Genomic DNA, 72089 nt, shown 5'->3' with positions numbered 1-72089 from the left:
CGTTTCACCCAGCATGGCTTTTTAGCTTTCTACTCTTGTCGGGTGGAAACCTCATATGTCCAAAACAGTTACTTTTCAGGATTCAAACAAAAAAACGGCAAAAGTAGCAGATCTACAAGCTCGAAACGCGTTGCTTCGCGCCGCGTTTTGAGCTTGTAGATCTGCTACTTTTGATGCTTTTGTGGGACGATATAGTATGGTGAGGTTGGGCGTTCATTTATGAAAAAAACTGAAAAAGTTAGAATGTGGAGATAAGAGGTTTCTGCCCGACAACAGCGTTTTATTTTTAGGCTATGCTCTCACGTTTCTGTTTCTGTTGTTGTGACTTGATTGGGGACAGATGTTGGACGGGGTTGTGTTTTTCGGAGTGTGACGTAGGGAGGGAGTTGTAAACCTGCAAGGGGTTCAGATAGAGATGTTGGATTTAAATACCCTGAACAACGCGCCGCATTGGCGCGTTGTAGATCGGTTATTTTCGCTATTTTTAAGAAGCCTAAAAGGCAAACATGACTATAATTTGTATTCCTATGTTCTGATGTTCAATGCTAAAAACATAATTAAATTGTTAATCGCAATTATTCTGTATGACAAATCGTCATACTGATCACAATCATTTGAGATAATCACAATTATTTCTAATCATCAGAATCGTTTTCCATAAATCTGTATTCATTAATAATAATACATTTTATTTGTAACCCAAACGGCATGGCATAAAAAGTCAAGAAAATAGATAAAGCAAATTTAACAATTAAATGAATGAATAAAAATCTCTCTCGCTCTCTCTCTGTCTGTGTCTCTCTCTCAGGTGATAATTAAAGACAGTAGCTTGGTGCTGACTCCAGCCAACATCAAAGCCTACACCCTGATGACTCTACAGGGGCTGGAATACATGCACCACCACTGGATCCTGCACCGGGTGAGAGACGGAGAGCAGCTTTAAGAACTAATGGTGTAGACCTAGCTTGGTAAACCCTCCCTCTGGAAATCTCATTTCCATTTGATTTCACTCCTGAAATCAAATGTAAATGAGATTTCTGGAGGGAGGGTTTACCAGGCTAGTGTAGACCATGGTTCTCAAAGTGGGGTCCGGGGACCCCCCAGGTTTTTTTTTTTTTTAAGATATTTTTGGGGCTTTTTCTGCCTTTATTGATAGGATAGTGGGCTGACAGGAAATGCGGAGAGAGATGGGGGGGGGGGGGGGGAGACACACAGCCAAGGTCGTCAGGATCGGGAGTCCAGCCCGCCACACGCTGTCAAGCTGGATTACCAGCATAAGTGGTATGCGCCTGGACCGCTAGGCCAGCGGGCGCCCCACATTAAAATCATTTTAACCATATTTTACATCTTTGGCTATTCAAAAATATCAGATCTTCAAGCTCACAAGCTTGTAGATCTGCTATTTTTGACAAATCTTGAAACATTTTGAATAATTTTTTTTAACCAAACATTTTTATCACAAATCTTTGCTTCTCCGGGTCCTTGGCACAAAATATCTTGAGATGGGGGTCCGAGGCCAAGTACGTTATAATTTTTGGGGTCCTTGTCATGAAAAATGTTTGAGAACCACTGATGTTGACCAAAGTGCTGTTCCATATCACATTAACATTAACAAGTGAACAAAGTGCAACGTCAATAGAAAAGATAACCAGATCAGCTCTTCGATTTTTATCTGTGAGGCAAAACAAGTTTGTGTCCCGACCTTGTAGTCCGAGATTTAAAGCATTGAAGGACGTGGAAATATACAGTACATACATTAATTTGAGGGTCCTTCACATGAAAATGTTTGAAGAACCACTGCTCTAAACCAACATTAGACAATAAACTTTGACTTACCTGCCCTTGTCGCTTAGTTTGGGCTTGTTTTCATAGACCCGGTTGCTTGTTTCTCCCGCAAAATCTGGCAACGCTTGTCAGAGTACTGTGAATTTGTTGTACTGTCTGAGAGTGATTGTGAATGTGTGTTTTTTATTTTATTTTTTAGGATCTGAAACCCAATAACCTTCTGCTGGACGGGAGCGGAGTGTTGAAGTTGGCAGATTTTGGCCTGGCCAAAGCGTTTGGCAGCCCGAACAGAGTGTACACACATCAAGTGGTCACCAGGTGGGAGCTGTCTTCCATCGCATTGGTTCTCAAAGTGGGGTCCAGGGACCCCCAGCGGTCCTTGTGGGGGGTACCAGGGGGTACCCAGCAAAATTAGTTAAATATAGCATCACAATCATGTTAACCACTTTAACCATATTTTATACTTTGGCTATTCAAAAATAGCAGATCTACAAGCTCATAGCGCGGCACCGAGTGCCGCACTATGAGCTTGTAGATCTGCTATTTTTGAAGAATCTCGAGGATTTGTGCAAATCTTTGAATATATATTTTTAAAGCAATTTTCTTTTACTCAAATCTTAGCTTCTGGGGGTCCCTGGAACAAAATGTTTTGAGATTGGTGTCCGCGGCCAAATACATTATCTATTTGGGGGGTCCTTGACATGAAAACGTTTGAGAACCACTGTTCCATCGTATCAACAGTGGCGTTTACACTGTGCTGAATACCGTCGCTGTCGGGAGGGATACCTTGTATGTCCAAAAGCGTTACATTTCAGGAAATGGGGGGGGGGGGGGGGGGGGGGCTGTGTTCCAATTGATCCAATGTAGTCATTATGTAGTCACAAGCCCGTGTTAATACTTTTCATTGGTTCACATTCTAAAATTGCTAAAATAGGTTGGCTATTTTTGCTACTTTTGTGCAACACTCTTGTACGACCAAGTAGGACATTCATTTATTAAAAAAACATATTGAAATATATATAAATATGGAGATAGAAGGATTCCACCCGACAGCAACGATATGCACCTTTGCTCTGGACCACTAATGTATTTCTAACAATCCTCAAGCTCCTCCCCACAAAAACATATACATTTCTATTTTTATTGTATTAATATTTAACATTAAAGACATTAAAAGACGGATTTATACTTGGTAGCGTGCCGGTGTCGTGCACTGAAAATAGCCGATCTACAAGCTCACAACGTGTTGCACACCATGTGTCGCACTGCGACACGTTGTGAGCTTGTAGATCGGCTATTTTCGAATTTTCCCCCACTTTTTTTCCCCCTGATGTAGTATATCAAGCCCTTAACCCATTGAGACCTGAAGCCGATTCTACATGTCTCCTAAATCTCAACAGCATTCTGAAAAACGCATGTTTCTGTATCAGTGGTGCTCAATCTTTTTCATGTCAAGGACCCCCAAAATTAGATGTATTTGGCCGCGGACCCCCATTAAAATATTTTGTTCCAGGGACCCCCAGAAGCAAAGATTTGAGTTGAAAATGTTCGCTTTAAAAAATATGTATTCAAAGATTTGCACACATTTTCACGATTTTTCAAAAATAGCAGATCTACAAGCTCATAGCGCGGCACTCGGTGCCGCGCTATGAGCTTGTATATCTGCTATTTTTGAATAGCCCAAAGTGTAAAATACTGCTTTTTAGCTCAAATCTAAAAATGACACAGTTCCAGGTCTTAATGGGTTAATAGACAGATAGTATGTTTATAACCCCCCCCCCCCTTCACACTGCGCTTACATTTCATAGACTCATGAAAGGTTCAAAGGTTACAATGTATATTTTTAAGCAGTTTATATATTTTCCAGCTATAATTATGCCATGGCCCACTAGGGGTCAGTGTTGTAGCAGTCTTCTATACTTGTGAGGACCAAATATCCCCACAAGTATATAGTAGTATAGACGACATGAGGACCATTTTCCTGGTCCTCACAAGAAAAGGATTTGGGGAGTTAGGTTTACATTATTAGAGAAAGATTCAGGTTAGGATCAGGCATTTAGAGTTAACCCATTAAGACCGGGAACGCATCTGTGTCATTTTAGATTTGAACCACTTTAGCCATTATTTTATACTTTGGCTATTAAAGCAGATCTACAAGCTCATAGCGCTGCACCGATTGCCGTGCTATGAGCTTGTAGATCTGCTATTTAAAAAAATCTTTATATGTATACATGTTTGAGAACCACTGATATTATAGCAACATAAAGTGTTTCAGGAAACTGTCAGGATTTAGAAGACATTTGTAGAATCATATCTCAGGTCTTAATGGGTTAAACATGATTCATACGTAGTTTCATGCCAGTGTCATGCACCGAAATATTGCTGTCCTAAAATGTTGATGTCCTCACAAGTATAGTAATGTGTGTCTCTGTCTGTCTGTCTGTCTAGGTGGTATCGATCTCCTGAGCTGCTGTTCGGTGCCAGGATGTATGGAGTGGGGGTGGACATGTGGGCAGTGGGGTGCATCTTGGCAGAGTTGCTGCTTCGGGTACACACACACACACACACACACACACACACACACACACACACACACACACACACACACACACACACACACACACACACACACACACACACACACACACACACACACACACACACACACACACACACACACACACACACAATATGCAATTTTTACCTTGGTTTTAGCATTTTTAACCCTAATCCTGAACGCCGGTGTTTGCACCGAAAATAGCTGATCAACATGTTGAGCTTGAAGATCTGCCAATTTCATTGCATGACACCGGTGCGCAACTAAGTGTAAATCAGGCATAATTCCAACCCTAACCCCTAAACCTAACCTCTAAATGTGTAATCCAAACCCTAACCCAAACCTGAATCTTTTCCTTATCGTGAGCCTAACTCCCCAAATATTATTTTTATGTCACCCACTCCCAAAGAATCAGTTGGATGCCACATAAAACACGCAATGGAAGATATTTCATTGAATAAAAAGCACTGGGAACATATTGCCATCATCAAACAGTGTTTGTGTGTGATGTCAGATAAGTGGTTTATTATGGGATGGAGACGTTCCTCACCACTTAGTATTTCTTCCTCATGGGAATCCATTAGAATGTCTTTTATGCTGCGAACGTTTAATCTTTTCCATAATCCAAGTCATGTCTTAAAGAGGAAAGACTGAAGGCAAAAACAAACTTGAAAATATGGTGCTGTCACGATCATGACGATTAATTGTCATCAATCTATTAATTCACGAAATCTAGGGGTAGTAGGCGTGTCTGTCTATCCCGGGCATAACTCGGACTCTGGCCCACCGATTGACCTCAAACTTGCCTTGAGTGCCCCAGATGACCCAGGGCGATGCCGAGTGACAATTCGGTCTGGCCAATTGTCTCGGAGAACCGAAAAACTGTCCCCAGGTCTGTGTAGAACGCACCCAATCTCCATGTGTTGGGGGGGGGGGGGGGCACCGGCTTCCCTGATTGTTCAACCCGACCCGTCGGCTTCACCGATTGGCGGAACTTTGCGTCACATTCGTGCCGCTTCACGTGTACAGTAGAACTCACTTTGCTTGTGACAGTTACAGACCTGTAAGGGTCCATTTGGTTGAATCATTTAACACAATGTAACGTGCGTCTGTGTATGTGTTTGTGATGTGTCTAGCTACCATTCCTAGCTGGAGACTCTGATCTGGATCAGTTGTCAAAGGTCTTTGAAGCCTTGGGAACACCGACAGAGGAGACCTGGCCGGTACGTACCTTCACATGAATTAACCCAAGGTGACAATAAAGTCTGTGGCACTTTCCCCTGCCACCAAATCCATTCAAATGGACGCCCGTGGATTAAAGTTCTCAGTCGCCATGTCTGATTTCTGTCCATGAGTTTCTCTTGGCTAACTCTTGTCTTTTTCTCTAAAGATGCTTAGTTGCACAACAAAGATAGCTGATCTACAAGCTCACAATGCATTGCAGCGTGACACACACATTGCGAGATTTTGTTTTGCTTTAGTTCAAGTGTGTGTGTGTGTGTGTGTGTGTGTGTGTGTCATTTTATATTTTGTCTGATGAAGACCTATAAGGTCGAAACGTTGCGCCATTAAATAAAATACGTTTTGGGAGCATTGAACCAGTGTGCGGATTTGACCTTCTTCTCCGTGTGTGTGCACAGGGTATGAGCAATCTACCAGACTACGTGTCCTTCAAGTCGTTTCCAGGGACTCCTCTGGAAATGATCTTCAGTGCAGCTACAGATGACCTACTGGAGCTGCTCCAGGGTCTGTTTACCTTCAACCCCAACACCAGATTCACAGCCACACAGGTACTACTTCAATGACCCCCCCCCCCCCAACTGTTTACTGTACAAATCTTGTTTTTTGCACATTGTTTATTATTGTTTGTCTTAAACACATTGCCTGCCAACGACGTTTTAAACTATAACTCTGGGGGAGCCCGGGATCAAACTGGAAACCTCACGGCTTCCATTTAACCCCCCCAATTTTTTTTTACTGAATTCAAATGTCCTTTTATAACGTTTCTTTTGCTTGAGGTTTTATGTAAAGCACATTGAATGGCCAATGCCTTGCTGTTGAAATGTGCTATATAAATAAACTTGCCTGTGCATGTAGACACTTTAATAAATAACCTGATTATTCCCATTAATTGGTGTTGTACGTCATTGTATGTTAATGTTACAGTACCTGTGGGAAAAGTGGAACGGGGATCGGCCGTTTTATGGCACGAGTCGATGTGGTTGGCCCACCAAAAAATAAATAAAAACGTCAACGAAGGCAAACAGGAAGCCGATGGGCTGACCGGGCACGCTAATTGCCGCTAATCGCCGCCATGGCCTCGAGTACGCATTTTACCCCGGGGGATGTTTCGTTTCCCTCAAGGGGCTTAGCCTCTAAGAGACGCGGCCCGGTCTCCCGCGGCGTAAAAACGATTGCTCCTCGTTCCACTTTTCCCACGTACTGGTTTCCCACATGAACTGTAACATAAACACACACTATAATTTGTGTGTGTGTGTGTGTAGGCTCTGAAGATGGCTTACTTCAGTAATCGTCCTGGTCCCACAGCCGGGCCCCTACTGCCAAAACCCAACCAAGCCACAGAGGCCCTCCGAGAGAAAGACAGGGGGCCCACTGTCGGCTTCAAGAGGAAGATAGATGCTATAGATTCAAGTATGTATATACAGTGTGTGTGTAAATGTAAACACTTGAAAGCTATCATACCTATTCCGTGGCGAACATTCAGCGAATATAGCCGATCTACAAGCCCTTGTAGGCTTTTCTCTTCGTCAGACATCAGTGAAATAACTACCCTTGAATTCAGATGCCACCTGAAGTTTTGGTAGGCGGAGATCTCTGATCGTCTGGCTACGCAAGACTAGGTACTGCAGTTCTAGGCTAAAAGTACATTAGAAAATGATTTTCTGCCCATCTTCATCGTACAAGAGAATCGTGCCGATCTGCAAGCTCACAATGCGTTGTGATGCCACACGTTGTAGATTGGCTATATGTCCTTTATATGTGAAGGATTTTGAAAGTGAAATTCTGTCTGAGTAAAAATATTTAACCAATGAAAAGTATCAAGAAGAGCTTGTGACTAAACAATAACTACTTTGGAACCATTCGAACTCAGGTTCTGTTTTTCCTGAAAAGTTCCAGTTTTCTACATAACAACCTTTCCACCCGACAGTGACGATATAGCCTGACATACTAAATGCAGAGCTACCGCATTAGAAACATAGAAAACTCTGTGTCCCAGTGGACACATTTCTACTGCCGCGAGGTATAGCTGTATACCTTGTTATTCAAGGTACAGTATATAGGTTCATACCGCCCAGCCCTATACAGTATGTTATTCAAGGTACAGTATATACCTTCATATCGCAGCTCTATATAGCCACTTTCTCATATGAACACTATTACCCAGACTTAAGTCAAGGATCCTGCCCGCATAAAATCCATTGCATGTCCGATCCTACTGAGCCGGAATGTTGCGTTCATACATACAGCCCCTCCGTTTGAACTCTGGAAAACGTCCATAATACAGTGCATGTCTGAAAGTGGCTTATGTTATTCAAGGTATGTACCTTCATACTGTACCCACCAGCTATATATGTTATTCAGGGTGTCAGGGTAATGTCTGGGTCTGGGATACAGTGTGGTTGAAGGCAGTAATTAACAGGGTGTTGGCAGCACGTTTAACTGCTGTTGGAAAACATCGAATATGGAGAAATCACACACACACACGCACACGCACACTCACACACAGGTCACTGGCAGGGTGGAAACGTCTGTTCCTGGGAGGTTCAAAGCTCTGTGGTTTGGAACCATGTGGGCTCAACGCTATAATATGAGAAGAGAGACTCTGCCCTGGCAGCAGTGTTAATTTAGACAGCACATTTGTATTTAGTTTTAGTCATAGTCTTTTGATTAAAATTCCATTTCCAATTCCATTTGTCATACTGTAGTTTTTGTCATCATAGGTTATTTTTTTGTTTTGTTTTCATCAGTGACAAAAGTTAGCCGACGAACATTCTGGCAACAAATCTGGCAGATGATAGCAAGTGACTAGCCTGGGATCCATCCTGATTCACTACGTTCGGCAGATTTTTTTTCTCACTTCACTTATCAGTCTGGCCAGCCTCCTATTTGACTGGTATTTCAATTACGTAGGCAAGTCAGGAAGTGACTCGAGTTTTACATTGGACAACACTGGTCCCGTGGCGCCCCCCCCCAAAGACCAATAAGACGGCTTCTTCTTGGTCTTTAGGGGTGGCGGGACCAGTGTTGTCCAATGTAAAACAAACGTTGGACAGTGTTGTCCAACGTTTTCACTCATAGGAGGCTTTCCAGACTGTATAGCGAGTGAGAAAAAGAAATCCGCGGAGCAGTCTGGATCCCAGGCTAGCAAGTGACTGCAGTTGATTTCAACCACCATTGTAAACGTCATTACACAACCAGGAGCATTACACAACCAATACGAAACGGCGATTATTTCCCATCAAACTTTTATCTTTGGTAATGCTTCCATTCATACGGGTTGATTTTATTTGCGCTGAAAGAATGGATCCCGTTTTTTCGAAAAACACAATGTCGCTCCATCGCCTCGTTATAATCACGCTCAGTTGTGCATGCACTCATAACACAAACATCCAGTTCCCCCGGTGTGTACAGATGAGACCTTAACCTGTTAATGTCTCCTCCTTGTTTTTTAGGTCAGATGAAGAAGAAGTTGATTTTCTGATGGAAGAGGAGAACTGGTAGCAGCCCAGTCCACACACACACACACACACACACACACACACACACACACACACACACACACACACACACACACACACACACACACACACACACACACACACACACACACACACACACACACACACACGCCTCCAGTATGAGAGAACTGGGAACAGCATTCATGTGCCCCAAGTTACTGAACCATCTCCGCACCAGGCTCATTATTTATAAGCTGCTTTGGAAAAGTACCCCCCAAATAAATGACATCAAGAAACAAAGTCCCAAAGCCGTATGAGATGTTGTGAACTTTGTGACATTTTTAAGCCAAGTCTGCACCAATGGATGAATTCCCCCGTATGGGCCGGGTCCCACTGGTGGGCCGTGAGGGTATTGCAAGTGGTTCCACAAATAATTGGCAAAAGCACTTAAGATTGTATTGATAATATTGTCTCTGTCGGGTGGAAACCTCATTTGTCTAAAACGGTAAAGTTTCAGGATTCACATTCAAATATAGCAAAAGTAGCAGATCGACAAGCTCGAGCTTGTAGATCTGCTACTTTTTGATGCTTTTGTGTGACACTGTAGGATGATCGAAGTAGGGGGGTTAATTCAAGAAAAAAACTCAAAAAGTAAAAATATGGAGATAAGAGGTTTCTGCCCGACAGCAACGATATAACATTAATATGAAAAAGAAGCAGCACGTAGCATTAAGCCTCCGTATGCGTTAAGTGTTGACTTGTCGGGACAGCTAACTGGCCGTTGGCTAGCTGGAGTTTATCAAGTTGTTACTGCCATTTAAGGCCTGGTTTCGGCGGCTTGGTTCGTACTGGCGTCCGTACTGGTAGGATCTTTTTCGCTGAAGGAGGTGAGTTTTCAACCCTTTTTCATATAAAGGTCCATTATTTTTTCGGCATTTGAGCCACGGAACCACTATTTGATGAGATTTAGCCTCTCAGACCCAACACTTTAAGAATATGTTGTTGTCGTTGGATACGATTTTGTCCACAATTCCATGCTGTACTGATTGTTGGTACCATAGGAGAGATAAATATAATTAAGTAATGCAGATGTTTAACAATAATTTAACTCTTGAGAGCGTAAAATGAAACCAAATGGACCCGTAAGGGTCCATTTGGTTTCATTTTAAGAGTTAAAGATCTACCTAATAATAAGGGTCCATTTGGTTACCAACTCTCCATCATTTTGCTGGGGACCACCTGGAACCCCCTCAAGGATCACTAGTGGTCCCCGGACCACTGGTTGAGAACCACTGACTTAAAGTATACTATGTTGTTATTATCTTATGTATTGATTGAGATTGATTTGATTTGATCGTTAAAATAAACATGCCTGAAAATCTGAAAATGCACACGTTCCCACCCGTCTGACCACTTGGGCTGCTGCTGTGGTCAGATGGGTGGGCTGCAATTTAAACAATATTTTCAAGTGGGCCCTGATCCAGAAAAGGGGTTTTGGAAAACTGAAACGTATTGCTTGCAATTCGACACGTTGAATGTCTTGGCGACTCAATGAGCCGACAGGAATCGACCTGTCGCGTCGCAAATCATTGGTTTGGACTTGGCTTTAAAGGAGTAGTTCACCCAAAAATGAAGCCTTGAATTCATAGAGATTTTTTTAATTTTCTCCGGTAGGAGACTTTGGAGCATCTTTTCGCTGGTCATCAAAGTATTGGCTTAGGAATGCGACAAAAACAAAACGATCTCCATGAATTCAAGGCCTCATGGAGTGTGTAATTGATTGAAAATAAGTCATTTTTTGGGTGAACTACTCTGGAGGTCGTAGAAGAGAACGTCGCATGATGCGCTCCCTAAAGGCTGCGAGTTCATCGTGACAAAATATGGCTTGGACTCAGAACTGTTGTGACTGAGTGACCATTTGACCTGAAAGAAAATACTTGAGGAGTTGTGATTATTTTTGTATCGGTTCTTGTTTGATAAATAATAAATTGTGAGACATTGGAATAGTTGTGATTTTTCCTGCTGCTGCTGCCTGGTGAGTCACTGTGCTTGTTTATTTATTTAGAAGGTAGCATGGACGTTTTACTTGAAGGTGCTCTAAACCAGTGGTTCCCCATCATGCTCATGTCCAGAACTGTGCACAGCCCTCCAATGAGAGACAGAGTGAATAAACAAAAATGGTACCAGTATTAGTGAGTAACAGCTACATGAAGATGGGTTGAAAATGGGTGATGTCATCCTTGAAACCCAATTTGTATACGATATGTATTCGAAAATCACCGATCTACAAGCTGTTAGTCGGCTTCAAATAGTTGACTTATACCAGTGTAAGGCCTAGAATATCAGACAATTATTTAAATTTAATACATCTTTAAAATAGCATATTTTTATATACCATAAAACATGTACAGTAGTAGTCCTGGTCGCTTTTCTGCCTCCCCCATGACAGCCGGGGCGCCTGATGGAGGGGAAGGGAACTGGTTGGAATAACGTGTTCCTTCCACGCCGACCGGTCAGTTGGCTCTCATGCATTGAAGGAGGCATGAGCTTGGCCCTGGGCTACCTGGGTTGGTGGGGGGAGTATAGTGCCCAGGATCACTTAGAAAATTGGCACCGGGTGAAAAAAGGGTTACAAAATCGTGGGGTCCCCAGATGATTAGCTTTTATGCAACACTGGCCCCGATTCATAACGAGGGTCGTAAATATGGGGTAAATAAAGTTCGTAAAGGAGTTCGTATTTTGGTAGTCACAAACGGACGTGCAATTCCCAAAGGGGTTCGTATATCACAGAGACGTGCGTATGACCAGGTGTAGGAGCTGATTAATCTCGAAGTCTGCATCCAACAGCATCCAACTTTAACGTCACTTTACGGCACAGTGTTGCCATGTCCGCTTATTATAAGCGAATTTGCGCTTATTTTTCTGTAAAGTTGCTTTTAAATATTGGTAACAGAGTGGGGTGCGTTTTTTTGGGCTTGCTTCTAAAGTGTAGTTGGTTATTTGGGCTTGCTTCACAATTGTTCAATTGTTTTAACCGGTGGTTCTCAAATATTTTTATGTCACGGACCCCCAAGTTAATATGTAGGCTACACAACCGCTCACAACGGTTTAATTAAAGTGCTTAAATGGCCTAAGTGCCAGTTGCTTCTTTTGGGCTTATTTTCATAGACCTGGTTGCTTATTTCTCTCACAAAATCTGGCAACACCGGAGTTGCAGAAGTTTAACTTCTCGTCCAAACTTACAGCTGTCGGGCGCATTGCCTTGACACTGACAGAGAACTTGAACATCATTCTGATCTGTCTGGAAGCGAGTCCCACTATTGCACGATGGATCAGCTGAACGTAATGTGTAATGTTTACAAGGTTTAACCCCGCCAGCAAATAATAGACTAATAACCTGGAAAGGGTATAACATTGCTCACGTTTACCAGGTAAAAAGATGATGTTGAAAATAAATCCAGGGCATACAAGTGGAACGCTGCTATTCGATTATGGACCAGAGCTTATTGATTAGGCTACTTATTGATTAAATTAGTTAGTTTAATAATTAGTTTTTTTCAGTAGTTTTGATTAATATATCACTGTCCTACGTCTGAATGGGGAATGGATCTTCTGGACACAGCTTTCATCACTATAGTTTCCTCATCAGATGGTAACATTTATTAGGCTGTTGTGTGTGGCGTTCATGTGATCAATATACAGTAGAGTAGCCTACAGTAGGCTATTAGCCTACAAATTAATACCGCGGCACGGACACTGGTGCGTCAGTCCCTCCGCAGTTTCATTAAGGCATGATAGCCTATTTTCATTATTACGTGACACTTTGGCTCAGATGGCCCGCTGGCAAAAACACTGAGGGACCTATATAATTCAGCTCTAAATGGAACTGATAGCCTAGAAAATAAATAAAAAGCGGTGGAATCTACATCATGTCTATATTATGCATAGGCTACAAGCAATACATCGTTTGACATTTATTTTTAATTTTTTATATATATGTGTTGACAAATGTTGGTCACATATATATTTTATTTGAGGTTTGCCACTGTTGTAATTGATTTTGGCATGAAGAATAAAGCATTCTAAAGACATACGCACATTTCAGCCCTGGTAAGACAGCCTCGGGGCTGACCTGAGAACGTGCGCACCTGACGCACCAAACACAGACCAAAAAACGTTTATGAATCCGACTGCAGGTGTAGGATTTGTCCTAAATGCCAGTACGTACAAAATATGGTCGTAAATCCCTTTATGAATCGGGGCCATTGTTTTTTCACTCAATAGTAAACAAACCAACATACAGTTTAGGTGTATACAGGGTATCTGCACATTTCTAAAGTCACAATTTAAGGACTTTTATGAAAATATAAAGTAATAAGACCATTACTATGTAAAAGGTTACCAAACACTAGTAAAGAAATTGTCAAATATCACTAGATTGTATTTGAAAATAGGCGATGTAATGTAATGCCTCAAGTGCTTGTCAGGGTGGGGGGTCCCCAGTTCAAATATATTTGGGGGGTTGAGGCCTGAAAAGTCTGGGAACAATTGCTCTAATCCAATACTCAATAACTGATGAGTAGGCGTTGGTATGTTTATTCCCAGTTACACAGGCTTCACAGCTTTACAGAGATCTCCATATATGGGAGACAGACAGACAGAGAGACAGACAGACAGACAGATGGGTACAACGGGTACTCTAACAAGGGGCACGCACAACGGGTATTGCATAACCAAAGTGTCATGCATTCTCATTGTTCCCAAGAGGCATCGGCCGGGCCCCTCTATAAATTCACAAAATCTGTGTGCATGGGTTTCTGTCCCTCCCATATCTCGAGGACCATCCGACCAATCGACTTCAAACTCAGCGCCCATATCGCAGAGGACCTGTATCGCCGTGAAGTCGGTCGTGTAGGCGTTCTTTCAGTACAACCGAGCCAACCAATATGCCCATATATGGGCCCGTATACTAGTTGACATACCGATGACACCAGGGATCTCCATATGGGCATGAAAGGGAGAAAGACCGATATATAAATACCTCCATAAAAGGAACACAGACAGAGATCTGATCCTGCAGAGATCTGATCTCCATATATGGGCCTAAAAGGGACATAGACAGACAGACAGGTACAGCGTCTCTCTGACAATGGCTACAACGGGTAGGCCTATTAGCATAACGCTTTGTTTTTGAGCGGTCCTATAAGTGGGGTTGGGACCCATGACCCATCCGTCGTGAAAATTTGTCTTTCGCTGTACTGTGATTGGCTGATAAGTATTCAGACCCTTTGCTCAGTACTGTGATTGGCTAGCGAGATGCATGATGAAATTAATAACCTATAAATAGCACCACGCACTTTAAAAAAAAAAAAAAAATTAAGTGAGCTTCCATCACTGTGATGACCACTGTTGTTTCTAAATAACACCGCTCACTTCACACTTGGTGTGATTTTATTTGTTTTTTACGGGCATCCGGACTGCTCCGATCCCCACCTGCCATGAGAATAGCAACACCAGGACCAGGTATGTGTTGTCCCCCCGGGTTACATGTGCAGATTGTGCACCGTTTCTCCAATCCAATAGAAATATAGAAATATAGAATTATAGAAACATAGTCTAGCCCCCGGGGGAGCACCCGGGGGCTAGACTATATTTCTATTGTATTTTTGTTTGTTTAGTCTAGCCCCCGGGGGAGCCCCCAGGGGCTAGACTATATTTTTATTGTATTTTTGTTTGTTTAGTCCCCGGGGGGCTAGACTGTATTTCTATTGTTTGTTTTGTTTCAGTTAGTTGTATTTATTTATTCCTAGTTTAATTTATTTTGTTTATACAAAAAAAGCACTCCTACTTTTAGTTTAGTTTTGGTTTATAATTAATTACCTTATGGTTATTGTGGGCTTGCTGCAAATATAGCACACTAATGTTCTTCCCGCTTTATATTTATTTATTCCATGCACTTTTTTGTGACTAATTACTTCCACATACTTGCGGTGGTGTGTGGGTGCTCAACTTTTTGAAGATTTGTAAAATCATAACTCCTATAATACTAACTCCTTCATATTTTCACATAGGAACTTAACTTTACTTTACTTACTTTATATAACTTTAATATTTTTGTAAATATATATATATTTTTTAAATATTAAATGTTTTAACTTTATTCATAAATGTTTCATCCCATTGAGAATTAATTAATGAGTTGATGAAAATCATCAAACCCACCTCGATGGGTGAGTTGGGTTCGCCGAAAGACTCGTCCTCACGGCCAAAATATTCACCTTTTTTTTCAAAACTTCCGACTCATCAGTTAAAAAAATTGTAAAATGTTCAGCTATTTTCTTATGAACATATTCACAAACAAATTTGTTTTAACTCGCTCTATTAACCGTTTTTGATCGTATCAACACCAAAATCGCACAGGTTGTGCCTCAATATCTAGGGACACTCACACTTTGGGCTATAGTCATTCGTTCAGACATAGGTATTGCATTGCCCCCAGTTCGCAGCATGCTACAGGCTCCAAACTTGATGGGTGGTCTTTGAGGGCTATAGGGACGGTCTTTAACACATTGGGTGCCTAAACCGGGATTTCTCGTTTTTCAAAGAAGAGCGGGTGAATCTTGTGTTATCAATGTTTTTTTTCCTTTTTTCCACAAGGGGCGGGCTAGCGCAACTTTGGAATCACCCACGGTGCCTCTTAAATGGAAGGGACAGATGGATCACCGTGCCAAAAAACCTGTCTTCCGTCCGCTCCCATTATATCTCCTTGAGAAAAACCTCTGTATCTCCTTTTTTTTAACGTGGTGAAAATGAGCCATTTTCGGCGCGCGATCACTCCGCAATGGTGGCTCATGTGAGAGATGTTATTGTTCCAGGCATTAGCCTGGACCATCCACCATCGTACACGCATCCATTGTTTACATCCGGGTGCTCGTCGTGGAGTCTACAGCTCTAAACAGCGCAGCGTTACAAACGGTAAGATCGCTGGCACTAGACGTACCCTGTTTTAATAAAACTCGAATGTGATAATTGCTGAAGCCCCGCCTCCTCTGTGTTACTTACTATTGACTGGGGTTTAAACAGCCATTACTCTAGTTCGCAGCATGCTACAGGCACCAAACTGATGGGTGGACTTAGGGGGCCAATAGGAACAGGCTATAATTGCTAAAGCCCCGCCCCCTCTTCGATCTTACTGGCTGTGGTTTAAACAGCCATAACGCCAGTTCGCAGCATGCTACAGGTTCCACACTTGGTGAGTGGTCTTATGGGGCGAATAGGGACGGGCTGTAATTGCTAAAGCCCCGCCCCCTCTGTGTTCCTATTGGCTGGGGTTCAAACAGCCATTACTCCAGTTTGCAGCATGCTACAGGCACCAAACTGGTGGGTGGTTTTAGGGGGCAATAGGGACGGGCTATAATTGCTAAAGCCCCACCCGCTTTTCGTTCCTATTGGCTGGGGTTTAAACAGCCATTACTCCAGTTTGCAGCATGCTACAGGCTCCAAACTTGGTGGGTGGTCTTAGGGGGCTAATAGGGAGAGCTTGAATTGCTAAAGCCCCGCCCCCTCTTCGATCTTACTGGCTGTGGTTTAAACAGCCATAACGCCAGTTCGCAGCATGCTACAGGTTCCACACTTGGTGAGTGGTCTTATGGGCCAATAGGGACGGGCTGTAATTTCTAAAGCCCCGCCCCCTCTGTGTTCATATTGGCTGCGGTTTAAACAGCCATTACTCCAGTTTGCAGCATGCTACAGGCACCAAACTGGTGGGTGGTCTTAGGGGGCAAATAGGGACACTCTATAATTGCTAAAGCCCCACCCCCTCTTGGTGAGTGGTCTTATGGGGCCAATAGGGACGGGCTGTAATTGCTAAAGCCCCTCCCCCTGTTTTCATATTGGCTGCGGTTCAAACAGCCATAACGGCAGTTTGCAGCATTCTACAGGCTTCACACTTGATGAGTGGTCTTATGGGGCCAATAGGGACGAGCTGTAATTGCTAAAGCCCCCCCCCCCCTGTGTTCCTATTGGCTGGGGTTCAAACAGCCATTACTCCAGTTTGCAGCATGCTACAGGCACCAAACTGGTGGGTGGTTTTAGGGGGCAATAGGGACGGGCTATAATTGCTAAAGCCCCACCCGCTTTTTCTTTCCTATTGGCTGGGGTTTAAACAGCCATTACTCCAGTTTGCAGCATGCTACAGGTTCCACACTTGGTGAGTGGTCTTATGGGGCCAATAGGGACGGGCTGTAATTGCTAAAGCCCCGCCCCCTCTGTGTTCCTATTGGCTGGGGTTCAAACAGCCATTACTCCAGTTTGCAGCATGCTACAGGCACCAAACTGGTGGGTGGTTTTAAGGGGCAATAGGGACGGGCTATAATTGCTAAAGCCCCACCCGCTTTTCGTTCCTATTGGCTGGGGTTTAAACAGCCATTACTCCAGTTTGCAGCATGCTACAGGCTCCAAACTTGGTGGGTGGTCTTAGGGGGCTAATAGGGAGAGCTTTAATTGCTAAAGCCCCGCCCCCTCTTCGATCTTACTGGCTGTGGTTTAAACAGCCATAACGCCAGTTCGCAGCATGCTACAGGTTCCACACTTGGTGAGTGGTCTTATGGGCCAATAGGGACGGGCTGTAATTTCTAAAGCCCCGCCCCCTCTGTGTTCATATTGGCTGCGGTTTAAACAGCCATTACTCCAGTTTGCAGCATGCTACAGGCACCAAACTGGTGGGTGGTCTTAGGGGGCAAATAGGGACAGTCTATAATTGCTAAAGCCCCACCCCCTCTTGGTGAGTGGTCTTATGGGGCCAATAGGGACGGGCTGTAATTGCTAAAGCCCCTCCCCCTGTTTTCATATTGGCTGCGGTTCAAACAGCCATAACGCCAGTTTGCAGCATTCTACAGGCTTCACACTTGATGAGTGGTCTTATGGGGCCAATAGGGACGAGCTGTAATTGCTAAAGCCCCGCCCCCCTGTGTTCCTATTGGCTGGGGTTCAAACAGCCATTACTCCAGTTTGCAGCATGCTACAGGCACCAAACTGGTGGGTGGTTTTAGGGGGCAATAGGGACGGGCTATAATTGCTAAAGCCCCACCCGCTTTTTGTTCCTATTGGCTGGGGTTTAAACAGCCATTACTCCAGTTTGCAGCATGCTACAGGCTCCAAACTTGGTGGGTGGTCTTAATAAAGCCCCGCCCCCCTCTGTTTTCCTATTGGCTGAGGTTTAAATAGCCATAACTCCAGTTCGCAGCATGGCACAAGCTCCAAATTTGGTGGGTGGTCTTAGGGGGCCAATAGACGAATCCACAGAGAGCACTCTGCTCCGACACCGCAGCACTCTCTGGATTCGTCTAAAGGGTCAGGCGGTAATTACTGAAGCCCCGCCCCCTCTGTGTTCCCTTTGGCTGAGGGTATAATGCATTAATCTCCAGTGTCCTATAGGTTCCAAATTTGGTGGGTGGTCCTAGGGAACGGTTGCTGTCGGAGTGAGTAAAAAAAAAGTACTTCAGTAGTAAAGTTATCAAAGTGAGTAAAAAAGTAACTTATTTGAGTAAAACTACTTAAAAGTAATCAAAGTGAGTTAAAAGTACTTTATTTGTTTCACCCTAGTAACCGTCTATTAGACCCTAGCAACCATGGTTTTACCAAACATTTTGGACTTTTGGCTTTTAAATTCATATTCCATTTATGTTAATTTGTATATAATGTACGCAGTTTAGGTTTCTACAGGAACTGCCTTTTCTAGTTTTAATTTATAATGTATGTAAAAAATTATAATGTATAATTGAGCTCTCCTGAGATTGAGCCCACAAATCACCTTCAGTAGCATTATTACAGTAGATACTGTATAATGCATAACATCATTATTATGTTGATGACATTACTGAGTAGATGACACCACAGATTAGAGTGTTGTTTTAGGAGACTCCTGTTCATGTCTACAGTCAAGTGACAGCTAAGAAAAATGTGCACGACTGCAAAGACGAAACAGAGGCGAGGCATCCACTCTTTCTCAGAGCTTCCGTTGCACAGACTGTTTAGGCGGAAGCGTTTGAAATTGTGAGAGCAAGCAGGGTGGCTCGAGAGACTACATCTTCGTAAAACGAAGGCACAGAGGCTATTGTCACCGACTGAACATGAATAAATGCCTCCGATATCTTTTGATGTCAACCTACAGATAGGTAGGTGTAAGCTTCAGATTCAAACCACTACTCAACCATTTTCTCACCCATTGCCCTAATGTAAACCTGATCCATCCTAGAATTTTGCATCATGATACATACAAGCCGATCCTCCTTGGTAACAACTTTAGAGGGAAAGTATTATCACCATTATACATGTATGGCAGGAGTTTGACGGTGAAAGTGTGTGTGAAGCTATGTATTAATGTGTTAGTATCGGCATCAGAGAAGGACAGCTTTCCTCCATCCCAGTCCAGTTGGACTCTGATCTTCTGGGGTTTCTGCGTCAATAAGAGTTCAGTGAATGTCCAAGGTGAGTTGTGTACTGGTCTGGATTGTGCTATGTATCCGGCATCATCAAACGATATTCCCCAGTATTCACCCCCTTTGTCTCCCTTCCTCCCTTTGTTAGCGGACTCTGCTAACACACCTAGTGACCAGTCTGCATTGTCTCCAACTTCAATATCCCAGGTTTTAGTCCCTGAGTTAAAGCCCTCGGAACCCAGGACACAGTAGTAGTAGTCAAACCTCTCTGGGTTGTCAGGAATCTGCTGTCCAGGAATCTGCTGTCCATCGCCCCTTCTCACGCTGGTCAGATCATCAGACAGGATAAATTCCGGATGGGCGGTGTTGGAGTCCATAACGACAGGAGTGTAGGAGACAATGTCCTTCATCTTGTCCCAGACTCTGAAGGTCAGGTTACCAAGGTATTTGTCGCTCTCTATCAGTGCTCCCGAGAGCTGCTGTGGGTCCTGCAGTGTGAACTGGACCCTTTCCACTGTGTCGTTGTAGTCCTGCAGAGATGAGGTGTGTTTGGCTCTCAGCTCCTCCTCTATGGCTCTGATTGTGTTTGAAATGGTTGATATCTCTTTGTTCAGACCAGCAATCTTCTCCTTCACCATCTGACCCTTCTGTTCCACTTCCTCCCTCAGTGCGGCAGTCCTAGCCTCCTCTTCCTCTTGAAGAAACTGATGGAGCTTCTTAAACTGTTCATTCATCCGCTTCTCTGTGTTCCGGGCCTGGACCTGAATGTGTTCCGCTGTTTGGTCGCACTTTGTTTTAATTTCATTAAAGACCTTCAGTTTCTCCTGCAAGATGGCCAGGGATTCCTCGGCTGCCTCCTTGGGATCCATTTTCCGACGTTTCTCCTTTATGAAGGTCTCACACAGGTTCTGCAGAGCCAGGATCACGGGCAGATCATCACTTGAAGATGTGTTCTTACAAACTGGACATTGCTTCTTTTCATTATATTTCCACCATTCCTGCAGACAGGCCTTACAGAAGCTGTGGCTACATGACAGGAGGATGGGATGTTTAAATATTTCACGACACACAGGACAGGAAAAACCATCTTCTGAAAAAGCCACCTCGAATACCATCTTATCCCTGACCAAATATAAAAATTTTAGGCAGAGACAGGATATCAACCCTCCGTCCTCTAGAATGTTCCCCGATGTTTACTTTCCCTTCCCTTTGAATCCTGGTTGTTTAACTGTAAAGTTGTAACTGTAAAGTTAAACAACCTTTACAGGTGTAACTGTAAAGGCATACAGCTAAGTGACCACAAAGTTGACTCTGATTGCAAAAGACGCTCTGTGCTGCATTCTTGTTTTGGTTCCTCTAGAAATAGACCAATGTAGAGTTGACATCACGGTGAGTGCTATTTCATACTGATGTCATACTGACGTCAATGTGGAGCTCCTTTTGAGCAAGAACAGAAGACACACATACAGAAGTTTTATTGATGACATCATATTGATATTTATTGATTGACATTGATGATGTCACACACACACACACACACACACACACACACACACACACACACACACACACACACACACACACACACACACACACACACACACACACACACACACACACACACACACACACACACACACACACACACAAATTGAACCAATGAAGAGCATTAAAAAAGTGCTTCTGACAAAACCAGCTAACTCCATTGGATCCTCAATTTTTCTGCTAAACCAGGGAAGTCCACCAGAGTTAGCTGGTTTAGCTGACTCCAGGCAGCTAAACCTGTAGTCAGCTGCCTGACTCCAGGCTTTTTTTCATTTCCTTTCATTTTCTTTTGAGCAGTTTTTGTTAGCAGTATGTACACAGTTCATGAAAACTCAAAATAATTAAGGGATCAAAGTGTTCCCTACATTTTTTTCCTTTTTCGTGTGGGTTTGTAATTTTTTTGGGGGGGTTAATTCGGTCAATTCGGTTAATTCAGTTCAAAAAGTGTACTCAATGAAGTGTAGATGTCAGAGGTAATTTTGTCTTTCTATTTAAGGGAAAATCAAGGTTGCTCTAATGAAAATTAGAAGAACTCCATCTCCATGACACATATCATTTAAACAAAAATAAGCACTTTATTTAGGAATAAGGAAGTTGTTGACACCAGTAGAAGTGAAGTTGTCTTCTCCACATTTTGAAAATTGATCAGGTTTCGAGAGACAGCAAAACGGCAAACGTGACATATCAGTCGTTTTTTTGTACTGCACACAAGCCAGTCTCGATTTGTTAACCACTCTTGATTGCAATAACGTCCCAAAAGACCTGGCAGTGTCCTTTTTTGCAACAAATGGTTGAATTGGTAAGTCAGAGTCAGTTGAATAAAGGCAGCATGAATCCACACACACCATATAGGAGCAGCAGCAGCAGTCCCAGCGAGAGGAGCCTCCTCCTGGGACACTTCTGCATCCAGTCCTGGGGCTGGTGGCATTGCAGTTGCATTATTGGGTGGCAAAGCAGCTTCCACGGGCAGCGTTGCTGCTGCTGATGGTGGTCTCTGAGACCCACCCAGCCTGGGTCCCCCCACCTCGCGCTCGCGGTTACTCGCGAGGTGCGGGGGACTGGATTTTTTTTTTTCTTCTATTTTTTCAAAACATTTTTTTCGGCTGGACTGAATAATGGGGGGACACAGAGTCTTTTTAATCAGTGGTGTCGTGGAGGCCACACGGAGTAGGAAGGCGTGTGGCCAGTAATTTTTTTTCACGCGCAAGGTACGGCACTGTACAGTGCACACGCGTGCACGCACGTGCACGCTAGAACGTGCCCCCTTTCCCCCCCCGTAGATTCACGAACCAAGTACCCAAGTGGCTACTTTGCATAACAGGTTTACATCATAGAGGTATGGTTTACATAGAGGCAACAATGCCACCGTCGAAGAAGAGAAACATACTCAGCAAACGTTTAGTTTCAGCTCTATAATTCATGGCATTCCTTGACTTTGTATTAGTTTTAAAAGTTTAAAAAGACTAAAACTAAGCAATACAAACATGTTTCCTAATTTAAAGGTAAAATAAAATGCGCGCGGTGCGCGTGACGTCATTAAAATGCCGTCCTGCCAGTAAAAAAAATCACCATGACACCACTGCTTTTAATTAAACAGGCGCTGGCGCCACTGACACACACACGTATACATTTCTGCCCGGAACTGCTTGTGTGGTGTGTGTTGTTGTCAGGAGGACACAGTTAGACGTAACACACAACACAGAACACACGCTTCCCTTTGAACTTTGAAGCCGACAACAAGCGGGAGGAGGAAGAAACGTCTTTAAAGACAACATTTACGTTGTTTATTTGTATTTATTTTGTGGTTCACCGACTAATTCCATTGCCGTTTTACGAGGTTTGTTCATTTATGTCACGACTGTGTTGGTTGTACTTGAGACACACTGACTTCATACAAAGCAATAGCTAATTTCACATTGAGGTGCCCAGATTTCTCAGGTGCCCACTCTTCCTGTATCCGGTAGGAAGGAACAGTGGGACAAATGCAGATACAAGTTTGATCTATCTATCTATCTATCTATCTATCTATAGGCCTAAATATATATACACACGTCTCTCACACACACACACACACACACACACACACACACACACACACACACACACACACACACACACACACACACACACACACACATTTGTCGATTGCTTGGACTTCCTTGGTGTCCTGTTATCACTGTCCTCTTTCCATTGTAGTTATGTAACTTATGTTCTACCACACCACATGTCACATTTTCAGACACAGTTCGCCACCACTTCCATCAATCATGCATGTAGGCTTTGTTTCGTCTACTTTAAATTGTTCACTATACATTTGGCTCTTTGGGCCATATTTATTTTCTTTCACCAATATTGCAATCTTTTAAATCTTTTGAAATAATATGTATATGTTTTTTAAATGTAGGAAACCGAAAAAATAAGATATTTACTTGGGGCCCATAAAAATATGTCCGTAACCCAAAGATGGGTCTCGACCCACTGTTTGGGAAACAGCGGTGTAACCAGATGTAACAGTAATGAACTTGTGTGTTGTCTCTGCAGACGCTGCCCACTCCACCACACCTCAGCCATGGCTGACAACATCCCGGCTGCTGCCTGCGGGAGTGAATCACCACAGGCTGCCAAGAGAATGAGACTGGACACTTACCATGTGAGTATGTTTCACTATTTTAAAAACGTTTTGGAAAATTGTTGAATACAATACAGTATTTTTGACAATATAATGCCATGCCAAAAATAGGGATGCCATGTTAAAAGTGGATGAAAAAGCAAGTTATGGATTTATGTTTAAAATGTGGGTCTAGGTCCAAACAGACGTGATCTTTGGTGCCATAAGCAGAATTCCGATACCCCACACTTGCTCACTGTCCTCGTGTCCTCCACTCGCGCCTTAGCCCTGCCCCCAGCGAGGAGGAGAGGATTAGATGCGAGGACGGGGGGATCGACCAGGTTGGCCTCATACGGTCGGAACACACTATGCTCGGCTCACATCAAATCAAATCAAACTTTATTTGTATAGCACATTTACAACAGCCCAAAGCCGGCCAAAGTGCTGAACATGGTTAAAACAAGGCAATTCAAACATAAAGAAGCATCAACAAATAATATGCATTTACACAGGACAACAAGAAAAACAAAACAATGCTGAGTTAAAACAGAACCGGAGAGCTAAATACAACTAAAAGCAAGAGAGAATAAGTGAGTTTTAAGTAAGATTTTTAAATCCCCAATCGACTGGGCAGATCTAATAGGGAGGGGCAACATATTCCAGAGCCTGGGGCCAGCAGCCGCAAAAGTTATGGATTTATGTTTAAAATGTGGGTCTAGGTCCAAACAGACGTTCCACCCCTTTTGATCTTTGGTGCCATAAGCTGAATTCCGATACCCCACACTCGCTCACTGTCCTCGTGTCCTCCACTCGCGCCTTAGCCCTGCCCCCAGCAAGGAGGAGAGGATTAGATGCGAGGACGGGGGGATCGACCACAGGGGTTGACACTAAGGTCTCAGAGGCGCTTGCCCGTCGGGCAAGTACAGGTCATTTTCTACTTGCCCACAGGTCTTGCCCACTTGCCCGAAAAGTTAATCGTCCTTTATAAAATGATAGGTTAAATTTGAATTACCATTCAATTAAACACTTATTTTTGTACTTTTACTTACGAATTATGGGGCTGCACGATAAAAAATGTCATACCTCAATATGTATGCCAAATATCTAAATAGCTATTAATATGACTATGGGTTGAAGGTAGGGTAAGTGATATTTTTTGGTTAAAACAAAAAGGATTTTGTTATGGGTTAAAGCTCTATATTCTGATAGTACTCATTGCTATAGAGTGTTTGTTCAGTAACAGGGGTCTCTCTGTCTCTCCAGCTCTTTGATAGACAGAAAATAAATTTCCAGTTAGGTGACACCATTTCAGCCAATCAGGAGAGTACCCATTTATCAGCTTCATTTTTTATAATGTTCCAGTTCCAATTTTACATGCTCATTTCTTTGTGTCATCACTTTCCAATTTCAGTATTAAAAAGTGCTTCTGACAAAACCAGCTAACTCCATTGGATCCTCAAACTTTCTGCTAAACCAGCTAACTCCACCAAAGGAGGGTGGAGTTAGCTGGTTTAGCTCACTCCAGGCTCCACCCCCCTTTGACCTCCAAACTCATTGTGAGCTTGGAGGTCCATTCAGCTGTTCTTATCAATGATGAACAAAACCTCCTAACTCTTTTTTTCCCCTCTTTTTCCTGGAAAATGAACATTTTGGAGTTAGCTGGTTGCTTCCGGACAGCAGAGATATATATATAAATGTTCTGTGGCCAGTTGGGGAGGTTGGAAAGACGTGCATTTTTGACGGTGTATGCTGTTTTCAGCGTGCCTGCAACATGGAAAGTTACCTCACAGGTGATTTTTTTCCCCTCTGGGCGACGGCCACAGATCCTGTTTGTGTGTACACACAGTATGACGATAGATTATTATGGATCTAAATTTTCTGTGACCAGTTGAAAAAGTTAAATAACACGAAAACGCTGGCAGTGGGTGAGTTTATTAATGTATATACTCTGGTAGTAAAATAGTAAAAAATTTGGGTGCATAATCTGTGAATTTACCCCTTTAAACTGTCATTGAGGGACTAATACACAAGGGAACATATGACATTTTGCAAGGACAGTTTCAAAGCCACCATTACCAGATCAGCAACATTATTCACAGATTAATAGTTGTTTATTTGTCTGATTATAAATCTTCCTCTGGATGTTGCCATTGCACCTCCGGAGGATTTCACCAGTGCACGTCTACTACCCTCACTGGATGCTGAGATGTTTGAGGAACCCAGCCATGCCAACAAGGTGTTAGAAGGCCTGAACAGGCTGCGCCTCAACAGTGCCTTGTGTGACTTGATCCTGTGCTGTGAGGGACAGGAGTTCCCCTGCCATCGTTACGTACTGGCCTCCTTCAGCCCTTACTTTGAGGTAAATACACAACATTTATTGACCTGCTGCTGTTGTTAAGGGAATTACATTAAATTCTGCCTTTTGGCTTTCATGTGAACCGAACATCAATTAATTGTTCACACAAACGTAAATAAGAAACCAGTGGTTCTCAATGTTGGGTTCGGGAACCCCCACAGGGGTCCTTGATGAGTTGCAGGTGTGTAACTCACCAAATGTTAGTTCCGTTCGTAATCTGAGTTAAAATAACTAAACTTTTTTTTTATTTTATTTTTTTATAATTTTTATCCCACGATTTTGTAACCCATATTTTTTCACCCAGTGCCAATTGCCTATGTAATCCTGGGCGCTACTCTCCCTCTGCCAGCCTAGGGAGAGCCCAAGCTGAAGCTCATGCCTCCTTCAATGCATGAGGAGCAAGCAGGCCGCTTCTTATCACCCGACAGGGGGGAGGTTCCCTGGTTAGACGTAGCGCGTGGAAGGAACACGTTATTCCAACCAGTTCCTTTCCCCTCCATCAGGCGCCCTGGCTGACCAGGGGGAGGCAGTATAGTGACCAGGATTACTGCATGTTTTTGTGAGGGTATTAACTACCCTAGGAGACACGGGGAGAACATGCAAACTCCACACAGAAAGGCCCTTTCACCAACCCCACCTAGGGTATGGGCACTGATGACGCGGAGGAGAGAACACGCCCCCAGCGCCCACAGCGTCCCCGGCGGGAATTGAACCCAGGACCTTCTAGCTGTGAGGCGACAGCGCTGCCGACTGCACCACCGTGCCCCCAAAATGACTAAACATTTTATGGTGTACCGTATTTTCCGCACTATAAGGCGCATCTGAGTATAAGGCGCACCTGCAATAAATGTATTATTTTCATATATAGGGCGCACCGCATTATAAGGCGCATCCGTATAACTATGAACACTCCAAGCCAACCATTCACCTTTTCATTTCAATCTGCACAGGCCATGTTTACATCTGGCATGAAGGAAACCACACAGGAAAGGGTGACCATCAGCGGAGTGGAACCTCAGACCATTGGTTTGTTGGTGAGCTACGCCTACACATCAAAGGTGTCCATCTCTGGGGCAAATGTGCAGGTAATTATCATCATTAAACCTGATTCATTGTCTCAGTTTTTGTCCTACATAACCTCGGTGCTTAACCCATTCAACTGTGTCATTTTAGCTATATATACACACACACACACACACACACACACACACACACACACACACACACACACACACACACTTTTTTTTAACACAAACCTTCTCTACTGGGGGTCCCTGGCTCAAAACATTTTCAGATGGGGGTCCGCAGCCAAATACATATCAATTTGGGGGTCCTTGGCACAAAAAAGTTTGAGAACAACTGATTTAGCAGGCATTTGTAGAATCGGCCTCAGATCTTAATGGATTAATAAACATTTGGTCTAGGCCCTGCTGACAGCGTCAAACTTGTGGGACGTCACGGCTGTTCGAGAGGCCTGCTGTGTCTACATGGAGCGTCACATGGACACAAACAACTGTGTGGGGATTTACTGCTTCGCTGACTCTCACTCTTGTAAAATGCTGGAGAAACGCAGCATGGATTACGTCTTAGAACACTTCAGTGTCGTCCACCAGCAGGTCAGTGATTGTTGGCTCTATCTCCTATAACTTAGTTTTATTGCCATCGCTCAACCTTTTAACCACCACAACTGACCCAGACCTGGGTTGAAACTTTGGTCAGTGATTATACAATCTAACATGGTTAAAATGGAGTTTGAAGTTACAATGGGTTTGTACAGGAAGGGGGCGTGTCTGATAAAATGAATATCAAATATCTAAATACTGAATCAAGCAACTTAAAAACTGTCTGGGGTGCCTGAGTAGAAAATAAAATGACCCAAAATTAGTTTGAAAGTGAAATATCCCTTAACTCTTTCAGTGCCAAGAGTATTTTCATAAAGTACTCCCCCAGTGCCAACAATTTGCGTTTTTTTTTTTTTTTTAATTTTGTAATTTTTCATTCAAATAAATGATCTGATTGGGTTTTTAAACCCATAATACAGTTCTACCAGTAGAGAGCAACAAATCGACACATTGATGACCTCGCTGGCTCACAAACAGGCTCACGTCATATCCGGTCATAACCGGATGTTGACATTTTCGACAATCGTTGATTGGGCTAAATTACGATGCGATACACGACTACGATGACTGATCGTCACCCAGACCAAAGAGAGTAGACGTGGACCTCTCCGTTCGCTTTTTATACCGTGTGAAAAACCGTGACTTTCCCTATTCTGGCCGAAAATCACCGGAGAAAAACAACGTGACCCGGAAATAAAATTTTTTTTTTTACATCCGGCTCCGGGTGAGTCTGAAGGAGTCAGGAAGCGAAAGTGATCATGAAAAATAAACAGAATAGCGCGACCACAGTCAAAAGTAAAAACTCGGGATTTCTCGTGCTGGCACTGAGGGTACTCGGGAAAAACTCGGGATATCTCGGGGCGTGGCACTGAGAGAGTTAATAAGCCCTATATTTCTCGTCCGATGAATAGACAAAATAGCCTCTCTGCTGTTTTTCCTATTTTTGAATCCTGACTATTATTGAGTATTTGAATTGAAACACTGAGCTAATCTACTGTATTTTTTCTTCTACCACTAGGAAGAGTTCCTCTCTCTCTCTATGGAAAGACTGACGAAGATTCTCGCCAGTGACCATCTCAACGTGCCCATGGAGGACATGGCGTTTGAGGCAGCCATGTTATGGTTAGACAAGGATCCTACCCGTAGCCAGAGCTTTGAAAAGGTCAGTTATCTCTTATAAAGGCCCCTGCAGACCAAACTGAGTTGTGCTGACTATTAGAGACTACGTTGGGAGATCTGATTTGGAGACGTTGGGTGTTAAAAGTTTTTTTTATCCCACGATTTTGGAACCCATTTTTTCACCCAGTGCCAATTGCCTATGTAATCCTGGGCGCTACTCTCCCTCTGCCAGCCTAGGGGGAAGGAACACGTCATTCCAACCAGTTCCTTTCCCCTCCATCAGCCCCGGCTGACCAGGGGAGGCAGTATAGAGACCAGGATTACTGCATGTTTTTGTGAGGGTACCTACCCTAGGGGACACGGGGAGAACATGCAAACTCCACACAGAAAGGCCCTTTCACCAACAACACCTAGGGTATGGGCACTGATGACGCAGAGGAGAAGACACACCCACAGCGTCCCCGTCGGGAATCGAACCCAGGACCTTGTAGTTGTGAGGCGACAGCGCTACCGACTGCGCCAAAGACATCGCCTGATTGTCGAGGTCGGAGCGCTGTAATATCAACGTTCGGCCAATCAAAGAAAAGCACACGCACCGGGAGGATGGGATCGACTCCTGCCCGAGCCAACTTGTTCAACTGTGTGGCTCTGCTTGCTTGTAGCATATGTACTGTACATATAACGTAACATACTCTTGTATTCATTGCATCTGTCATTCTAGACTTACAATTGATGAGATGATCAAAGCATTAATAATTACCAGAGCCACAGAGGGCACGTTGAGCCACGAGTTCAACGATGCTTGTAGGCAGTCGATAATGTAACATTAACATTAACCTGATCAAAGCAGAACGAGAGCTACTGGCTGACTTAATGTTCCTGCATGGTTTCTTTCTGACAAACAGCTAAATATTGTCCAATTTTCTATTAGGTGTATAGCCTACAATGTTAGGGTGACCATATTCTGAATTCCCCAAAAGAGGACACTTCAGGCTATTTAACTATTTTACTCATTCAATTCTGAACAGATTCTTAAAATTTTAAATTCTCTATTAGCTGTATCAGTCATGAAACATTGGCGGGTCTACATCGCGCATTTCAGGTGCGCGAGCAGCGCAATGGGGTCTGATTCAGAGTCTGAAATGGAAGAACCGTCGTCCTAAAACAACCTCGCCCCCGGTCTAATCCGGCGGCATCGGCCTGCAAAAAAATGGGGCAGTGTGTTTTAGGACGAGCATTCCGTTTTCCACCCGTAGAAACCTCCGGCTCGAGTTTTTTTCTTTTTTCTTCGTCCCAGAAGTGGGGGTGATATCACCCGAACTCTCAAAACCCCGGACAATTGAAGGATTTTATAAAACCCCCCAGACAGGCCGGACAGCCCCCCAAAAGAGGATATGTCCAGGTAAAAGAAGACGTATGGCCACCCTACTACATTATATTTTGGCTATATGTGATAAGAAGGAGTGTAATAAAATTGTAGAGTGTGATTGTGAACGCTTTCCCTAACTCTAACCAATCTCTGTTAGTTATGTAACAAATAGGCAAACTCATCGTTGAGCAATAAAATAATATTCATGCTTATAGCCTATACTCTTTTGTATATATATATATTTTTTTCTCTCTTCATACCAGTAACCTGAAAGCTGATTGTATGACATTCTGTATAGTAGTGTGTATATCTGTCTGCCTCTTATATGACATCATGATTTGTGTGCATGGGGTTCTCATCTTAAACAAGCTTAGTGCTTAATGAGAGTTCCAGTTTAGTAGACCTTGTATTGTGAATCTGTACTTCCACTGTTATGTACTGTCATGTACTATTCTCATGTCTTTCTAAATAAACTACATCAATCAATCAAAACTCTGCATAATGTCAGCCTATACATTTGTATTTCTCACTCGGAAAACATTAAAATTGGCGTTGAGATTAAAGCTACGAGGACCCCCTACCTAGGGATCCCGGACCCCCGTTTTTACATCATATCAGACGGCAATTTATTTTGTTAACTGTCTTGCCTGTCTAAGTAACTCTATAAGTAGCCTACATTATATTTTGCTTATATAATATAATGTTGACACTATGACAAACTCTTGTTTCCCCTAACTCCCTAAACTCGTTTAGTTATGTATAATAAATAGCCGACATTTTGCAATCGTGTCATTGTTATCCAAGAAAGTTATTGCTTATTGCTAGTAATCAGTGGTGGAAAAAGTACTCAAACTTTTTACTTAAGTAAAAGTATCAATACCGCAATACAGAAATACTCTGTTACAAGTAAATGAAGACCGCATGGCTACTTAAAATTCACGAGGATATGCAAATGAGCCATGCGGTATTCTGCATGCTTAGCCTGGTAAAGAAATCTCATTTCGCAAGTTCTGTTACCGTCATGGATGAACTTCAACCAGCTGTTTGCACTTTTCCCTCACTGCTTCATTCATCTACATAAACGTTCATATTTCAATATAAAGGGCTGGCCATCATGGATGTTAGAATTATGTTCGGGCCCTCAGAATTACCCGTATCTTCCGTATTGTTCAATAAAAAGCATTTTAATCCGATTGGTGGCCATTTTCTCATAGAGTTATAACGTATCGGAGTGCAATTCACCTTCCAACCGATACGGTCGCGATGTTGAAAGCTTATGGAGAAAAATGGCCACCAATCGGATTCAAATGCTTTTTATTGAACAATACGGAATATACTGGTACTTTTGAGGAAACGTACATAATTGCAACATCCGTGGCCTTGGGGTGATTAGTTTATATTTGAAATCTGAACGGGTTTACTCTATCAGCAGCGTGGTTTCTCTTGGGACACGGATTGGCTGTCTGTGGATTCGGGGAGGCACTGTAGCCTACCACAAACAGCAGATCGCAGCATGACGCGTTGTCAGCTTGTAGATCGGCTATTTTCTGGTTTCGGATGCTGGTTATAGTGGGGGAAAAAAAGAAAAAAAATAGAGAAAATCTCAAATAGATTTGGCGGACCCCCTGTACTGTAGTAACTATGAGGACCCCCTTGTGAAGACCCCTGTTCTAGGTTAACATATGCTATGGTTTAGTGTTTTAAACCATAGCATGTTACCCTAATATATTGTTGATACCCTAACTCATAAACTCTTTTAGTTATGTAGTGATAGCCTACATCATTGTGAGCTTATAGATTTGCTATTTTCAAATGGCTGAAATGTATATAGGGCTGAAGTGGTTAATGTATGTTCTGTAATAATAATCCAAATCTACAACTTAACTTAAGTTTTCAAATAATTGTAGTGGAGTACAAGTATAATATTTGCCTCTGAGATCAGATTTAGTGGAGTAGAAGTAAAAGTAGCCTACTGAAAATTGGAAATACTTGGAAAACAAACGCCAGCCATGGATCATATGACGGTCGTCTGTTACGTTCATGGATGAACTTCAACCTGGTGTTTGCACTTTCTCCCTTTTTGCTCCATACATCTATATACACGTTCAGATTTCAAAAATAAAGTGCTTAGCTCATGGCCACACATGTTACAATTATGTACGGGCCCTCAATAAGTACCCGTATTTTCCGTATTATTCAATAAAAAGCCACCGATCGGATTAAAATATCCGATCGGTGGCCATTTGCTCATAGAGTTATAATGTATCAGAGTGCAATACACCTCCCAGCCGATAGGGTCACGTAGTTGAAAGCATATGGAGAAAATACGGGGGAAATGGCCACCAATCAATGCTTTTTATTTAACAATTCAGAATATTCGGGTACTTCTGAGGGAACGTACATAATTGTAAAATCCGTAGCCATTGGGTAAGCACTTTATATTGGGAATATGAACGTTTTATGGACCAAAAAGGGAGAAAGTTTAAGGTTGAAGTTCATCCATGATGGTCAGATATGACAGTCATGTTTCAGGGCTATAAACTCATACATGATTGGTTTTGCTGTTCTCAGATTACCCACAATAAATAAAATACTGGAGCACAGCTTGGGTACTTTGACATTGCAGGGGTGATGTTTCAACCAGTGTTTTAATCAAACTACTAAGATAATAACGCCAGTCCATCAACATAATTAAAGGTATTGGCTGTAACATTATGCATTATGATCAGATCAGTCAATCAAATTGGATATTAAAGAAAGGAGGCCCACGTGTATTTTGGCAGATCTGGTGGAGAAGCTGGTCAATGGAAATGAAAACGAAAAAGGCAGTAAGCTAATCAAATTAGAAAAGATTGTAACTTCCTCTTGCAATGAACAGCCAACTAATTTACAAATGGACGTGCGGGTCATGTAAAAAAAACGAATACAATTACTAGATCATGACATACCATAGAATGACAAAAGAACAAGCTGACAAAGTGTAAAAATCAATCAAATCAATCTTTATTTTTATTTAATCCTTGCTGTAATCCTTGCTGTTTCGTTCTCCTTCTTCTTCCTCATCTGGGAATGGGGGAGGGGTCTTGGAGTTGGGGGAAAGATTTAACTGGTCAGTGAAACAGTAAATCCAGGACAGAGATTGGCCGCTGCTCAAGCAGTGAATGACGGGGGCGGGTCCGGGAGTTGGGGGAAAGATTTAACTGGTCAGTGAAACAGTAAATCCAGGACCGTGATTGGCCGCTGCTCAAGCAGTGAGTGCAGGACCGTGATTGGTTGCCCGAGCAGTGAATGGAGGACGCGATTCGCCGCTCAAGCAGAGAATTAAGGACCACAAGCAGTGAATGCAGGACAGTGATTGGCTGCCCAGAAGAGACAAAGAAGTTACTGCAGGCGCCACCGTACCCCTCCAAACTGGGTTCCTGTCTCTACACAAAAACTGAATGGATTCACAGAATTCTCCTGCACACACTGCATAGTCCCAATTATTGTCTCTGCCAGGCCGAAAGGCATGGCGAGAGAGTATGTTTTGCCCCCTGTCCGTCCGTCCGTCCGTCCGTCCTTCTGTCTGTTAACTCTTTCATTGCCACACTTATTTCAGACTGTGTCGTCCCAGTGCCACGAAAAAGGTGCATAATTTCGTCATTTCCGTCCGTGGCCATGATAGCCATAGAGCCATCGGACGGGAATTCCCGTTTTTGGCAATAAAAGAGTTAACAGCTAATCTCCGCCACCATTGGCCCGGTTGCTGTGAAACTGCGCACACACACTCCCTGGATGCCACAGCAGAACCTCTGCCCCCCATTTTTCAGATCAGCCTGTCATAGCGCCACCATGAGGCCGACTTTTGCAAAACACATTTTTTGATATTACTCCTACAGATTTTCTCTACAAAACACGCAAATCGGTACACAGTATCTCTATAGCCTTGTGATCAACACGGATTTGTCCGATTTTCCATATTCCATCCTGATTGGCTAAGATTGGCTTCCAAAGTTAGCAGGATTGGTTCAATGCCTCAAATCATGAACGCAGCATGCACTTTCCGTGCAATTTTCCACGTACATTCCCACTTGGCCCAGGAAGAAATGTCACTTGAAAACTTTCAAATCAGCCTCATGGTGGTGCTATAAAAGGCCAATTCACGTTTTTAGCTATAACTGCACCGATCTGCGTGCAACTTTGCATGCACACAGGCCAAGGAAAAACCTTTGCCCTGCATTTTTCACATATGCCTTTTAGAGCGCCACCAGGAGGCTGAGTTTTGTAAAAAAAAGAATTTGCTCTTACTCCTTCAGATTCTGTTCAAAAATCACGCAAATCGGTACACAGTCTCTCTATAGTCATGTGATCAAGATGGATGTGTCAGATATTTCATATTCTATCCTACTTGGCTAACATTGGCTTCTAAAGTTTGCAGGATAGGTCCGTTTTTTGAACAAAATTCCTCAAATCATGAACGCAGTGTGCGATTTCTGTGGAATTTTGCACACACATTCCCACTAGGCCGAGGAAGAAATACCACCCTTTTCACATTGGCCTGTTATAGCGCCACCAGCTGGTCTAATTTAGCAAACCACATTTTTGGAACAAAATGCCTCAAATCATGAATGCAGTGTCCGATTGCCGTGCAAGGCCTAAGAAGAAATGGCACCCTTTTCACATTGGCCTATTATAGAGCCACCAGGAGGCCATAATAACCTACCTGACCTGGCGGAGACTTGTGCTCCGAGGAGCACTTTTTCTAGTTTTTTCTGGTTCACGCTTGACAAATGCGAGTGAGCACCCACACACACAGACACACACAGACACCCACACACACACTTGTGTTCTGATTTTCTCAGGCTGAACAAGGCCAACCATTGGGGCTGGAGGGTCGGATGGAACGACGCAGTTGCCTCACTAGCACCAACATCTATGTACACACACACCAAACGTACTACAACCGATTACCAAACGCACTACAACCGATTTCCGGCCACAGACGTTTATCGACGGCCTGACATCGGTGTGTTGAGGCCTTTAGTGCCACGTTGCCAGATGATCAGAGGTCTCTGCCACCCGATACGTCTTGGGACTTCTAAAAGCAATGCAGTTGCTGTGTGTGGAATGCCCTCCCCGAACACCGGAGAGCACCACAGTCCACCAATGCTGTTAAAAATGGACTAAAAACCTACCTTTTTAACAAAGCATCTAATTTCCTTTATCCTACTAGGGTCCCATGTAATTGTTTGGTTGCCTTTGCTGTTTTATGCCATGTTTTTATACCCTGTAGCACTTTGAGATTTGCAAATATGTAAAGTGCGTTATAAAATGTATTATTATTAGTTGCTAGAACAGCAGTGCCTGCTGTCCAATACATGCTTGACATGATCTACCTGTATACATGGTATTTGCTGATACTTTGAAATACATAATTATTGCATAATTATTGCATAATGTTGTGTGTATATATATATATATAATCAATATGAACAATATCCAGTTGGACTAGTAAATAACTAGGGTTCTATGTGCCCTGTAAGGTGCTAGAGCAGATCCGTCTGCCTCTCATCAGCCCGTCCTACCGCCACACTGTGAATGAGTCCCTGGAAGTGCTGAAGGAATACAGGGGCTGCCAGAGGTTCATCTCTGAGGCCAAGAACCAAGACAGGACCCGGGGAAAGAACCGGGGAAAGAACCAAGCCAAGCCCTGCGGTACGACACGCCCAGGCAGGACCACAGGTACCCTGCCTCACACATGTATGCATGCAGTGATGGAAGAAGTACTAAATTTTTTTACTGTAAAAGTATCATTACCGGGGCGCTCGGGTGGGTCAGTGGTAAAAGTCACTGCCCACCACCACGGAGGTTGTGGGTTCAAATCCACCGTGGTGCATCCGGCTTTGTTGAGCGTCTACATGAACACAATTGGCCGGTGTTCGGGTGAGGGAAGCCGGGCGGGGAGGGTGATATATCGGTCATTGCACGTACTCCTACGGGCTTGGCCGGCACCTGTCAGCGTTGGGCGGCTCCTCCTGGTGGGGGCTCCTCACTGGCAGGTGAGTCAGTAGGATACGACAACAGTGACAACACAGAAATGTGTGATGGGGAGGAATTAATTGGCATAACGACTAAAGTCCGGTATTTACTTAAAAGTGCAAAAGTATTGGCATCACAATATACTTAAAGTACCAAAAGTAAAAGTACTCATTATGCAGAAGGTCCCATTTCACAAGTTTACAAATATATAAGATGCCATTCCTTTGAAAATTGCAGATCTTCAAGCCGGAAAACGGAAGCGGAAATGCACCGGTTTCCTGTTTGGCCAGGAACTACCGCACCGGTTTCCTGTTTGGCCAGGAACTACTGCGCTAATAACAAAAAGGAAACTCACGCTTATTTTAAGAGATAGTATGATTTGAAGATCGAAAAACAACAGAAAAAGAAAACACAGCTCACGGTAACTAAAGCTCCACTGGCTAAGAGAAACGATCCACAGATTGTATAAAACAATTAAAAGAACGCTTTTTGAAACGTCTTCCGGTGAAAACAAATGGAATTCTGGGTAACAGAGGAATAAACGAACGGCCTGCAGTGACGGTAATGACCAGCAGAGGCTGCTAAAAATCGTTATTTGTGGACCTGCATTGTATAACTTTAAGTTAAGTAAAAAATACCCCAAAATTGGTGCAAAATTTAAAAAAATACATCAAGTTTTTTTCTGGCTGTACATAAACACACCTTGCTATAAGAATATGGGTTTAGTTTGCTTAAAATTATTTCATCATGATTTCATGATTTAGATTTTACAATTCAAGCTTTTATTTAGATTTTCTTGCTTTTGTAGAATGTATAAAGATCTTTTGCTGGATTCCTTCAGGGACTGCTAATTTGGGCTATCAGAACATTTGACCAATGTGACTCTACTGAGGACTGTACGAGCCTGGTGCTGTGTTTATGTTCTCTTCCTCTGTATTAACCACTTCAGCCCTTTGTCTTACTACTAATAAGCAAAAATATCAAATCTACAAGTTCATAACGTGTTGCAATGTGTAGTGAGCTTGTAGATCTACAAGCCCTGGCTATTTTGGAAATAGTTGACAATCTTGGTGGTTAAAAAGATGACAAGCTTGTAGATCAGATCTGCTATTTTTTGGCTAATCCCCTCAGAATATGGATGCTGGGGGGTTCAAGTGTTTAAATACATTTGGTTCAGGGTACCCACTACCCACAGTCATGAAATTCCTGGAATTTAGATAGATCTACAACAACACGTTGCACCGTGACACGCTGTTTGCTTGTAGATCTGTTGTTTTTGTTACATGACACCATCGCTGGAGTCTGTCTGGCAGGGGTTCTCAAACTTTTTTAATACCACATATTACGAGGGATTTCTTTTGGCGACCCCATCACCCCCCCCTGCGCTATGGAGGTGGGTCAATGTGCATTTGTAATGTAAACTGGAGTATTTAGCCAAAATATGTTGCTAGAACCACCAGAGTTTCTTCATCCACCTCTCTATTTTATCTTTGGCCACTGACGGTGGCGTTTCTCTCCATCGCGGCAACTGTTGGTAACTGGTTGTCTGTCTGTGAGAATGATCTCCCCAGCGTCCCCGCACGGTAATGTTACATCGCGATCTAGATTTAACTCCGCGAGGGTATAGGTGTGGAACCAAATGGACCCGTGGTCCTGTACCCTCTCGCTCTCGGACTAACAAAAACAGACAAAATGGCTCTTTTAAGCCACCCGCTCATATTGAACATAATTCCTAAGTAAATAGTTTATGAACAGAGCTAAATCAGTTTGTGTGCCTCAGTAAGGGCTTGTGTGCGTTGTCTTGTTGCTGCTTGTTCTGGGTCGCTGTTCGAGGCGGGGCTGTGTGTGTGTGTGTATGAGGAGTCAAGCCAATAGTTTGTTTGGTGGCGACGACCACACATTTTTTTTATTTTTTACCGTTTCTTGATAAAAGAAAAAGTCATATTTTTTGGTTGCCATTGCGCGACCCCAACAGCATCTTCCCGCGACCCCACTTTGGGTCGCGACCAATAGTTTGAGAACCGCTGGTCTAGGGGCATTGGTAGCACACTGGAGTAAAGTAAGAGCCTCATTATTGCATCGTATGATTGCTACAGGCATGGGAATGGGATAAAAAATACTTTTGGAAAAGTTTTGAAAATGAATTGTTTAACATGTGTGTGGTAACCCACACCCTGCTCCCTCTCCCCCGCTTGTTGAAGTGATCGTGACGATGGGAGGACATTGCCGTGAGTCCTACTCTGACAAGATGAAGAGCTTTGATCTCCTGACCAACCAGTGGAAGACTCTGGGAAGTCTGCCATCCGTATGGTTCGAAACTTCTTCTGTGGTGATGTCAGGTGAGGAGAGGGCCTGTCACAATTATTACATAATCGCCTAATGGCAATTATTATGTTGAAACATGTTCATGCATTTTTTTTTTAATAGTGGAAATGGCAGATCTATGCGACGCGTTGAGAGCTTGTAGATTGGATATTTCCACTATTTTAAAAATAGTTTGAAATTATAAAATAATTAAACATGTCATTTGGTTCTTTTATTGAAGTTATTTTATATACAGAAAATAGAAAATCAAAAGCTCACTGCGACGAATTGGGATTCTAGATTGGCTATTTTCACAATATTTAAAATGTATGTATTTTTGTAATTGAGTCCCAAGAGTCCCTTCCTAGATATGTAGTCGAGTCAAAAGTACAATTTTTCTATTTGAATTGTAGCAGAGTGAAAGTAATGTGTTAGGGAAAAAAAGAAAACTTACAAATGTACTTAAGGACAGTAATCAAGTAAATGTACTTAGTTACTGCTCACCATTGCCTGTAATGGATCCTATTATTTTGCCTCTGAATTGATCTGTATCAAAAAAAAAATCAAAGATATCTGCATATATGCACATAGCATAAACCAGCAGGTACAGTACTGTGTGTACATGAGGTTGGACATAGATGCGAGGTGGTGACACTTTGGTAGGTCCATATTGGCAGGGGCGTATGTATGTATGTATGTATGTATGTATATATGTAACAGATATACCTACTACCTCAGCCTGATGACCTGAAAGTCTAATATCTCCCCCGAGCGATAAGATGTCCCTTTGGCTTAGTGGTTAAGATGTTGGCTTTCCACACGGGAGAGCCAGGTTCGAATCCTGGGCGTTACACACATATATATATATATATGTATATGTTTTTAAAAAAAATCATATTCAGCCATTTTGATAACAGTGTATATATAGGTATCCGAGATCCATAACAAACCGGCCCAAAAAGTATCAAAAACCTGCAAATTTTCACGGTCTGCATGCGCGCACGGTCTGGGCGCGCATGCACATGCGTGCCCACCCGCTCCTGCCTAGGCCCAGCCTATGCTAGCGTTCTGGCTACGCCACTGGGTTCACAGGTTAGGCCTTGTTCAACAAAGACGAGTGAACCATCATAATAACATAGATATAAGCATTCAAGTTTTGGATATATATATATTAAAATCTTTATTGCTTTGACAATCATCAAGGCATAATTCGTTTTAATTCTGCTCTTCTCCCACCATAGGCTCTACTGTGTATTTGGCCGGATTAGCTTCATCTCCTACGCCATTCAGTTGGGAGATGTGGCGGTATGACGTTACCCGTAACTCATGGTTGAAGATGGCTCCCATGAATGAAACACGTCCTCTCTTGAGTAAGATCGGCAAACTATGGCATTCATTCATTCAAGTCATATACTGTGTGTAACCGTTAGTCAGGTACTGCTCCTGAATGCACATTTTTATGAACCTAATCACATTTGCAACTCAAATACTTTTTGTTGTGTGTGAAAAGGTCAGTAGATCAGCAATTTCTGAAATTCTCAGACCAGCCCGTTTGGAATCACCAACTATGCCACATTCAAAGTCACTTAAAACACCCTTTCCCCCCATTCTGATGCTTGGTTTGAACTGCAGCACTTCAATTAAAGATGAATGTAACATTACTTTGTTTTGGAATAAACTGTTGCCTTGGTTTACCCAAGGAGATACTGCATATTGCGCATGGCCATGGTCATCAGTTGTAATGATCAGGTTTATGTATTACACATAGGCCTGGTGATGCTGGACGACTATGTGTATGCAGTGGGTGGCCGGGGGAAGGACTCCATGGAGCGCTACGACCCCAGCATCAACACCTGGCAGCTCATCAAGTGTGTCGGGGTGGCAGCCTATTGTGATTCCAAACAGCCTTCTGTGGTCGCACTAGATGGACTGCTCTATTTTATTGGTATGGAATAAGTTTCACGTCAACCGTTTCAGCCTGCTGAAGAGTAATCAGGGTTCAATTTGCTGGAGGGAGGGATTCCATGCCTCTGCTTTTTGTTGTACGACGACGTATATAGAGCTTAAGTGGTTGTTGTCTCCGCCAGGTCGAAGGCGTGGCCGAGACTATGTTTTGCATCCTGTCCGTCCATTCATGTGTGTTCGTCCGTCTTTGAACAGCTAATCTCCGGCACCGTTGGCCCGATCAAAGTGAAACTGTGCACACACACATTTCTTCACATCGGCCTTTTATAGCGCCACCAGGATGCAGTTTTTTCCTAAACACAAATTGATATTACTCTTACATATTTTGTTCAAACATCACACAAATCGGTACACAGTATCTCTATAGTCAAGTGATCAAGACGGATCTGTAAGATTTTTCATATTCCATCCTGATTGGCTAAGATTGGCTTCCAAAGTTTGTAGGAGTGGTCCGTTTTGAACAAACTGCCTCAAATTATGAACGCAGCGTGTGATTGCCATGACACTTAGCCAGCACTTTCCCACTAGGCCAAGGAAGAACTGCCACCATACATTTTTTAAATCAGCCTCATGGTGGTGCTATAATAGGCCGATTTGCGTTTTTACCTATAACTGGACCGATCGGCGTGAAACTTTGCACCCACATTCCCACTAGGCCAAGGAAGACATGCCACCCTTTTCATTGTACTGTTATAGCGCCACCAGGAGGCCGATTTATGCACAAAAAAAAAATTGCATTTAACATTTATATTACTCCTACAGATTTTGTCCAAACATCACGCAAATAGTTCTATAGTCATGTGATCAAGACTGATCTGTCCGATTTTTCATATTCCATCCTGATTGGCTAAGATTGGCATCTGAAGTTTGCAGAGAAGAAATGCCTCAAATCATGAACATGAGCATCCGATTGCCGTGAAAGGCCGTGGAAGAAATGCCACCCTGTTCACATTGGCCTATTAACATATTGTGTCTGTGCAATAACTTCATCAACATTAATCTCACAGCTTCTACAGATTCCCTTCTCCTCTATAATGACTGAACTCCAAACATTGCTGGCCCACAATAACCTACCTGACCTGGCGGAGACCTGTGCTTCGAGGAGCACTTTTTCTAGTTTGTTCTGTTATTTGTACAATTCGAACCCTGAGCATAATGGTTAACTGAAAATGTCCTTTGGTATTATTACGTGTTATCCTGAAGTGTGTGTGTGTGTGTGTGTGTGTGTGTGTGTGTTTCCGTCCGTCTTCCTCGGCCCTAGGTGGCCTTCCAAGTTCTCATAGGCCAAACCCAGCCCAGGTGGCCAAGTACAGCCCTGAAACATCTCTATGGACAGAAGTCACTCCCATGCAGATTCCCCGTGATAAACCTGCTGTCTGCACTCTGAATGGAAAGATCTACCTAATAGGTATCATACCTGTTCTTAGTCAGTGGTGGAAGAAGTACTCAGCGTTTTATTTTAGTAAAAGTAGCAATACCAGTATGTAAAAATTCGCTGTTACAAGCAAAAGTCCTGTATTCAAACTTTTACTTGAGTAAAAGTAAAAATATATCGGCATAAACATATTCTTACAGTACTAAACATAAGACTCATTAGTCATTATGCAGAATGGCCCATTTCACAATCATCTTATTGGGATGGGATATGTATAGAAGCTGTCTAATAATTAAATATTTGCCCCAGAGATGTAGTGGAGTAGAAATAAATAGTAGCCTATTTAAACCCTTTTGAAATATTCAAGTAAAATAAAAGCACCTCAACATTAGCCTGGTTCCATACTATAGACCCCACCCACTCTCTGAGTGGACTGCCTCTTGGTCTGGTGTCGTAAATGTGAACCTAGGACTTCTCCGGTACAAAATGTATTGTCCAATGAGAGTCGGAGGTGGGCGTGGGGATCCCTTAGGATTGGTTAGGGAATTTCTAATCCCCTCCCCCTTGTAATCGCCGACACATGGAGCCAATGTCAGACTGAAGCTCCACGCAGCTTCAGTCTGATAATCAGGCTACCTCAACATTGTACTTTAAGCACAGTACTTGAGTAAATGTGTTTAGTTACTTTCGACCACCACTCTTAGTTTCATAATGGACTCACTTCAACTTCACTGTAGTTTAATAACCTAATAGAGCCCACTGACAGTCTCTATCCTGTTCATTCTTGTTGATCAAATAGGTGGTACAAATATCAAGGGTGAGACAGAAAACACGATCGAGTGCTACCACCCCAACACCGACCAGTGGAGCGTGTGTGCCCCCATGCAAGAGCCACGCAGTGAGCTTGGCGTTGTGGTGGTGGATGGAAAGATCTGCGTGCTAGGAGGGAGGCACGGGTACAGCGGGTAAGACACTGCTGGAGGCCTGTCACCATGACATTTGATGATTAATTGTCATCCAAATAATTGTAATTAACGACTGTATTGTCTTTTTGGCATTGAACACTGGAACACGTGGAACACATTTCTGTTTGCCTTTTTTGGATCTGTAAAAATAATTGCACAGGGTAGATATGAAAAATAACTTTATTATCTCAAATAACTGCGATTATGTAATAATTGTGACTTGTCCACGACAGATATTTCTCTCATGGCTATTGGTCTCTCTTCGTGCAGGTTTCCCAACAGCATCGAGCGCTACTGTGAAGAGACGGACTCGTGGGAAACCGTGGGACAGATGCCCAATGCTCGCCACAGTGCTCGCTACGGTCTTAACTGCGTGTCTTTCAGGCTGAGGGATGACTTCCCATCTCCAGCTTATCCAGATTATGATGATGATGATGATGACGATGACAAGGAGGTTGATAGTGATGGTCCTAGTTCATTTTGTTATGATGAGGATGATGATGAGGATGATGATGACGATGGAGGTTTCAGTTTTTTCAACATTCACAATAGATCATTCCGGAGGAATATGTGTGAGCATTGGTAGTGGAAATGAATTGGTCTTGGATACATGAGCCCTGACGTCCCTGGCACCACTGGATGTACACTACTGTAGCGTGACAGTCGCCTGCGTACTTTAACCCCCTTCAACCCCATATGGTTGAGCGGAGTCCCTCAGGGCTCTGTACTAGTGTATTTTCTGTTTTCTGTTATTGTGGGGGAAGCTTTCACTGAAAATAGCCGATCGACAAGCTCGCAACGCCACGCGTTGTGAGCTTGTCGATCTGCTATTTTCAGTGAAAGCTTTCGGATACTGGGGTTTGAGTGCTTAACTTAATATTTCTTTATGTTTCACTGTCAACACAGTATGTTGCTCATTACTGTATATTCCCTGTTTATTGACTGTACATAATATATGATCCGTGTTCCTTTAATGTCACTTTTTGACTTCAAAATATTGTTTGGAATTAAGTTTTGTACGGAGACATGAAAATGAGTTGCAAGTCTTCATTTTCCTAATTATGACGCATCTCCCCATGTGACTACAGGAGTTGCCTATTTACTGTTGGCATAACTAGACCCACTACACCCTTTCCCACCTAACTAGATTGTATTTTTGCTCTCTCAATTGTATAATTGTCTCTGCCAGGCCGAAAGGCATGGCGAGAGAGTATGTTTTGCCCCCTGTCCGTCCGTCCGTCCGTGTGTGTGTGTCCGTCCGTCCGTCATTCTGTCTGTGTACAGCTAATCTCCGGCACCGTTGGCTTGATCGCAGCGAAACTGTGCACACACTCCCTGGATGCCAATTCAGAACCTCTGCCCCAAAGTTTTCACATGGGCCTTTTATAGCGATAGATTTTGTCCAAATATCCCGGTACACAGTATCTCTATAGTCATTAAACGAAACGGGTCTTTCAGACTTTTCACATTCCATCCTGATTGGCTAAAATTGGCTTCCAAAGTTTGCAGGAGTGCTCCGTTTTGAACAAAATGCCTCAAATCATGAACACAGCATGCAATTTCCGTGGAATTTTGCACACACATTCCCATTAGGCCGAAATGCCACTTGAAATTTTTCAAAATAGAATCATGAACGCAGTGCCCGATTGCGGTGAAACTTTGCACGCACATTTGCACTACGTTGAGAAACAAATGCCACCCTTTTAACATTGCCCTATTATAGCGCCACTAGGAGGCCGATTACTTTATTGTTTTGTCCAAACATCATGCAAATCAGTACACATTATCTCTATAGTCAAGTGATCAAGATGGTTCCCTCCAATTTTTCATATTCCATCCTGATTGGCGAATTCCGAACATTGCTGGCCCACAATAACCTACCTGACCTGGCGGAGACCTGTGCTCCGAGGAGCACTTTTTCTAGTTGAACCCATATTGATCAGATCTGTAGAGGGTGCAAATAATTTCCATCTGGCGGATTGGAGCCACTCTCATGCGCGCGACTCTCATAGTTCAGAGTCGTTTGATCACTCCATGTGGTAAAGTGTTGCCAGGTTTTGCGAGAGAAACAAGCAACCACGTCTGAAAACAAGCCCAAAAGAAGCGAGCCCTTCGCCCTTTAAACATACATTGGCTATTTGAAAATAGCTGATCTACAAATTGGGGTTCTACACACACGTGTGTGTGTGTGTATATATATGTATGTGTATGTATGTGTGTGTATATATATATATATATATATATATATATATATATATATATATATATATATATATATATATATAGTCTAGAGCGGATGGAAACAACTGTTTGTGTTCATGTATGTGTGAGTGGAAATGATCGGATACAGTAGGCGGGATCTAAACCCGGACTGAACGGACGATTATTATATTATATATTACATGAACATTAATAGCTTAATAAGAATGACATCCGCTATGTCTCTGAAACAATGTAGTTGACAGTACTTTTCAATGGGTTTAGCTTCAATTGCGAGCTGAGCTGATATATATGACTGTCATTTCTTGTTTAACTATAACCACACTGTGTAAGTCACAGTAATGGCCACCAATTTGAACCAGCTGCACACTGCCTGTGTCGCTTTTGTGCCAATATATAGTCATGAGTGTGATAATCTTCAGGGACACCAGCATAGTTTATCTCACTGTTTCCCAAACACTGGGTCGGGACCTTATTTCTAACTCTATGGTCGGGACCCATTTGTGAGTCGCGTACACATTTTTATGGGTCACGAGTAAATATCCCTTAAAATTTCTGTTATTTTGTTTTTTATTCTTTCAAATGTTTTTTTTTAAATGTTTCAATAATAAGAAAGAACATTTCAAAGAATTTCATAAATAAATAAAAAAGACTAAGGAATTCCATAAATTAGGAAAAATAATCATTTAAGAAATAGTAAAAATAGCAGATCTTGGGCGAAACGACAAAGACGGTAGAGCAGTTGGTGTGAGGACATACCTTTTTTCTTCACTTGATTATTTTTGGGTCCAGCACCATGTTTAAAGAACTTTTTTACATTTAACACCTCCATGCAAACTCCATGTAACTTTCACCAGAAAAAGAAGCCACCCCTACTCAACGTCACTTTCAGCAGCAGCCTAATTAGATGGCAGGGGCGTCCCACTCCCTGAGCCAGGCTTGCACTTGACCGCATACCTAAAGAATCAAGATGGAAGACTTGAGCACTGTGATGTTGAGACAGCTGGGCAGACACTTCACAGGACAGGGACTGTCAAGTGGGTTCCTACTTTCACCAACGTTTCGCTGATTTAACCCCACGACGTCTCCAGTAGGCTCAGCAGTGTATTCTGGTGTCCCATATGTTTATTTATAGCTAAAACATTTCAGTATCAGGTAGGAGCCTCAGTTAGTTAATGCAACCTGAGTCAAAGACTCAATCATAGAATTCCAAAGTATTACAATTTATTGCAAAATGTACAGAGCATCAATGCTCTCCCCCTCTTTCTACTGATGATCTCAAACAAAGTATATTGTATTCAAATAGAAGATGACATATACACTCAGAGTATCATAATCTGTAATAAAGAAAACAGAGTATTTGTGATGAATAGCCTACATGTAAGAGGAGGTTGGTCAGTTCAATTCAAAGGGGTCTTTATTGGCATGAGAAAACACATGTTTACACAACATTGGACTGTCAGAATCCAGGAGATTGGTCTGGGTTTCCTCCCCCCGAAAGTTTTTAACAGAGTAGATGTAATTTCCTGTGTTTTGGTGAATTTTGTGAGTTTGATACTTTTATCAGGGTGCTTTAATAGCATTGGGAAATAATGGGTACAATTTCATCCATTAAAAAAAGTAGGCCTACAGAAATTGATTTGATGACTGAAGCAATGTAAGACCCATCTTTAATAACCATTCATTACTTAAAAGTTAATATCTCTGTATGATGGCATGCACTGACCACACCCCCGAACCGGGGGGGGTCTGGGGGTCCTCCCCCATAAACTTTTTAACATAGTAGATGTAATTTCCTGTGTTCTGGTGAATTTTGGGAGTTTGACACCAAATCCAGGAGAAAACCAGAATAAATGATGCTCCTGCGGGATCCAGGAGTGTTGGCAGCCCTGAGCCCTCATTACCAAAGCAAAAGTGGAACAAGAAACCAAAACAAAATAATGTATGTACAATTAAAAGGGAGTAAAGTTATGTGTTGCCAAACAGAGCTGTGTTACATTGCAAGGGTTAGGGTTGCAAAACAAACTAGTTTAGAAAACTATATGAATTGTACAGCACGCACGTTTCTGCCCGGAACTGCTTATATAGTGTGTGTTGTTGGCAGGAGGAGGACACAGTTAAAGGTAACACACAACAACACTCGCTTCCCTTTAAACTTTAAAGCCGACAGCTCAGCTAGCGGGAGGAGGAAGAAACGTCTGCAAAGCAACAATTGTGTTGTTTATTTGTATTAATTTATTGGTTTACGGACTCCAATTCCATTGCAGTTTTACGAGGTTTGTTTATTTATGTCACGACTGTGTTTGTTGTACTTGAGACACACATACGCCATACTAGCTCTGGTCCATAGCCTATGATGGAGATCAAGCTCCTTCTAAGGCTATGGACCAGAGCTAACGCCATACTAGCCTTGGATCAAGACTATCATAGATGTATTTTATCGAGTCTGACTTTTACTTTTGTAGATCTACTAGCCATGGTTCACATGACGCTTGTATACAAGCGTCATGGTGCCGAGTCCCCCTGGTCTAAAGTTGTGTTCGATTTTTTCACATTGCCATCTCTCACATAAACATAAACGTTCAGATTTCAAATATAAAGTGCTTACCACCGAGCCACGGATGTTACAAAGCGACGCGAACCGCGATAAGTACTCGTATCTCCCGTATTGTTCAATAAAAAGCATTTTAATCCCATCGCCGGCCATTTTCTCCAAATTGTCTCCGATACTTTCAACCATGCGACACTAATGGTTGGGAGGTGTATTGCACTCTGATACATTACAAAACCAAAAAAAAAGAAAAAAGAAAATGGCCGGCGATGGGATTAAAATGCTTTTTATTGAACAATACGGGAGATACGGGTACTCATCGCGGTCCGCGTTGCCTTGTAACATCCGTGGCTCAGTGGTAAGCACTTTATATTTGAAATCTGAACGTTTATGTTTATGTGAGAGATGGCAATGTGAAAAAATCGAACACAACTTTAGACCAGGGGGACTCGGCACCATGACTGTCATGGTATGACAGTCATGTTTCAGGGCTATAGATCTACTAGTCCTGGCTAGCACCCCCCAGTGCGTCCTGCACTTTCACCAGTAAAGCCCGTACTTCTCCGTACATGTTTAGAAAAAATATATAAGCTGCTTACCCGGTTGCCCTAAATGTTAACTTGCCCTTCGGAGTCTTTGTGCAATGTATTAGTCCATATTTTTCAATAGATAAGTGTTTTAATCCCGTCTGATTATGTCGGAAGTTCCCTGTGTTCCTCATTTGGGCGATACTGACGGCGCGCATCCGGTAAAAGGCGGTATTACACTCAATGTAAAACGAGTGGGGAAAATGGCGTTCGGCCACAGACGGGATTAAAAAACGTATTTATTGAAAAAATAAGGACAAATACATTGCACAAAGACTCCGAAGCGCGAGTTAACATTTGGGGCAACTGGATAGTTTGACAAATTAGACATGGGTGACCATCTTTTCCAAAAACCCAAACCAGGACCCTTAATTACAAAGAGCTGACCTTTTAATGTTAATACAATACAACGTATACAATGGGGATGGAGAGGTTTGACACGACTGGTTAAGGTAGTACTGCCTGAACTGTCAAAATAAAAATTCTTCCCTGAGCAAGCAGGCTAATGGTTAAATGGTCGCATAAATACAGTGCAAAGAAATCAATTTAGTGATTCAAAGAAACTAGGATACCAAGATCTGTGTAAACAAAATGCTCTCCAAATAACATACACTCACCAGCCACTTTAGTTGATGGACTTGTCCAACTGAAAATCCCAGTGGATCAGCAGCCCATCACTAATAAAAAATCTTCCCCATTCTGATGCTCGATTTGAAATGCAGCAGATCGTCTTGACCATGTGAACACATGTCTAAATGCACTGATTTGCTGCCATGCTGATTAAAAAATTGCGTCACCTAGTACTTGGAGAAAACGTCGGAGTAGGTGGATAAAAATAAATACAACTAGAAAAAGTGCTCCTCAGAGCACAGGTCTCCACCATGTGTTTTACATAAGTCGGCTTCCTGGAGGCGCTATAAAAGGCAGAGGTGAAAAATGCAGGGCAAAGGTTTTTCCTTGGCCGCTAGGGAGTGTGCATACAAAGTTATACACAGATCGTTATAGGTAAAAACACGAATCGGCCTGTTATAGCGCCACCATGACACAGATTTGAAAGATTTCAAGTGGCATTTCTTCCTCGGCCTAGTGAGAATATGCGTGAACATTTTCACGGAAATTACATACTGTGTTCACGATTTGAGGCATTTTGTTCAAAACGGAGCACTTCTGCAAACTTTGGAAGCCAATCTTAGCCAATCAGGATGGAACATGAAAAATCTGAAAGACCTGTTTCATTTAATGACTATAGAGATACTGAGTACCGATTTGCATGATGTTTGGACAAAATCTGTAGGAGTACTGTCAAGAAAAATGTTTTGCAAAAAGCGGCCTCCTGGTGGCGCTGTAACAGGCCTATGTGAAAAATTTGGGGCAGAGGTTCTGAATTGGCATCCAGGGAGTGCACACACACACACACGGACAGAAAGACGTATGGGGGGGTGCAAAACATAGTCTCGGCCAGGGGGAGACAAAGATGAAGAATACCCAGTGGTTCCCAAACTTCATAGCTCAAGACGTTTGCCCGGGATACAAACTAACCATACGTAACCGTAACGTTGTGTGTTGTCTCTGCAGACGCTGCCCACTCCACCACATCTCAGCCATGGCTGACAACATCCCGGCTGCTGCCTGCCGGAGTGAATCACCACGGGCTGCCAAGAGAATGAGACTGGACACTTACCATGTGAGTTTGTTTCACTATTTTAAAAGTTTTTGAAAATGCTTGAAAAACAATTGGACAACAGTTGAACATACAGCATTTTTGATTTTTTTTTGGACAATAATGACATGTCCAAAATAGCTACCAAACAGATGCCATGTTGCAAGTGGATGAAAAAGCAAGTTATGGATTTATGTTTAAAATGTGGAACTAGGTCCAAACAGACCCTTGTGATCTTTGGTGCCATACTGTGTAGTCCATTGAAGTCCAGGATGTACTGACACCCCCCCCCCCCCCCCCCCCCACACACACACACACAAAACACACCTCCAACATAACAATATCTTATCCTCAACTTAATTAAAACAGGATTTGGGTGCAAAATCTGTGAACTTACCCCTTTAAACTGTCATTGAGGGACTAATACACAAGGGGAAAAAAGGACAGTTTCAAAGCCACCATTACCAGATCAGCAACATTATTCACAGTTGTTTATTTGTCTGATTATAAATCTTCCTATTGATGTTGCCATTGCACTTCAGGAGGACGGCACCAGTGCACGTCTACTACCCTCACTGGATGCTGAGATGTTTGAGGAACCCAAACATCCCAGCAAGGTGTTAGAGGGCCTGAACAGGCTGCGCCTCAACAGTGCCTTGTGTGACTTGATCCTGTGCTGTGAGGGACAGGAGTTCCCCTGCCATCGTTACGTACTGGCCTCCTTCAGCCCTTACTTTGAGGTAAATACTCACTTGTCCTGACAAGTAATACATCTTCAAGTCCATTAACATTTTACTTGTACTTTGGATTTTATTTTTTTCTTCACAATAATGTGACGCTCATGTGAAGCATAACACTCTCTCGGTTTCACACCGTTGGATGGAGAAACATAGCACACTCTCGGTTACGCACCTAGACGTACTGTATATCACTCTCTCGGAGAAGTAGCACTCTCTCGGCTACGCACTGTTGTATCATGGAGAAGTATACTTGTTGTTGTTGTCCCATATATCATTATGCTTAGCTGTACATTTCTCAAGATGAAATTCAAAACTGATTTATTTTTTATCTGTGGCTACATGCAACAACCTAGCTTTTAGCCACCAGGCAGTGTCAGTGTGTGAGTCTGGCAGAGAAGAGAAAAAAACAATGGATCATGCAGTGTTGCCATGTCTGCTTATTATAAGCCACGTTGGGCTTGTTTTTCTGTAAAGTTGCTTGTAAATAATGGTGGTTGCGGTTGTGAGCTTGTAGATCGGCTATTATCAAATAGCCGACGTATATAGGTTTGAAGTGCTCATGTGGCCTATTAGTCGCTTCTTTTGGGCTTGTTTTCATAAACCTGGTTGCTTATTCCTCTCGCAAACTCTGGCAACACTGATCACATGGCTTTGAAGAGGAGCAGATCTACAAGCTCATGCTGCAAAGCGTTGTGCGCTTGTAGATCGGCCATTTTGCCAAAAAAAAACACTCTTATTTTTATTTTTTCACGTTCAAATCCCGTGCCATCGAACAAAGCTTCGAAGCACCAAACTACTTGGGTCAGCTCTAAATATGTTTTTAAATGGCCATCAGCCTTCCTTATTCTCTAAATATATATAAATAAAAACACGGCCACATTATAGTGTTTTTTTTTTGTGTGTTTTATGTTAAACAACCAATCGACCTAATGGTTCTATGGTTAAACGTAATCCATCTCATCCATATGAGCTAATCTTTACACGAACAAGTAACTTAAGTGCCTGGACAAGTGAATGGGAAATGTACTTGTCCAAAGGACAAGTGCCTCAAAAATGTTATGTCAAGACGTGCTTTAAAGGTATAACTATGAAAACTCCAAGCAACCATTCACCTTTCAATCTGCACAGGCCATGTTTACATCTGGCATGAAGGAGTCCACACAGGAAAGGGTGACCATAAGCGGAGTGGAACCTCAGACCATTGGTTTGTTGGTGAGCTACGCCTACACATCAAAGGTGTCCATCTCCGCAAAAAATGTGCAGGTAATGTTATGTTTTATCATCATTAAACCTTATTCATTGTCTCCGTTTTTGTCCTACATAACCACGGTGCTTAACCCATTAAACTTCATGTCATTGTGAGCTTGCCTTGTACTGTACATCTGCTATTTTTGAAAATATACTTTTTTTTTTTAACACAAACCTTCTCTTCTCGGGGTCCCTGGCACAAAACATTTTCAGATGGGGGACAAGAGGGCATAATACATATCAATTTGGGGGTCCTTGGTGCAAATCATTTTTAGCAAGCATTTGTAGAATCAGCCTCAGGTCTTAACACATCGACCGCCAGAGGTTAATCTCATAATGTACTCGCCAGTGCCAAGGTGTTTTTGTTGTTTTTTTGTTTTTTTCATGTCGCCATAGATCTTGTTAAAATCCTTAAGATTGAGCTCTACACGGTCTGTTTACATCCGCGAGATCTCCCTGTATCTCCCAGTGAAGATCGCGTGTCAAACGGGGCATCCATGTTTGAGTTAGAGCGGATTACGTTAAACAGTGAAATGCGAGGAGAAAAAACTACAGGAAGAGAATTGAGTTTCAGTTTCGTCTGTAGAATGGGAGCGGGCGTGATCGTCAAAACCGGATCCCAAATAATTCTATTTCCGGTCATCAAACCGGAAACGGAAGTGGATCAAAAAAAATCCGAAAGTGCACCCGGACCGCGCATGCGCGAAAAGACCGCAGCCCGTAGGGCTACGGTCTCGGCGCTTAACAGTTGGATTTAACGGACCGTAGGACTACGTTCTTGGCGGTTAATGTGTTAATGGGTTAATAAACATTTTTGTTGATTTGGTCTAGGCCCTGCTGGCAGCATCAAACTTGTGGGACGTCGCGGCCGTTCGAGAGGCCTGCTGTGGCTACATGGGGCGTCACATGGACGCAAACAACTGTGTGGGGATTTACTGCTTCGCTGACGCGCACTCCTGTAAGATGTTGGAGAAACACAGCATGGATTACGTCTTAGAACACTTCAGTGTCGTCTACCAGCAGGTCAGTGATTTAGCGATCATAAGTTTGTCTGTTGTTGGCTCTATCTCCTATAACTTTGTGTTACTGCCATTGCTCAACCTTTTCACCACCACAACTCACCCAGGCCTGGTCACTGGTCATTGGTCAGTGATTGAATATAATATTAATAAGCTACAGTCACGTGTCCCATATTTCATTGAACAAACCATCTATCACCAATGAGTACTTCAGAGGAGTTTGAAGTGTGGGAACTTAATCTATCAGCTAATGCAGTGGTTTCCAACCTTTTGGTTTCCGCCCACACACTCACCTGCACACACACTCACGTGTTTTGCAAACATATTAACCACTTAAGCCCTATACTTCTCCTCCGATGAATAGACAAAATAGCCTCTCTGCTGTTTATTATTTAGTATTTGAACTGAAACACTGAGCTGATCAACAGTATTTTATTTCTATCCCTAGGAAGAGTTTGTCTCTCTCTCGATGGAAAGACTGTCAAAGATTCTCGCCAGTGACCATCTCAACGTGCCCAAGGAGGACATGGCGTTTGAAGCTGCCATGTTATGGTTAGACAAGGATCCTACCCGTAGACAGAGCTTTGAAAAGGTCAGTTATCTCTTATAAAAGCCCCTGCAGACCAAACTGAGTTGTGTCCTGACTATTAGAGATAACGTTGGGAGATCAGATTTGGAGACGTTTGGTGTTATAAGGTGTTAACTTAAACCCCATCCGTTGTTGAGCGGAGTCCCTCAGCGCTCTATGCTATTGTATTTTCTGTTTTCACCCTACATTACATTTCTTTGCTGAAAATAGCTTGTTGTAAGCTTGTCGATCTGCTATTTTCTACGAAGGTTTTCCCTGAATACAGATGCTGGGGTTTAAGTTAAGGTTGCTCCTGCATACACAGACTCTCTCTCGCTCTGCTCTGCTCTCTGCCTCGCTCAATTTTTCTCTCTCTTGGTGTGTGCTGTCCCAATACATTTTTCTGGTTCGCGCTTGGCAAATGTGAGAGAGCGACCACATACACACAGACAGACACACACTCTGATTTGCTCAGGCTGAACGAGGCCAACCATTGGGGCTGGACGGTCAGATGGAACAACTCAGACGCAGTCGCCTCACTAGCACCGACGTCTATGTATGTACAGTACACACACCAAACATACTAAAAACGATTACCGGCCACAGACGGCCTGACATTGGTGTGTTAAGGCCTTTAGTGTCACGTTGCCAGACGATCAGAGATCTCTGTCACCCGATACGTCTGGGGACTTCTCTGTGGAATGCCCTCCCTGCACACCTGAGAGCACTACAGTCCACCGATGCGTTTAAAAATGGACTAAAAACCTACCTTTTTAACAAAGAGTTTTCTTAATTTTCTTGTGCCTTTTTTTTCTTCTCAATGCCCTGATTTTACCTATTTTTTAATTTGACCCTTTAGCCTAGTAGGGTCCCATGTAATTGTTTGGTTGCTTTTGCTGTTTTTAGGCCATGTTTTTAAACCCTGTAGCACTTTGAGATTTGCTAAAATGTATTATTATGTATTATTATTATAAAGTGCGTTATAAATACAATGTATTATTATGTATTATTAACAGTTGCTAGAACAGCGGTGCCCGCTGTCCAAAACATGCTTGACATGATCTTCCTGTATACATGGTACTTGCTGGTACTATGATATGCATAATTATTGCATAATGTTGTTCACCCAATAATATCTAGTTCTATGTGCTCTGTAAGGTGCTAGAGCAGATCCGTCTGCCTCTCATCAGCCCGTCCTACCTCCACACTGTGAATGAGTCCCTGGAAGTGCTGAAGGAATACAAGGGCTGCCAGAGGTTCATCTCTGAGGCCAAAAACCGGGCCAGGACCCGGAGCAAGAACCGGGCCAAGCCCTGCGGTACGACACGCCCAGGCAGGACCACAGGTACCCTGCCTCACACATGAATGCATGCATGCATGTTGCAACTGATGGTGGTGCAAAATTGTTGCAACATATTTCTGGCTGTACAGAAACATACCTTGCTATAATAAAAATAGCAAGGTGTGTAAAAAAAAGATTTGCATCACATTTTCATTATTTTTATTTTACAATTCAAGCTTTGATTTAGCTTTTGGTGCTTTTGTAGAAGTCAAAATGTATAAAGATTTTTTGCTGGATTTATTCAGTTACTGTTAATTTGAGCTATCAGAACTTTTCATCTGACGACTTTGTACGAGCCTGGTGCTGTGTTTATGTTCTATTCCTCTTTATTGTGAAAATATCAGATCTACAAGCTTGTAGATCTACTTTTAGATCAAACATTTTGACGATATTGGTGGTTAAAAAGATGACAAACTTGTAGATCAGATCTGTAATTTTGGCTGATGTTCCCCTCAGAATATGGATGCTGGGGGGTTCAAAGTGATTAAACACATTTGGCAGGGTTCCCACAAAAGGTAGCTCTCCATCGCACCTGGTTGGCTGTTTAGCTTGTTTGGCCAGAGCAAATCAGTTTTAGTTTTTCCCCCTCGTCTGCTTCTGGTGCAGGAGAAAGCCTAGATAAGCCAGAGACATTGCCCATCGCACATTTGAACTAGAGCTGCGTGACGTGACGAAAATAATACAAATTAACAACACGTTGCACAGTGATACGTTGTTAGGAGTTATACTGGAGTAAGAGCCTCGTTATTTCACCGTATGATTGCTACAGGCCTAGGAATGGGATAAAATATTTAAAGTTTTGAAAATTCATCGTTAAAAAGGTGTGTGAACCCTGATTTGGTTTCTCCTTGAACTCTTAAATCTACTCCGTCTCACCCCCCTGCTCCCTCTCCCCTGCTTGTTGAAGTGATCGTGACGATGGGCGGACAATGTCGTGCTAACTACTCTGACAAGATGAAGAGCTTTGATCTTCTGACCAACCAGTGGAAGACTCTGGGACCTCTGCCATCCATAGGGTTCGAAAGTTCTTCTGTGGTGATGTCAGGTGAGGAGAGGGCCAATTATTACACAATTATTTGATATAACAATTTTTTTTTTTTGCATTATCATCATACATTATCCAAAAATAGTGGAAATGGCAGATCTATGCGACGTGTTGAGAGCTTGTAGATCGGCTATTTCCACTATTTTAAAATAAGTTTGAAAATATAAAATTATTAAATATATAATTTTGTTGTTATATATTGAAGTTATTTTATATAGTGAAAATAGCAGATCAAAAGCTCACTGCGACTAATTGGATTCTAGAAGGGCTATTTTCACTAATTAAAATGTATGTTTTTTTTGTAATTTGGAGGCCGACGAGTCCTTTCCTAGAAATGTACCGTAAATTTCGGACTATAAGCTGCACCTGAATATAAGCCGCAGCAGCTAAATTGAATGATTTGTACGTATATAAGCTGCACTGGACTATAAGCCGCGGGTGTAAAATCCATAGATTTAGGAGGTCCCCTAGTGGCCGTTAGCTGTAAAAATCCATAGATAAGCCGCACCGTTATATAAGCCGCAGGGTCGAAAAATGGGAAAAAAGTCGCGGCTTATAGTCCGAAATTTACGGTACTCGTGTCAAAAGTACAATATTTCTATTTGATTGTAGCAGAGTGACGTGTTTTTGAAAAAAACCCAAGATATCATCATTTGAAGATTTGCTGCTCCATTCACTTCTTGTTTAACTTATTACTGAAAAAGGCTGTATCTCGGCTCCTGAGCACTTTTTTTTTTACTATGTATTTTTCAATGTTATTATGTTATTTTCAAAAAGCAGACAATTAATGTCAACAAGGTCCAATGACCCCGTTGACATTTGTGAAACCACACAGTGCAACCCTCAGTGATTAGCACCCATCAGGGGATCGATTATACTGGAGATAAATATTCTGTGACTACTTGAAAAAGGTATAAGAAAATGAATCAGAATGAACTTTTTTGTTCCATCACAGGTTTACATGTGAAAAGATGTGCGACCTGTTTTTGTGCGACCTCCATCGATTTTATTGTTTTCTGAAAGAAGAAAATTTAAGATAACTGCATATATATGCACATAGCATAAACCAGCAGGTACAGTACTGTACAGAACTTCAGACAGGAGGCCATCCACAGAGCCTAGTCCCTCCACGTGCCAGAGCCTCCCCCGGTCCCGGCAGATTAATTCTGGAGAAGTGGACTGAGGGGCCCTGCCTTTCCCTAAGAGGACTGGCCGTGGGTAGCTACTGGGACGTAAGTCGGGGCTTGATCAACCCCGGCTGGGTCACCTGGGCGAGGGTGTATGTTAAGAGACTCGAAACATCCGTTGACCCCAGGCTATAACACTGATGATACGTCCCAGACACGTGATGTTTTGTATTTATAATTTACTGTATGTACATGAGGTTGGACATTAGATGCGAGGTGGTGACACTTCGGTAGGTCCATATTGGCAGCAGGCATGTACTGTGTACATGAGATTAGACATTAAGGTGCAAAAGATTTTCAACCTATTGTCAGGTTCACAGGTCAGGCCTCAACAGTGACAAATGAACCATCACAATAACATAGATCTAAGCATTCAAGTTGTGTTTATATATTAAAATCTTTATTTCTTTGACAATCATCAAGGCATAACTCGTTTTAATTCTGCTCTTCTACCACCATAGGCTCTACTGTGTATTTGGCCAGAGGAGCTTCATCTCTTGCAGGATACAATAGGGAGATGTGGCGCTATGACGTTACCCGTAACTCATGGTTGAAGATGGCTCCCATGAATGAAACACGGCGTCTCTTGAGTAAGATCGGCAAACTATGGCATTCAATTTAAAGTCATATACTGTGTGTAACCTTTTCAATTCAACAAAAGTTAATCAGGTACTGCTACTTAACTCTTTACCTGCCAGAGTAAAAGTGTAATAGTGTCACCTATAGGCGATTTTAGCCTCTGTCAGGAGGGGGGCCATGAATTTGTCATGTGGGGGGAACATCTGTGTTAAATTGGCTATTTTCTTCAGAATGTTAAAACAAATATATTTGGAAAATGTTAAGTAAAGTATACATGATTAGATCATGCTTAAACATTCGTCAATTAAGGTATAATATTTCTACAAATATTATACAACCTGTATATCCAGTAATTTTTAGACATAAACAAGAAGTTGAAGGATATAATTAAGTGATAATGATGTACTGTGTGTGTTCACATCATGTAAACTTTACATTACTTAAGACCATTTTTCTAATACTAGAAGTTCGGCCCGCTACGCGGGCCGAACGTCTAGCGCCCACGCAGCGCCCACGCAGCGCCCACGCAGCGCCCACGCAGCGCCCACGCAGCGCCCACGCAGCGCCCACGCAGCGCCCACGCAGCGCCCACGCAGCGCCCACGCAGCGCCCACTTGGCAGCGCAGATCACTGGCGTAGCGTCATGAGGGCCAGTGGGGCCATGGCCCGGTTAGTGAAGCCCCTGCGTGCCACGTATAGCTGGCCAAACTACTGAGCAAAAAAACAACAACTCCTGGGCCTACTCCATCTGCAAAGTAGCCTACTTAAGCCAATAAAACAATTAAACTAGCAGACAGTTGAAAAGTAAGCAAAACAAACAATGTAACTAATAATGTAAAATTCCATGTAAGTGTCACAGCTTGGGTGACAGATAGACGGTCCTTATTATTGTCTCCGCCAGGCCGAAAGGCATGGCGAGAGAGTATGTTTTACCCTCCGTCCGTGTGTCCGTCCGTCCGTCCGTCTGTCACCAGCTAATCTCCGCCACCGTTGGCTTGATCGCAGCGAAACTGTGCGCACACACTCCTTGGATGCCAATTCCGAACTTCTGCCCCAGATTTTTCACATGGGCCTTATATAGCGCCACCAGGAGGCCGATTTGTGCAAAACATATTTTTTGACAGTACTCCTACAGATTTTGTCCAAAAATCTTGCAAATCGGTACACAGTATCTCTATAGTCATTAAACAAAACTGGTCTTTCAGATTTTTCATATTCCATTCTGATTGGCTAAAAATGGCTTCCAAAGTTTGCAGGAGTGCTCCATTTTCAACAAAATGCCTCAAATCATGAACACAGCATGCAATTTCGGTGAAATTTTGCACGCATATTTCCACTATGCCGAGGAAGAAATGCCACTTGAAAATTTTCAAATCAGCCTCATGGTGGCGCTATAACAGGCCGATTCATGTTTTTACCTATAACTGCACCGATCTGTGTAAAACTTTGTATGCGCACTCCCTAGAGGTCAAGGAAAAACCTTTGCCCTGCATTTTTCCCATTTGCCTTTTATAGCGCCACCAGGAGGCCGACTTATGTAAAACACATTTCTTTATATTACTCCTTCCGATTTTATCCAAATTTCACGCAAATCGGTACACATGATCTCCATAGTCATGTGATCAAGACGGATGTGTTTGATTTTTCATATTCCATCCTCATTGGCTAAGATTGACATCTAAAGTTTGCAGTAGTGGCTTGTTTTGAACAAAATTCCGCAAATCATGAACGCACCGTCCGATTGCGGTCAAACTTTGCACGCACATTCACACTATGTTGAGGAACAAATGCCACCCTTTTAACATTGGCCTGTTATAGCGCCACCAGCAGGTCTAATTTAGCAAAAAAAAATGTTGCACAAAATGCCTCAAACCATGAATGCAGTGTCCGATTGCCGTGCAAGGCCTAAGAACAGACAACATTGGCCTATTATAGCGCCACCAGGAGGCCACAATAACCTACCTGACCTGGCGGAGACCTGTGCTCCGAGGAGCACTTTTTCTAGTTGTAGTTTGATTTAGATTTTCAGAGGGAAAACCTAGGCTTGTTAACTCCTGCAGAGCAGAGATCAAAGAGAGAGCTCCATCCATCCATGGTGGTCACTTTATTAATGCCTTGTTATAAGTAATAAGTAGTTAATAATAAAAGTAATTTACAATGCCTAATGCCACTTGTATGCAAATGGAAATCTGTATGAGAAAAAAAACAAAAAACATAAGAGCATAATTAATTTCGTCCAACACAACTCACCACATTACCGACCACACCGGATGGGGAAACACTTTAGCACCGTTTACCGTGAGCACAGCCGAGCGGCGGCAGCCACAGCCGAGGCAAAACGAAGTGGCGGCCATTGAAATCTGTCCATCTACACAACAACAACAGACGCGAACCCTTGGCTTCAACCCCCGCTGTTGCTTTCGGTTTGGTAATGTCTCTATCCCACCACACTCACTATATGTCCGTCATTTTCGTGCCATGCACATCCCAAACAAAACATTATTACCCATGCCAGCGTCGAAACGCAGCCTCTAACACTACCGAGTTGCCACTCAGTCAGGATTGCCAGGTTGGAGAAAACAAGCAACCAGGTCAGTGTTGTGCCAGATTGTGCGCGAGAAACAAGCAACCAGATTCATGAAAAAACAAAAGCCATAGGGAGCGAGACGGTGGATCTATATAAATAATATACATATCCATATGGATATTATATGGATATTTAGATATATTCTAGGCTACTAGAGCTCCGTGCGCGGCTAGAGGGGCAGTTTTTATCAATAGATCAGAACTGGGCTGACCAATCAGGGGGGGCAAGTTCCCCCCTTGCCCCCGCCCCAATAAAATCGCCACTGGTAGTAATAATATTAATATATAAAAATAATAATAAACTTTATTTGTATAGCACCTTTCATGACATGACATGCAGCTCAAAGTGCTTTACAGAGCAAGAATACAATTACAGTTACAAATAATTTAACTAACAATGGTGGTTTAACAATGATTAAACATTACATTACATTACATTACAGTCATTTAGCAGACGCACGGAGATCGCCTCATTACACGCACGCGGATCTCGGGAGTCATGGAAAAAAATGTATCCGCTCGCGATAATCCATTGCCAAGCTGTGGCCTGTTGAATGTGCTTTGTTTTGGCCGTAAAGCAAGTGGAACGGAGATATAGGCATTTTTCCACAGGAAATAAAAAGAAGGTAAACAAGGCTTTATTTTTTTTACTTCCGGGTCTGACGTCATCTGGCAGTGAAAGCATCATTAAAATCCATCTGGTGGAAAACCACTGAAAGCGAGAGTTATGCATATAACTAAGGTTCTATGAATTCCTACTGACCGCCAGAGGCAGTGTTGTCAACACCTGGATATCCAGGTGTTGAAAACACCTGGATATCCAGGTGTTGAAAACACTGCCTCTGGCGGTCAGTAGGAATGAAATAGAACCCTCAACTCGTCTTACTCGTCCATGGCACTGTGGACCAAGTACCATCGGACGAATTAGCTTGTCCATGGCAGTCAAAGAGTTAATGCACATTTCTAATCAACCTAATCACATTTGCAACTCAATTCTTTTTTTGTTGTGTGTGAAAATGTCAGTAGATCAGCAGTTTCTGAAATGCTCAGACCAGCCCGTTTGACATCACCAACCATGCCACGTTCAAAGTCACTTAAATCACCCTTTCCCCCATTCTGATGCTTTGTTTGAACGCAGCAGTTCAATTCAAGTTTAATTTAAAATTACTTTGTTTTGGAATAACCTCAAAGTGTTGTTGCCTTGGTTTACCCAAGGAGATGCTGCATATTGCACCTGGCCATGGTCATCAGTTGTAATGATCAGGTTTATTTATGTTTACACATAGGCCTGGTGATGCTGGACGGCTATGTGTATGCAGTGGGTGGCCGGGGGAAGGACTCCATGGAGCGCTACGACCCCAGCACCAACACCTGGCAGTTCATAAAGTGTGTCGGGGTGGCAGTTTATTGGGATTCCAACCTGCCTCGTGTGGTCGCACTAGATGGACTGCTCTATTTTATTGGTATGGAACAGGTTTGCACGTCAGCCGTTTCACCCTGCTGAAGAGTAATCAGGGTTCAATTTGCTGGAGGGGGGGGGGCTCTACTTTTCATACCCCCATGCTATTTGTTGTACGACGACATATATAGGGCTTAAGTGGTTATTTGTTCTCTGTTATTTGTACAAATCGAACCCTGAGCATAATGGTTAACTGAAAATATCCAAAACCTTTGGTATTATTACGTGTTATCCTTCTCCTGTTGATACTGAATAATGTTTGTGTGTGTGTGTGTGTGTGTGTGTGCGTGCGTGCGTGCGTACATGCGTGCGCGCCCGCCCTTCCTTCCTTCCGGGCTCTAGGTGGCACTCCTTCTAATAAGTCAAACCCAGCCCAGGTGGCCAATTACAATCTTAAAACATCTGTATGGAAAGAAGTCACTCCAATGCAGATACCCCGTGATAAACCAGCTGTCTGCACTCTAAATGGAAAGATCTACCTTATAGGTATCATACCTGTTCTTAAAGATCTATCGTTGCTGTCGGGCAGAAACTAGCTAACTAATTTTTTTTGGCTATTGAACACCCTTAACTGATTCACTGCCAATCACGTAGATCTACGCGAACCTATTTAAAGCCGCCACGTGCCAATCGCATAGATCTACGTGAACTCATTTTTTATTAATTTTTTCAATTTGACCCAAAGACCAAGGAGATATGATTTTTCGAAGATCTAGACTCCTATCCACTTCCTTGTTAACTTAAAACAAAAAAAATCTGTATCTCGGCTCCTGAATACTTATTTTTTTTCAATGAAAAACTCTGGCACTGGCTAAAAAAATATGAAAATACCTTAATGGGTTAATGTCTGTGTGTTGGTTAAAAAAATATTGAACCAATGAAAAGTATTAAAAAGCGCTTACTTATACAAAACCAGCTTAAAAAACTTCATTGGATCCTCAAACTTTCTGCTAAACCAGCTAACTCCACCAAAGGCGGAGTTAGCTGGTTTTGCTGACTCCAGGCTCCACACCCCTTTGACCCCCAACCTCATTGTGAGCTTGGAGGTCCATTCAGCTGTTCTTATTAATGATGAACAAAACCCCCTAACTCCACTTTTTGTTTTGTTTTTTCATTTCCTGAAAAAATGAAAATTTTGGAGTTAGCTGGTTTCTGCCCGACAACAGAAATATACTGTAGGTATTATATCTGTTCTGAAAGATCTACCTTATAGGCAGAAGTGCACATAACGTTTTTGGTCTAGTTCTCAGGGGACTTGGAGATGTTGCTTGTTACGCACCCTAACATTTTCCTTGTTTATTTTAATATTAATATAAAATTAGGCCTTTATGACCAAATAGGAGGCTACAATGCAAGCGTTTCAGTGCTGATTTAGAGCACATTACACAATTAAGTGCAACAGAGCCATTATGAATATTTTTTGCTGCATTTAAAAGCAATAAATCCGTTAAGAGAACTATATGACGGCAGACTGCTTATTTTAATTGATGAAAATCCATCAGACTGCAGACTGAACGTGTGTGTAGAACTACATGTGTGAGTGCAACGCTACTGTATCAAATGAGCTGTGCAGCACAAAATGCACATCCAGTAGTCGAAGACAAAATAAATGACAGTAAAGACAATAGAGAAAAGACGCCCATTGTGTACCTGATAATTGCACAGCAAGCGTTTTATTGGAGCTAAAGCTCTGTGCGGACGTCTTTCCTCTACTGCAACGTTAGCCTACTTTAGCCAGAAATTAAGCACTCACCTAGATGCTGCGGAGGTTCAAAGAGTTTAGCACACTTCCAAAGTGTGTAGGCTACATTGTTTAAGTCACAGGAGAATGTTTTCATATTGTAAATTTGAACTTTGGCCAAAATCTTTTGCTTAATCCACGTGGGTTCTTATTTACTTTCAACCAGCACCTGTCATGACAGCTTGGTTTCAACAGAAACGGACTTCCTCTAAAAACGGTGGATTTCAAAATATGAGCCACTAGTAATGATTAGTCAACACTAGTTTTATGTTTTTTCAGTCTACTTACAAGTAGTAGATGGATATTTAAGGTATGTGACACCAGATCTAGTAACTGCCGCTATAAATAAATTGTTGGTACTGGCATTGGTACGCAAGAGCCTTTCTCTTAACATTTATTTTGAGCGTGCACTTACGCACCAGTTATGTGCACCCCTGCTTATAGATATCTTGCCTGTTATTAGTCAGTGGTGGAAGAAGTACTCGGTGTTTTTACTTGAGTAAAAGTAGCAATACCAGAAAGTAGAAATACACTGTTACAAGTAAAAGTCCTGTATTCAAACTTTAACTTTTTTCATTAAAAAGTGCGAAAATATTGGCATGAACATATTCTTGCAGTACCAAACATAAGAGCACTCATTAGTCATTGAGCAGAATGGCCCTTTTCACGATCATCTTATTGGGATTTGATATGATCACATTAATGGTTAATTAAAATGACTGTGCTGCTGAATAGCTTAATCTAAATCATTACACAATTTATCAGTTCATATTTGTTTTGTATTAATCTAATTCTGCAAAGTAACTAAAGCTGTCAACTACTTATAGTGGGGTAAAAAAAGTAAAATATTTGCCCCAGAGATGTAGTGGAGTAGAAATAAAAAAGTAGCTATTTAAACACTTTTGAAATATTCATGTCAAATAAAAGCAGTTCAACATTGTACACATGCAACTCCCCAAATACTGTAGTCATATGGGGTGATGCTTCATAATTAGGAAAATGAAGACTATTTATGTTGGCACCGTACAGCACAGTACTTGAGGAAATATCTTTAGTTACTCTCTTCCACCACTCTTAGTTCCATAATGGACTCACTTCAACTTCACTGTAGTTTGGGAACCCAATAGAGCCCACTGACAGTTACTATCCTGTGCATTCTTGTTGATCAAATAGGTGGTACAAATATCAACGACGTCATGGAAAACACGATGGAGTGCTACAACCCCAAGACCGACCAGTGGAGTGTTTGTGCCCTCATGCAAGAGCCACGCAGTGAGCCTGGCGTGGTGGTGGTGGATGGAAAGATCTGCGTGCTAGGAGGAAGGCAAGCGGTGCCAGCAGCGTCTTACAATGGGTAAGACGCTGCTGGAGGCCTGTCAGTCACCATCATCATGACATGTGATGATTAACTCATTCAATGCCATTAAAAAAACATCGTCTAGTTGCCACAGTGCCAGCGATTTTTGAGTGTTTTCACTCACCTTTGAAAATTGCGTAAACAAAAATTGCGCAAGGTAGATATGACATAACTTATATATTTCTGCGCACTAAGTCCGGAAACTTAACGTCGGTCGATTATTTCTCCCCTTTAACATATTCTTTAAGGTATTAATTAATTCTCCCGCCACTGCCAGCGTTTTTTGCCTTATTTTGACGATCTACAGAGAGCCATGGAAGCCACGATGTGGACACGGATGTAAACAAAGGCTGTCTGGGGGAAGGGGGAGGGTCTCGTCTATCCACCAGATTTTTCTTTTTTTTTTACCGTAATTGTCCATTCTGTTATCAGCCGTTGCATATGGCTCGTTTTCATCAAAAACGAAGAAATCCGAGCTAGATGTGTTTTTCTACATCTCATAACATGTGAGTGGATGGAGTGACTGTTTTTGGGATGACGTCATTTCTGCTTTTATCATTCACTCGTTTTTGTTTTATATGACATAGATCTGCGTCAATGGCGGTCAAGCGTTGGATTTGAAATGACGTAGATCTGCGTCAATGGCAGGGAATGTGTTAATACCAATTGGTATTGTATTTTTTGTCATTTGTATCCTTGATTGAGCATTTGTGGAATGAGCAACACAACAAAATGTGTGGGTAGCACCCCACATTTTCCCCCCAAAATCCCCTGCAATATTGTTCTGTTAGTCACTCTTGTTTTGAGCTTCAAGTGCTGGCAGGTGAGCATGGGACTTGCAACTTTGTTGAGTTTGTGTATGCTCCAAGCAGCAACACTACCCCCATAGAAAGATGCCACGTTTGCCCCTTCAAGATAAGGCCTGTGCAATAGGGCAAGTGAAAGCTGGTGTTCCGTTACGCAGAGTGCCAGCATTATTTGGTGTCAGCCCTGGTACCATTTCCAAACTTAGGACCAAGTTCTGTGAGACTGGTGAAGTCAAAGTAAGACAACATCCCAAAAAGACCGGTTTCTCACCCTTGCTTCATTGGGGAGCCATAGGTTTTCTTCCAGAGATTTACAGCCAAGATTTGCACAATGTTACCAAAGATGGATGTCAAAGTTGAAGGACCTATGCTCAGGTACCAGTCACACACTTGTGACTGACACACACCTGCCAGCAGATGATACCAGGGCCGATACCAAATCCTGCGTAATCTGCGTAAAGAAACACCAGCTTCACTTGCCCTATTGCACGGGCCTTATCCTGAAGGGACAAATGTGGCATCTTTCCATGGGGCAGTGTTGCTGCTTGGTTCATACACAAACTCAACAAAGTTGCAAGACCCATGCTCAGGTGCCAGTCACACACCTCTCAGCAGGTGTGTGGTGGCAGGTCACTCAAAACAAGAGCAATTACCAACAGGAGCATATTGGGGGATTTTGGCAAATGTTTTGGAGACGCTACCAACAGGTTTAGCTCATTCCACGATTGCACGATCCTTACAAGTTATACCTCTTTGTAAAGGTGACTAATCAACGATAAAAAAAACTATATAAAATACAATACCAATTGTAATTATTAAAGGGGAGAAATAATTGACCAAAGTTACGTTTCCGAACTTTTTGTGAGCAGTTTACATAGAAACGACAATCATTTTATACATTAAATGTTTTAAATGTTTTAAAATGTATGAACATTTTGCGATTATCTCAAATAATTGTGATTATGTCATAATTGTGACTTGTCCAGACATTTCTCTCATGGCTATTGGTCTCTCTTCGTGCAGGCTTCCCAACAGCATTGAGCGCTACTGTGAAGAAACGGACTCGTGGGAAACCGTGGGAAAGATGCTCAATGCTCGCCACTGTCCTCGCTACGATCTAAACTGCGTGTCTTTCAGGCTGAGGGATGACTTCCCAACTCCAGCTGATGATCATGATTATGAAGATGATGACTATGTGGAGGAGGTTGATAGTGATGGTTCTTTATTCGATTGGTCATGATGAGGATGAGGATGACAAAGGAGCTTTCAGTTTTTTCAATATTCACAATAGATCATTCCGGAGGAATATGTGGTATTGGTAGTGGAAATAAATGTTCTTGGATTCATGAGCCCTGATGTCCCTGCCACCACTGGATGTACACTACTGTAGCGTGACAGTTGCCTGCTTACTTTAACCCCTTAAACCCCATATTATTGAGCGGAGTCCCTCAGGGTTCTGTACTAGTGTCTTTTCTGTTATTGTGGGGAAAACTTTCACTGAAAATAGCCACAATGTGAGCTTGTCGATCTGCTATTCAGTGAAAGCTTTCGGATGCTGGGGTTTAAGTGGTTAACTTAATATTTCTTTATAGGCAGCTCTCCACCGCACCGATTTCGGGCAGACTCAGCGTTAGAAAGCGTCTGCTGCCGACAAATTGTTGTCAGATAGCGTCGTTCCGTCGAGCATGTTCACTCTTTGGGCTGACCGTTATAGCAGTGGGTTAGTGAAGAGAGGGGAGAGAGGGGGTGAAGGCTCTGTAGAGCACCCTGATTGGTTGTTTTGCTTGTTTGGTCAGACAGGCTCCGTAGAGCCTAAATAATCCAGAGACATTTGCCCTTCGCACATTTGAATTAGATACCATATTCTCAATCTCAACTCTCAATTCCTATACACATCGATCAACTCCAAAGCAAAGCAGTAGGCTACGATAGTGCAAAAATGCTCGGTGATTACGTTTTTTGTCAGAGCTGAGTGTTGCCAGATTCTGTGAATGAAACGAGCAACGAGGTCTATGAAAACAAGCCCAAAAGAAGTGACCAGTTTCACCACTTGAGCCCTATTAAATCAGCTATTTTCAAAAGGAATATTGAAAGTAAGCCCAAATAAGCAACTGCACTTCAGAAACAAGCCCAAGCAACCTGCAACTATGAATATTTACAAGTGACGTACAGGAAAACAAGCCCAAAGTCGCTTATAATAAGTAGACCTGGCAACACTGGCAAGATCTTGCAGGCCAGCTGTGCTACCAGCTCTAAGGCATTAGCACAACAATGTGTGCATCGGCCGACTGCTTTTGCTGAACTAAATGCCAACTTTTGCCAACAGACTAGTCTGTTGCAGTCTGTTGTTGTCTGAAGTAGTCTGTTTGGTGGAGAGTCACCTTATGTTTCACTGTCAATAGACTGTATGTTGCTCATTACTGTATATTCGCTGTTTATTGACTGTACATAATATACAATCCGTATTCTTTCTTTCACGTATTCGTCACTTTTTTACTTGAGTGGATCAAAATATTGTTTGGAATGGAGTTTTGTACAGAGCCAGAAAAATGCGTTGTGAGTCTTCATTTTCCTAATTATGATGCATCTCCCCATGTGACTACAGTTTATGGGGAGTTGCCTATACAGTAGGCATAACTAGACCCTTTCCCACCTAACCTAACTCCATCGGAAGCATGGACAAAACGCTTGGTGCCAAAGGTCTGCATATTGTTCACCTGAATGTGAACAGTCTAGTTGGATCTAAAGACAAACTGGCACAAATCAGGGAAATGTTTCACAATGGTAAGGTTCACATTTTGAGCTTCTCTGAGACCAAACTTGATGATTCAATAACGGACTCTGAGAGTGAAATAGAAAATTATACAGTCATCAGAAATGATAGGAACAGACATGTGGGTAGTGTATGCATGTATGTACATAAGGACACTAACTTTATCACTCGTTCTGACCTGACTCTTGATTGGGGCGGTCATAGCTGAGTGGTTAGTGAGCCCGCCTAGGGAGCCAGAGGCCCTGGTTGCCCCAGGTACGATTCCAGGCCACGCCAGCATATGTGTCGATGAAATGAAATTTGTCCCTGAGCAAGATTCTTAACCCCTAATTGCTCACAGGTCCTCATTGGAAACAAGCCCGCAAGGACTTTCATGAACGTCCTGTTAAAAGGAATTATCCTTATCCTTACTCATGAAGCTATTGAAACTCTGTGGGTTGAGATCATTTTTGAAAGTGCTAAACCTGTGCTTGTCGGTACCATCTACAGACCTCCTGATCCGACTGATTTCTTTAGCTAAGGTGGACGGTGCTGAGAAAATTCTTATCAGAGATTGGAACACGTATATGCTCCGAAAAGAAGCATCCGTGTTCAAATCCTTCAGTAGGTTTTGTGATCTGCACAGCCTCCATCAGCTAATTACCCAACCCACAAGGGTGTGTGATTCCACTCAAACTACCATAGATCTCATTCTAACAACGGACAGGTCCAAAATCCTCACAAGTGGAGTTTTAGTTTGCGGACTAAGTGATCATTATATGATCTTTTGTACCCGAAAAAAACAAAAACCTAAGGCCGGCTGTCACAAATGTCTTCTCTAGATCCCTCAAAGACTACAAAAGTTAGGCCTTTAATCACAGTCAGGAGAGACAGGACTGGTCCGATGAACTAAACAGCACACAGGTAGACGAATCATGGCATGGCTTCAAAACCAAATTCCTTTCAATTTTGAATAGCATGGCTCCCATGAAAACCAGCAGGGTCAAAACCCGCTCGGAGCCATGGATTAATTCGGACATACAGTACTTACTGCTATGAAAGTCAGAGACCAAAAGTGCTCTGAAGTTCATAAATGTAAGACCAAGCTCGCCAAACGCTTCAACAATGATCTCCAAACCCACTTTGTGAATCTCAAAAAACAGTGCAATAAGCTAAAAAACAAGGTACAGTAACTGACATGACCAGATCTGCAAGAAAAAACTACCTCGATGATAAAATTGAAGAAAACGCAAACAAACCGTGAAGGAGTGTAAAACCCTACTCTCCTTCAAAACCGCCCTAAAACAGTACCTACAGGTGGCTGCAATTCTAAACTGGCCCCTGTAAAAGTCAAAGCCTAGCCCCCCCCTCAAACTGTTTACTGTACGTATTTTTGTTTTTCTTATTTGTTTTATGATGTTCTGCATAGTAGTGTACAACTGTCTGACATTTCATGTCTCTATGAATTGAGTACAAAGGACCCCAATGGAAACAAGGCATAGGCTTTCTTGGGTTTAAAATCATCATCAAAACAATGTATTAGCTGACCTTGTATTGAACTGTACTTTCATGTGCTTTTTTTCTGCGAACTTCTAATAAAGTATTCAATCAATCAATCAACTAGATTGTGTTTTTGCTCTCTACATCGTATCAATTGATAACGTAATTATAATCGAATTTTATTTTCTTGGGGAAAATGACGTAGAGTTTGTTCAAATGCTTCAGTTAATTGTAATAAGAAACATTGTGATCCGCTATTAAAGGAGTAGTTCACCCAAAACATTACTTATTTTCTATTAATTACACACCCCATGAAGCCTTGAATATATGGACATTATGTTTTTTTTGTTGCATTCCTAAGCCAATAATTTGATGGTGTAATTTGGTGTGTAATTGATAGAAAATAAGTATTTGTTTGGGTGAACTACTCCTTTAAAGTCCTTTGACACAAATGACACTTCACACCATTAAACTATGACTATATGAACCAACATTCATTAATTCTATGATTTGCCTCTGAACATGTGGAGCGTCAGTATTATAAAGTATGGAAAAAAAGTTTAAATAAGTGTAAGTCCCTAAACATTCTACTCGAGTATAGTACTTGAGTAAATGTACTTAGTTACTTGCGGATTTCAGGGTCGTATACGGAGAGAACACAAGGCCACTTTGTGTGTGTGTGTGTGTGTGAGAGAGAGAGAGTGTGTACTTGTATTACTACGCTTTTGTGAGGACCAAATTGAGAAACCATAATTTTCCTGCTCTTCAAAAGAGAAATGGTTTTATGGTTCAAAAAATTATGTTTTTGTTAGTCTTACAATTAGGAAACGATTCAGGCTGAGGTTAAGGTTAGAGTTAGGCATTTATAAGTTAAGTTTAGTTTTAGTGGTTGGAATTATGCCTGATTCACACTTAGTTCCGCACAAGTGTCCTGCACCGGAAATAGCAGGGCTATACACAAAAACCTTTGAAAATAACAGATCTACAAGCTCACAGATCGGCTATTTTCAAATGACCGAAATGTATATAGGGCTGAAGTGGTTAATGTGTGTTTTCTAATAATAATCAAAATCTACAAAGTAACTAGTCATTTTTCAAATCATTTTAGTGGGTAAACGTATGATATTTACCTCTGAGAGTAGAAGTAAAAGTACTGACAATTGGAAATACACCAGTAAAGTAAAAATACCTCAAAATTGTAGTTAAGTACAGTACTTGAGAAAATGCACTTGGTTACACCACTACACCACACACACACACACACACGCACACGCACACGCACACACACTGTCACAAGATATTCCATGCACAGAACTCTTTCTTCATTCACTGAAACTTAGAGTTTGAGATTTTTGGAGGGTGGCAAGTATGTTTGGTAATCAATCAATAACTCAGTAATTCAGAATCACAATAAGAAACACTGGGATCGGCTAATGATGTTTATTTACACAAATAACACTATTGACAGTGTGCCCATATATACCTGTAGACATGAACATGATAATCATCAGGGTTTATCTCACTGTCCAAAACACTGGACCAGAATTCTAAGTGTTTCATTAATAATAATAACAAATCAAATAATTTAAGAAATACATAGTCTAAGGAATTCCATAAATTAGGTAAAATAAACATTTAAGAAGTAGTGAAAAAAGCAGATCTACAAGCTTTCACCCATGCAGGCCCCATTGGTCAGTTCAATTCAATTAAATTCAAAGGGGTTTTATTGGCATGAGAAAACATTATGTTTACATTACCAAGCAAAAGTGGAACAAACATCCAAACAAAATAATGTATGTATAATTAAAAGGGGTTAAAGTTATGTGTAGCTAAACAGAGCTGTGTTGCAACTTAGAAAAAAACGAACTTAGAAAACAATATGAATTTTTAGCAGCATTTACTGTCAGAAATAGTCTCTCTCTCTCTCTCTCTCTCTCTCTCTCACACACACACAGTCGCACGCGAGCACACACGCACACGCACACACACACACACACATACATACACACACACACACACACACACACACACACACACACACACACACACACACACACGTTTCTGCCCAGACCGGAACTGCTTGTGTGGTGTGTGTGTGTGTGTTGTTGTCAAGAGGACAGCTCCGTTCCGGTAGCAAATATAACACATCCGGTTTTTGAGCTAGCAAATATAAGGTTTCCGGTTGCCTTCAAAGTAAGAGCATGGCATTTAATTAGCGGAGAGTGTGGCGGTGTAGAGGGGCTCTCCCCGAACGCGTGCGTACCTCCGAAGTTCCGGCGCCAAGCACTGTCTCCTGTCCAGTGTCCAATTTGTATACACTATTGTCTGAAAAGGGACCTTTTCTGACCCCTGACCTCACTGGACGGCCCGCCACTTTTCCAAATACAGCTCTCCCGCTTAGCGGAGAGTGTGGCA

The 72089-nt window shown here is 42.4% G+C and overlaps 3 protein-coding genes across 4 annotated transcripts in view; all 3 read left to right on the top strand.

Annotated features, from left to right (window-relative positions):
- cdk7 (cyclin-dependent kinase 7) overlaps positions 1-11046 on the top strand; it is a 15965-nt gene extending 4919 nt beyond the window's left edge. Inside the window, exons 6-13 of one of the 2 annotated variants that reach the window (XM_080434099.1) lie at positions 809-919; positions 1985-2103; positions 4234-4333; positions 5479-5565; positions 5983-6132; positions 6847-6994; positions 9037-9106; positions 9215-11046. In XM_080434099.1, coding sequence (XP_080290225.1) covers positions 809-919; positions 1985-2103; positions 4234-4333; positions 5479-5565; positions 5983-6132; positions 6847-6994; positions 9037-9065 — 744 coding nt within the window. In that variant the 3' untranslated portion in view covers positions 9066-9106; positions 9215-11046. Of the gene's footprint in view, positions 1-808; positions 920-1984; positions 2104-4233; positions 4334-5478; positions 5566-5982; positions 6133-6846; positions 6995-9036 lie in introns of both variants that reach the window. The other variant, XM_080434098.1, reaches the window with a different exon arrangement.
- Positions 11047-22766: 11720 nt separating this feature from the next.
- LOC308088291 (kelch-like protein 24) lies at positions 22767-43313 on the top strand (the record flags this gene model as incomplete). The annotated part of the gene is made up of 13 exons (XM_080432692.1): positions 22767-22863; positions 23568-23676; positions 25799-25993; positions 26941-27075; positions 27415-27606; positions 28631-28774; positions 35623-35821; positions 38320-38457; positions 39664-39792; positions 40191-40367; positions 41649-41795; positions 42562-42727; positions 42998-43313. The coding sequence occupies exons 2-13, from the start codon at positions 23596-23598 to the stop codon at positions 43311-43313; spliced, it is 2019 nt and encodes a 672-aa protein (XP_080288818.1). The 5' UTR covers positions 22767-22863; positions 23568-23595.
- A 3789-nt stretch (positions 43314-47102) lies between these two features.
- Positions 47103-69704, top strand: LOC308089396 (uncharacterized protein). The gene is made up of 13 exons (XM_080434089.1): positions 47103-47223; positions 49661-49769; positions 50288-50485; positions 51614-51748; positions 52565-52756; positions 53201-53344; positions 54479-54665; positions 55570-55707; positions 57356-57484; positions 61346-61522; positions 61861-62004; positions 64433-64613; positions 66446-69704. The coding sequence occupies exons 2-13, from the start codon at positions 49689-49691 to the stop codon at positions 66660-66662; spliced, it is 1923 nt and encodes a 640-aa protein (XP_080290215.1). The 5' UTR covers positions 47103-47223; positions 49661-49688; the 3' UTR covers positions 66663-69704.
- Positions 69705-72089: the final 2385 nt, after the last annotated feature.

This window comes from Gymnoscopelus braueri (genome assembly GCF_963280865.1).
Source record: "Gymnoscopelus braueri genome assembly, chromosome: 7".
Classification (NCBI taxonomy): domain Eukaryota; kingdom Metazoa; phylum Chordata; class Actinopteri; order Myctophiformes; family Myctophidae; genus Gymnoscopelus; species Gymnoscopelus braueri.
Note: the sequence above shows the minus strand (reverse complement) of the source record. Positions and strands in the feature narration are given on the sequence as shown.

What these genes read in the sequence shown, in the direction of transcription:
- LOC308089396 (XM_080434089.1), top strand. Translation starts at nt 49,689, where the DNA reads ATGGCTGACAACATCCCGGCTGCTGCCTGCCGGAGTGAATCACCACGG. An exon ending in TCAGTGTCGTCTACCAGCAG is followed by an intron (nt 52,757 to 53,200) that starts GTCAGTGATTTA and finishes TTCTATCCCTAG; the next exon opens with GAAGAGTTTGTCTCTCTCTC. An exon ending in GTAGACAGAGCTTTGAAAAG is followed by an intron (nt 53,345 to 54,478) that starts GTCAGTTATCTC and finishes GTGCTCTGTAAG; the next exon opens with GTGCTAGAGCAGATCCGTCT.